The 66,444-nt window shown below is 48.1% G+C and overlaps 2 protein-coding genes across 6 annotated transcripts in view; one reads left to right on the top strand and one right to left on the bottom strand.

The window, feature by feature from the left end:
* Nucleotides 1-6,676: 6,676 nt before the first annotated feature.
* On the top strand, nucleotides 6,677-53,144 carry tnrc6c2 (trinucleotide repeat containing adaptor 6C2). 3 transcript variants are annotated; one of them, XM_084465015.1, is made up of 22 exons: nucleotides 6,677-7,320; nucleotides 16,429-16,523; nucleotides 16,985-17,006; nucleotides 24,345-24,722; nucleotides 34,059-36,872; nucleotides 38,516-38,722; nucleotides 39,191-39,363; nucleotides 39,608-39,679; nucleotides 39,815-39,872; nucleotides 40,661-40,803; nucleotides 40,932-41,081; nucleotides 42,487-42,660; nucleotides 43,660-43,779; nucleotides 43,910-43,993; nucleotides 44,980-45,277; nucleotides 45,525-45,689; nucleotides 46,165-46,356; nucleotides 46,711-46,860; nucleotides 47,226-47,447; nucleotides 49,830-49,903; nucleotides 50,134-50,273; nucleotides 50,790-53,144. In XM_084465015.1, exons 2-22 carry the CDS (start codon nucleotides 16,467-16,469, stop codon nucleotides 51,145-51,147), a joined length of 6,051 nt encoding a protein of 2,016 aa, XP_084321141.1. In that variant the 5' UTR covers nucleotides 6,677-7,320; nucleotides 16,429-16,466; the 3' UTR covers nucleotides 51,148-53,144. The 3 variants fall into 3 exon arrangements, with proteins under 3 accessions (XP_084321141.1, XP_084321142.1, XP_084321140.1); XM_084465016.1 differs by having other exon boundaries at nucleotides 39,605-39,679; nucleotides 49,833-49,903; XM_084465014.1 differs by having other exon boundaries at nucleotides 39,605-39,679.
* A 7,304-nt stretch (nucleotides 53,145-60,448) lies between these two features.
* cd7al (cd7 antigen-like) overlaps nucleotides 60,449-66,444 on the bottom strand; it is a 10,531-nt gene continuing 4,535 nt past the window's right edge. For 2 of the 3 annotated variants that reach the window (XM_084465160.1, XM_084465159.1), the window contains exons 2-5: nucleotides 62,763-63,122; nucleotides 61,546-61,956; nucleotides 60,921-61,018; nucleotides 60,449-60,774 (exon numbers count right to left, since the gene is read on the bottom strand). In XM_084465160.1, coding sequence (XP_084321286.1) covers nucleotides 60,556-60,774; nucleotides 60,921-61,018; nucleotides 61,546-61,956; nucleotides 62,763-62,976 — 942 coding nt within the window. In that variant the 5' untranslated portion in view covers nucleotides 62,977-63,122 and the 3' untranslated portion in view covers nucleotides 60,449-60,555. Of the gene's footprint in view, nucleotides 60,775-60,920; nucleotides 61,019-61,545; nucleotides 61,957-62,762; nucleotides 63,123-63,341; nucleotides 64,599-66,444 lie in introns of those variants that run through there. The other variant, XM_084465158.1, reaches the window with a different exon arrangement.

The raw sequence follows: 66,444 nt of genomic DNA, 5'->3' as shown, positions 1-66,444 counted from the left end.
TTAATATATTCTCTTTCTGTTTCATTCTCTCTCTCTCTCTCTCTCTCTCTCTCTCTCTCTCTCTGTTCATCATACTAGCTGTCTCTCTCTCGCTCTGCCCTGAATCCCTCCCAGGGTCTCTGACTACACACAGTGAATTAACCCAGCCTGCCCTGTTAATGGACTCCTAAATATCACCCTCATCTGATGGATATTCCTGCAACATTTACATGGGGCAGGAAATACATTAGATGCCTTCTGGCCAGTCTCTCCCATGTAGCTATTGATTGACTTGTTTTGCCTTGCACTGTAATGCAGATTGAATGGAAATGGGGGGAGGATGGTTGGATATCTGTCTGTGTGTACATGGTGCATGTAATCATAATGCATGTTTGTAGGTGTGGTGGAAATGTCAGTCGATGCCAGGCATCATGTATATCGGGGGGTATACTGTTGGCCTTTATCGTGCTCTTTTCTTCAATGTTAAACAGATGCAAATAGTGAGACACAGGATCACCTACATTACCTCACATTCCACTATTTGAAAGTACCGTCTCTTTGATTTTTCCTCGAGGGAGGGGAAATTTCAATCTCAAAGAAATAATTTCCTTCGACCGTTACACATCATAGAAAACACTTTCATAAGGTCAAAAAGTCTAGCTTTAAATATTGATCCCATTTGACTGTAATCTGTCTGTATTTGAATACATCTCCACCCACAAGCCAAGCAGCCAGCGCTGCATCCAGCACAGTGCCCTACGTGGCCTGCTGTGTACCACCGTGGTGGAGAGGCTCCACAGCTCTGTCCAGGGGGAAATCTCTGACCTGAATCGTTACTCTTCGTCTCCCCCCCCCGCCACGCTCTGAGTACGTGATACCCCCGCCAGCGAAAAAATCAAATCACCAAGCGAGTGTGTACATGTTGTTACTCTGCGTGTCACTCAGCTGCAACCGATCGATACGCTTAGTAGGGTTCTGGGCTTATGTCTGTGTGTGTGTGTGTGTGTGTGTGTGTGTGCGTGCTTGTGTTGGTGCATGTGTGTTTGAGTGTCTGTGTCTGTGTGTGTGTGTGTGTGTGTGTGTGTGTGTGTGTGTGTGTGTGTGTGTGTGTGTGTGTGTGTGTGTGTGTGTGTGTTACTGCTACTGCTGCTGCTGCTGCTGCTGACTTAATCTGCAAGCGTTCCTCTGTGCTGATGATAGCTATTGATCTGGGGAAGATCATGTGAAGGTCAGGATATGTTGTCTCTGTTTGGTCCGCCTCTGTATTAATACACTGTCTGTCCCTGCAACAGTACAGCCAGCCCTCCTCCTAATACTACTGTCAACACTATAGCCCCCACATGAAAACAACAGACACAAGATAAATGGATAGTTTCACGTGGTTTCTCAAATTAATGAGTAGCATAAAGTCTTACTCTAAAATGTCCTTATTGTACATTGACTACTGGGGTAACACATTTAAAAGTACCCCAAAAAATATATCATCCAATTAAGTATAGTTCTATTTTTCAGTTTGTCTTATAAGTCAATTTAATGTACACTGACATCCATTTAATAAAACATAAAACACATACTTTATGGATGCTCTGTTACTGTTATTATTTGATTATTAACAATATTGTTAATTGTTTTTACAAACATTTTGTTTAACATGTTTGTTTTCATTCCTGTGTGTAAACAGATATCAGAATTAAGGATAGCTTTTTGTTCATGTTCTTTGTTATATATAATCGTTGGTTCAAGGTCATAAAAATACCTAATTCTGTGGTTAGTGTAATTATTACATTATAATACTAAATACAAATGACAACAAAAAAAAGCCTCATACAAATGGTTATTTGTACGCGTAGTGTGCTCTGTAGTCACAGTTCACACACAATTAACAGTAATCCCACGATGTCGCTGTCCTGTCTCTTGATTGACAGAATGACTCTCTCCGGGTCATTCTAATCATTTCCGAATGATGAAACAGAAACTAGGCTTGTTAGCACTTAATTATTCATTTCAAGCCATAAAGGCAATCAATTAAGCTTAAGTATGCAATAAATCTGATTAACCAGTCAGTTCCAAAAACAACATAAAATTGTGGCTGGTCTTATTCCCAGTAATGAGTTAGGAAGAGGAGAGAGAGGGGAGAGGAAGGCAAATATCAGAGGGGGTCCACAGGCAAAGGTTCATAAACACACACACACTCACACGCACATGCGCACACACACTAACACACACACACACACACACACACGCACACACACACACACACACGCACGCACACACGCACGCACGCACACACACACACACACACACACACACACACACACACACACACACACACACACACAAACGGATACTAACGCATACACATACAGCCATCCACACAAGCCCTAGTATGCAAAACACCATGCGTTACATACTCCCATGATAATTTGACGTATTAGCTATGGGGGATGAAAGATAAGCAGGGCTTAATGCATGCTAATATTAAGGTCTGCAGCTTGCAATAAAATAAAGCAAGGTCATCAGGAAAAGGACATAATCTTAATTAATGTGAGAATACGTGAGTAAAACAATAACACTCATTAATACAATAAGGCGCTGGTAACTACAAATATTTTACGCTAATTATTTGAGTCTCTGAGATTCAACCTTTGGTTGCTTTGTGCGTTGTGCTAGCATCCACTTGCCGGATCGACCGTGCACTTTCTCTGCCACTATTTGTATCACTCCTCATTATTTTGACACACTTGCTCTCTCTCTCTCTCTCTCTCTCTCTCTCTCTCTCTCTCTCTCTCTCTCTCTCTCTCTCTCTCTCTCTCTCTCTCACTGGCCTTTACCTGCTTGCCCGTCCCTGGGGAAATTACCTCCGTTTGGAAATACTGTCCTGCTGCACGGCGGTGCCGCACTCCACGCTGCCTCCCTCTGTCCAGCCAGAGCATCAACATGCACATGCACACACACACACACACACACACACACACACACACACACACACACACACACACACACTGGATAGACTGGATAACACCATGCCTTACTCTTTGTTGCTTATCCAGTTCCTCTATAGTGTATAGTAGAACAAACATGTGGCCAAGAGATCTATGCACTAATAGTGGGAGTAAGAGTGGCACAGCACAACACAGGGTCTGTTGAAATGAGTCTGATGTACACATATGATGTACACAAATGTGTACAGCATGGTTTGCTTGGCTGAATCCTGTATAGACCTTTGATGTATGTCTGTGAGACATGTAGTTAAGCACCCATCATGTTTGTGTGTGTGTGTGTGTGTGTGTGTGTGTGTGTGTGTGTGTGTGTCTGTCTCTGTGTGTGTTTGTGTAGATATTATTTCCTCTAATGGAGAGATTGTTGATGTAAATAAGGTTGCAGATAAAGCTATCTCTCGCTCACTCTCTACTCTGATCTCTTGCTAGGAGTGAGGCGTTGAAATTCAAATGGTTGTCTGAGGCCATACACAGCGCCGCCAGAATACACAGACATTAGTTTTTTATAATTGCAAGGTGTGAAAATATAGAAATAAAAAGTGAGTAATCGTCGATTTTGAAAATATTGAGCACTTTTACAAATTCTGGCTCAATATTCTGCGTGCCGTCTGACTCCTGACTGAGTGAATACCTCGAGCCAAGACAGATCTTACGGGTCCGTATCCGCCAGCCACGCTGAGAACAAAGTCCTCCTGGCAGCAGACCAACACTGATTGAGCCAGCGTGAGCCTGTGTACGATTCCCTTCCATTAACTACAGTGATGCTGTGCCTGCCTCGCCCTGTCAGGATTAGCAATATGACGCTACTATTTCATATGTCAAGTCATGCCTTTGGAAATGTCACTTTGAGCGAGGCAGCAGCAGTGACGGTGACATACTGTCTGCATTTTGATTGCTCACATGCATAAACTCTAGACTGAGGCGGGGTGTTTGCATATTGATAATCAATACCAACTGCAGCCCCCCCCTCCCTCGCAGAAGCCCAAACTCCAGTAGCCTGTCTCCATTCCATCAGGCATTCTGCCTCAGACAGCAGGCAAACACACGCCCACGGCAGGGGAGTGTGGTTTTGAAAACCCAAATCTGCCTCTTTGCTCAGCTACTTTGGGAAAATATTTGGCTCCACCTCAATTGGTTTGATTGGCAGATTCCAACAGATTAGAGCACAACATGTTTTGTCTTTGAAGGGGACTTTGTGTGTGATAGCCGAGCATGGTGAATATTGATGACTGTGTCCATTTATCTGGTGTGGGCGGCCCATTATGCATTACATTTTGAATATGTTTTCAGCTATAAAGCGCACAATGAGGCCAGTTGGGATTATTTTATGCGATTTGTCTGGTGATGCGTCTGCCTTATATAAATGTGTGTTATTATTAATGTATCGAGAAGGAAATACTGTCCCTCATGGGAAACATATAAATGATAAACTCTAGCCACAGAGCATGCACATTAAATATACATTTAACCACATAACACATCCACAAGTTTGTGGCATGGGACTATGTGTCCATATCTGTGTGTGGAGTTATACATCAGAGTATATATATTACTGTAGTTTATGCACGACAAAGTGTGTGTGTGTGTGTGTGTGTGTGTGTGTGTGTGTGTGTGTCCGTGTGTACGTGTGTATGTGTGGGTGTGTGTGTGTGCATGGCAAACCCGTAGCGGGTTTTGAAATTAAAACCTTATGCGGAACGCAGCTCATGATTAAACTGGAATTAAAACAAAAGGAAGAGGGTGTGCGCAGAAAAGGAGCAATCACAGACAGACAGAGAGGCAGGAGACGATGAGAGAGAGAGAGAGCCTGCAAAGAAAACAGAAAAGGAGGAGGAGGAGGAGGAGGAGGAGGTGGAGAGGAGCAGTGTGTTGTCAGTCCTGAGCTTGTGTGTGTGTGTGTGTGTGTATGGGCTGGCTCCTATCAGAATGTCAAGCAGAGCTTTCCCATTGGACCTCCTTCCACCAGTGCTCTGCTGAAATGCGAAAGCAATTAGGGAAATTGGCCGAGTCAAAGAACTAGCCGAGAGACACCTGAAAGAATAGCGTTGATGATTCGGAGGGTCATTGTGCAAAGGAGTTAACCACGCACACACACACACACACACACACACACACACACACACACACACACACACACACACACACACACACACACACACACTCACACTCACACACCAGACACATGCTCGCACATATACATGCACAGAGTTTCCATCTCAATATTCTTTCCTTGTGTTTTCTAGATCACGATAGGCTATTAAAGGTGTATGAGAGATGTTACGATGGTGTTTCTTAGGCACAAATTTCGATCCAAGGTATTTCGAGCAATCACTGCACTGTATTTAGCCATGCACAAAAAAAACCCTCTGATTTATGTTTCTGAGGCGCATATTTTCTGGAACATCGTGTTGTGATGGGTGGAAAAGGAGGTTGCATATTTCGCTATATTTCATAGGCTTTTAGCGAGCTGTAGTTTGGGTAGTCATTGCTGCCTGTTGGTTCTCATTTGATTCAGTTAGCATTTTTATTTGATTCAAAGCATAAGGATGATTATGAACCCAATACATTTTAGTGACATTGACATCAGCCCAGCCGCCCCTTAACCTCAGTCTGTGATCCATGCAAAACTACATTTCCCTTCAGGCATCTCCGAAAGCAACACCCTCCACACTCACCTCTCTTAACCCCCGGTTTGGAACATCTGCTTTTACCATTCAGTCGGAGCCGGCCGCTATAATAGCTCTGGGCATTTTGCCTTGAAGAGAGAGGGAGAGGGGGGCTCTTTCCTGGGGCCCCTGGCTTTCTCATTAATAGTCTCTCCCTGTGATGTATGAAACCCTGCAGCTCTCACTGGTCAGCCTTCCCCTTTTGTGGGCCACAGCCTTGACCTGTTCCCACACTGTGTGTCTGTGTCTGTGTGTGTGTCTGTGTGTGTGCCAGAGTTCTGTGTGTTCGTACGCAATGGTCATTTCCATGAGAAAGGAGCTCAGAGAATGGACAGAGGCCACTTTTTCTTTCTCTCTGAGCCGGCTGCAAACGCAGTGCAGGGGTTGCAAGTCGACCTCATCCATCACGCAGTGAATAGCGTGGAGAGGTGTGTGCTTCTGAAAATCATGGGATCACACGATTCTTTAAGTAAAGGTTATCTTGGGTAAGAATAACAAGTCTTGGTGGGATTCGTTTCTTTAAAGGATGTTATGATGAAATGCCGTTTTTTGGAATTTATTAATTCTAATTCTATCAGTTGATATTATGTTGGGTATTTCTGAATTGTTTTGTCACATTAAGTATTTAATGTGTTGGAGATCCTGCTAGTGCAAACACATGGGTAGAAGCAGTTTGAGAGAATGTGATTATAGTAAAACACATTAGCTGTGAAATAAAATCAAACACAATAAAATCAGTAAGGCCTGAGAGCTCCTTGCCTAAGCAATTACCTTTGAAATATGATATGCCTGTCTATCATTTTTCTATATCTGAGCACCGCTTTGTCAAGGGTAGGGCGAGGGGGCGGGGCGAAGGACTAGTGTATGTGTGTGGGTGTGTGTCACATGGATATGCTGGACGTGCATTGGACCACTGCCTCGGCTGTGTCGTCTCCCTGGGAGGGGAGAGAGCAGTGTTGTTAGTTTGAACAAAATGGCTGCAGGATCCCTGTCAGCGAGAGCGCACTGAACGCGTATAATGACTGTCCACTCCTCCGTTTGGATTCACCGAGAATGTATTTTCCTGGATTCATTTTTCAACTCGCATTCGCGCTAGCCAGCTCGTCGGTCAGATGTTGTGGCTCCAGCTAGCTTCCCAGCTAGCAACCTAAAACGAATACATTTCTTTTTGCACTTTAAAAACAAGTTGGCTAGCTGGTTAACGCCATCGGTGGCTCCGTGCGCACTCGTCTGCGCTTTTAATTCAAATTGTCTCAATCTTTCTCCTGCAAAACCTTGCGTTAAAATCGATGACACACGCCAACTACAGCGCACAATATTCAGCTGCTTTCAGAATCCGTTTTTCGCGTTAGTTTGTTGACCTGTGCTTATTTCCACCGATATATATCGTGACGGTGGTTGAACGAACTGCTTCGAGCAAGTGTTACTTTGGGAGGATTTTCACTCTTAAAAGAGTAACTGTGTCTGGCTGTCTAGCCATCGTTAAACGTTACCTCGGTGATCCGCCACCCATCTGCTCACGCAGCAGTCGGCACCTCAGCCTCCGCACGGCGGCCCAGCGCGTCTCTTTACGCGTCTCCTAACGGGTACTTTATCAAGACACGGTTCAGGACCCTTCCTCTGCTGAAAACCTCCGCCATACGCCAACACTTCACTGAAAGCTGCTGATGCGCCAGGTACGTTTTAATAGACGGCATCGTCACATTTTGACCACATTCCCGCTGCAGGTGCAGACCGACAGCCTGGGTGAAATGTCTAATATGCACGATTGTACATTGCATAGCAGATGCACCTCGGGAATGTTCATCTCGATGTCCTAGTAATGCATGCAACCACTACTAGGTAGAACACATGACGTTAATTTCCATGCATTTTGAAGGCATAGGCATGTTCGCAATATAATCCCTCTGGTGGTATGAACGACATTTTCTATTCGCGAATATCTGCGTAAATATGGAGGCTGTTGTGTGATCGTCCAAGTCACCGGATTAGTGCGCCAGCAACGAAGGAGTTATTGAAGTGACCGAGACGAGCGCTTAAAAGGGTTAATGCAATTATTGAGCATTACATGTGTGTAATATCTGTACCATCCATGGTTTTATTTAGCTGGTTTATCTCTTATTTGACATTAGGACCATAGACTAAAGAGGTCCATCTGTTTTTACTTTGGTTTGGTCTTCTCTAGATGTGGCACATTGCCCCGGTGACGACGGAGATAGACCTGTCTTAAAGTTTCACGTCGTTGTCTTTTTTTGCTCCTCGTCTTCATCCACACGCAGTTGACTGCGTGTGTGTTCTCATGTAATCGTCATGTATTGTCCGACGGACGAATGGGTTTCCTTATTGCTGTGTTTTGTAGTTTAGTCTCCCGCATTTCTACCAAGGATAAATGTCAACCTTCAATGTGTGCTGCATGACCAATTGTGCGCTCTTGCAATGGCTTGACGCACACACTGCAGGGCACCGTCTCGGCGATGGCACGGGGACGGGGATTGAACCCAGTGCTTCGAGCGAGCCCCCTCCCAGGCACTGAAGAGTGGCTTTAATATCTCCACCGCGGGTCTTAATTGAAGAACATCATTTGATCGTTCCGTTTCTCCCCCGCGTTTCCTTCCCCATGCGGACATCTCTGTCAGCGTCGCCTTATCTCCATCGCTCGTCACACCCCAGCGGGGAGATGAAATGAAAAATGCACATCCCGAGCCTGTGTGTGGAATAGTGGACGGGAAGAACCGTGGCTGTGCATGTTGTTTTGTGTGTGCGCTTATGTGTCTGTAATAACGATGATATGTTTGTATTATAGCTATGGAGGTGTATGTACCTTGTGTGTACAGTGTTTGGAGGTGACTCATTTTTTAAAAATCTTTCTGTTAAACTGAGGGACCAATAACGTCCAGCTCAGAGCTCCGCGCCGTTTGTTAAGGCGCTGCGATTGTTAATCAGGTTATGATGTTCACTCTCCGTGACACAAACAGACCCTGGTTCTCCTTGAACAGAGCTGTAAATGTGTGTTTGATGTGGTTAGAAAGAGTGTTGGGCTCAGACCGACAGTTAATGCAGACGAGACAGTAGGTGGCTGGGATTGAAGGGGATATGGGCATTAAAATGTGGATGTTTTTTATAATTCTTGGCAATGTCGGTCCTCTTCTTCTGTGACCCGTTCTCAAAATTTTGTAGCCTAGGGATAAGCCCTATTCTCCTGCATGTGTTATACCATAATTAACCCCAGGGAATAAGGGAAAGGGAGTCATTTAAAGGAATCAGTCGAAGATTGGGAAATTCAACACAATGGGTTAAAGAAAATGGTATTAATATAGTATAAATTAGGTAGTACTCTAGCCTATAGGCTTACTTTGACATTTTCATCCCACTATGAGAAGATTCATTCTCTCATTCAGGGACCCAGTCTCATTAAACAAATGGCTACTGTAATCATCATGACCAAACGACCCTCTAGCAATGCAATAGACCCATAACCTTTCCCCGTTCCCCATTCATGCCTTGAAATGTAGTGGATCTGAGCCTGTGACGGCTTGGCTCTACCACATTTGTTTCAAACGTTGGTGTATTGGAAATAAAACGTGCCACGGATGTATCCTCATTCTATCAGTAATAAGGTACATGGTTATCATCAGAGCTTAGTCCAACATGACAACAAAAGCGTGAAGAAGCAGCCATATTCCTCAGGTTATCTTTGGCAAGATTCCCTATTGCCCTGTACCCCCTTATAACACATTGTACATACGACCCTGGGCATTCTACTAGTTACTAGACTATATCTAGCTGATTAACCCCTGGGGAAGGCTTCGGCTGAACAAGGGTTTGTGTGCCACGTGTCCGGACAACTTGACTTGTTCAGTTGACCCTCACTGTGGTAACGCCCACTGAAGTGTGTGTGTGTGTGTGTGTGTGTGTGTGTGTGTGTGTGTGTGTGTGTGTGTGTGTGTGGGGAATGTGGGCTGTGTGTGATCTATCATGTTTCCCAGTCACTGACCTTAGCACCAGCCTGGCCACACGACTTACTAAGCTTGTTATTATGAAGGCTTTTTAAAACAACTGGCAGTTAACCCTAACAGCCGCTGTGTGTGTGTGTGTTGAAGAAGGTTGTGTCAGTGAAATCATCTGAACTCAACAACAGGCTGTCTGCCAAAAACCATTAACCCCTGTCCTCTCTTCTCGGTTGACGGCCAATTCTAAGTCTCACTGAGGTAAAGGCCTGTCAGACAGCTGTTCAGTGTCCACCAGAACTTTGTGCATTATACAAAACAAAGTGTGTGTTTGTGTGCGTGCTGCCAATTCTGCGTTTGTTAGTCTATGTGTCTGCAGGTGTAAGCGGTGTGTGTCTGCGTGTTCGTGTGTACGTGTGTCTGCATGTATCCGTGTGTGTCTGTGTTGAATTTTTGGTTAAATACTTCACTGATGCATGCATTTGTCTATCCTGGGGAGGTTTTCTGTTTCCCTAACACTGAATATATATGCTTCTGCCGAGGGGTTGCACGTGGTTTTATACACACTGAGCAGAAACAGGATTTTGTAGTCAAATGGAACCTATGTTAATGCCAGTTGCTACAGTAATCCTTCCCCAACACCGTCTGGGCATATCAGCCACTTGGTTTAAGATATCCGGGCTGAAAGGCTGGGTGCTTCAGACTAGACTAGGGGGGTTCCTACCTCCATTCATTGCAGGGGAAAGGGGTGGGCTTGCAGGGGGGATGGTTGCTTGTGGTGGGCCCCAGCTAGGGTAACTGGGGCCAGGGCTGGAGGTGGGAGGAGGGTTGGCGTGGGTCCAGGGGAATGTCCAGTGTACCCAGGCCCTTGTTATTTGTGGGCTAATTGGAGTGGCGGGCACTAGCACATTGAAAGCTGACGGAGAGCTCAGTATACTCACTGGCAACGTTGCTTTTGATTTTATGTAAGGGGTTCTCTGTTGTTCAGCCCAAAGTGTACAAAGCAAGGAAATACCTTTTGAGAAATGTAAAGTGTAGTGTGATCAGACCCAACGTACAGGCGCTACAAGTAATGTTCATTGTTTTAGCTAGTGTTTTAGACATTGATTTGGCTGAATATAAATGGAAATAAACTAATTTCATGCAACAACAAAAAAGCACACCAAACTGTATTAATGTAACAGGATGTTAAAGCTTCAGAGGGAGCGCTAAAGTCTTGACCCATGGTCATCATATAAAGCCTTTCCATCGAGATAGAAAGTGTTCTCGTTTTGATGTTGGTTTGTCCAAGGTTTTTTTTATTATTGATACACTCGAGAATGTTCCTCCCCGCTCTCTTCCTGCGCTCTGTCATATCACAGCTCTCTTTGTCCCCTTCCCGATCGTGGGTTCTAAATCTTCTCTCACGGTCGAGTGTTGTCGCTTGATCACTTTGTGGGTCTCGTTTACTGCTGCAGCAGGCAGGGAAATGTCAATGGGCAGTCAATATGAAGGTCACTTTGATGGAACTTAACCTTGACAATTAAGTCCTGTGTGTGTGCATGTGTGCACACACACAAGCATAACCTTGCATTCCCTTTGCCACTGTCAGGTTTGTTTGGTTAGGCATTGGGGCTTCTGACATTTTGAGTGGAGGTAGGCGGCAGCTGAGAAAAGCTCTGCAGTATAAAATTACTGTGTGTGTGTGTGTGTGTGTGTGTGTGTGTGTGTGTGTGTGTGTGTGTGTGTGTGTGTGTGTGTGTGTGTGTGTGTGTGTGTGTGTGCGCGCACTGACACTTTCTTCTATTCCTTGCCATTGTGTTGTGTTTTTCCAGCTTTAACATGATAGAAGCTACATTTTACATCCAAGTAATATGTAAAACATTTCCACCAGTCATGTTTCTTCTCCCTAAGAAGGCTGGCTCCTCAATTTGAAAAACGTCAGTTGATGTTTCCAACTGTTAAGTAAAAAATATGTTTTCTTCAAATATAGAGTTAATTTACAAAAGACTGAAGAAGAAAATATACACAAATTATCATATATATATATATTTCCCTTAAAACGAAGACGACAAGAAATACTTTGTCAAGCTTATTGCAAAGTTTCACAATCGAATACATCCTTAATGCATTAATACATGCTATTAATGCCACTATAATAGCATTGTTTATGAGCAGTTTTAATCATTGCCGGGGAGAGTCACTTACTTAATCTTCCTTGGTTGTAAAGCAAACTCTATTCTGCTTTATTAGAGGTTGCCGATTGTTCGGCTCTTTAACAGTGCTTCATAAACCACACCGTCCTAGAGCAAGCAGACAAACACTGTAAAAATACACACTCTTGCATTAAGCAGCCGTATCCAGAAGACAAGCATTACCACATGCACTTATTCATGCATTTTATACAGACATGAGTATAAAGCAGCATTAAAAGGGCAAATAGACTGGAAGGACGGTTTCTTAAATTCAATAAGCCTTGACTAGTTTGGTTTGGCATCGCAAAGCTCTCCCTGGCCCTTTCTCATTGACTTAAATCTCCTTCTTTAATGAGCTGCCAACATGTTGAAGTTTTGCATACACTTGGATAGGGGCGGCCGCCAATACACTAAGAGCTAATACATGGCGGACACTTCAAAGCAGTTATTTATACATAGCTTCTATAGCTATGTATATAGCTTCTAGAGATTCTGCGCTCTATCACTGAGGCTCGCTCTACATCTTTTTGTCTCTCGCTCACCTGCTTCTTTGCCCTTTATTGTCCCACCCACCCGCTAACACTCGTCCCGAGCTCCACCAACTCTCATTTGTTTATTTTGAGGAAGTTTTGGTTTCCGCAAGGCACAGCTAAGGTAGACAGACTTATTCATACGCACTGAGAGAGTCTTCATTCTGCCTCGGGGGGATGTGTGTGTGCGTGTGTGCGTGTTATAGCAACCACACCAAAGAAGAAAGCGAACCCTTAAATTCCACGCAGCTGATGGCAGTAGTAGTAAATGGAGTGAAGAAGCACACACTCGGTAATAGTAGCAGCCCTGCAGTTGGAATCCCCCCATGTGGGCCGCCCACCATCACGAGCGGGAATTTAAATAAGGAAAACAAGCCGTCGTAGTGTTTAGTGTGTCGACACACACGGCCCTCTGCACTCGTGCTGCGATGCATGGGCTTGCTGGATGATCGGTAATTGCGTAAGAAGAGCGAGGAGGTTTTCCCCCATTCTGTGTGCAGCGGCTGGCTGATGAACCTCTCTGTTGTGGAGGACAGGAACGCCCCGCTGCCGGCCTCCGCGTCTCCTGTGATTGGTGTAGCGTGGTCGTGGTGCACTGGGACTGGTGGCTCCCGACACGTGAAGCCCAGTCTGCTGCCTCGTGGCTGGATCCATTCTGAGCTTCCCTCTCGCTCTCTCTTGCTCTGTCTCCGTCCATGTCTCTCTCTCTCTCTCTGTACTCCGTCATCCATCCCTGGATCTTTCCTTCATTCATTCATTTGATCTCTTGGTCCGTGTCTGTCCCAAATGTCCCAAAGAGTTTCTCTCTGTCTGCCTCAATGTTTCTCATGCTTTTTGGTTTTCCTCCTCCACCTTTCTCTCACACACACACACATTTCTTCATTTTAGCCTTGTTTATTTTGCCATCCTCCTAGCGAGGATTGTTTTTTTCACTCTTTCTTTTTCTCTCTCTCCCTCCTTCCACCCCTCGGCCGCCTCTCCGGCTGCTGTTGTTCTTAATTGGTGTTCCCTCTGTCGTAGCTTTCATCCTCTGCTTGGATTTGCTCTCTCTCTCTCGCTCTGCTCGCTGGTGGAACGCGACAGGCATCAGACAGCATGCACATCAAACCTGTGTGTGTGGTATGTGTGTGTGTGTCTGGGGTTGTCTGTTTGATATCTGTTTGTGTGGATGCCTCTCCCCGTGTGTATGTGTATGAGGGAGCGTAAAGGCTTCCAAGCTGCATTTGAACCAACGTGACCCGGCCATGTAGACCACCAGCCTACAAACTAGTCTTTACTGAACAGACACTTATAAGAAGAAGATAAGAATAGTGCAATAACAATATACATATTTTACATTTTTTCTAATACAGAAAGATAGATAACACATTTTGGGGTAAAGGTTATTAGTGATTTGGTAACCAAGAAAGGTAGACATAGCCGTAACAATAACAACATGTTGGTAACTTACATAACAGCTCTAACTAACCACAATTCATGTATTGCCTAGCTTTCATAGGAGGCAAATGTTCCCTACCTCCTTTAAATTTTTTCGTTATTTGTGTAGGTATTCTAGACGATGCCAGAGCAGCGTATTGTCTTTGCCATCGTGGTGTCTTCCTTTTGATGGGCGGTAAGCTGGTCCCAGTCTAGAGATGAAGACATTTTTATGGTCAGCAGCAGCAGCAGCAGCGTGCTTTCACCTGATTGTGGGGGTCAGGAAAACAGCGTGGACAGAGACGTAATGCCAGCAGACAGAGGAGGTGACCCCGAGTCACTCTGGCCGAGGCGGCGGTGTTGGCAATAAGAGAGGATGAAAGGCAATAGGAGATGGAGAGGGCTCGAGGCGACAGAAAGCATTGTGGCCTAAGCCTGGGTAAATGGCGTTGGGATATTCCTTTCAAGATGTATTATGACCCCCCTCAACCACTACATGTGAACTTGTAAGTACACTTATCACACAGACACTCCCACTATCGGCCTCCTTCAAGCTTGTGGCTGCTCCTCCTCCTCCTCCTCCCTACTCTGTGGACTATGGACACCATCATGGGGTTTGTTATGATGACCACCACCAGTAGCAGCAGCAGCAGCAGCAGCGGGGGCGGCTGATTGGTCGGTCTTGTTAGTGCGGGAGGGCGAAGGAGCATGTGACCTCGCTCGGCTAATGGGCATGCCAATGCCAGGATCACTCCACTCTGCCACCCCGTTTCTATGTAGGAACGAGGATCCATAGACACGGATGTGTCTGCAGACACACACACACAAACACACACACATTCTGTAGAGAGACAACTTCTATCTGTTCACACAGGGCTGCCTTCCTATCGTTGCTGGGATAGCACTTTGTCACAGACCTGCCTTATTATGAAGAATGGGACTTTGTTTGTGTGAGGGAGGGATAGTGAGAGATTGCAAAGAGGTGTAGTTAGTTTCTGCTTTTCATTTACAAGTGTGTGGAAAAAAAACCTGGCACAAAAATATTGTCAGTTTGCCTTGTGGTCTGTGTTTATATAGAAACTATTCCTTGTCATGCCGGCGGTTTTCCTTTTCCTTTTGGTCTGTTTTATTTCTCTCCCGTTTTCTTGTTTTATTTCTCTCCCGTTTTCTTCATTCTTTTGTATTTCTCAGTTTCACTCCTGCCTCGGCTATCAGTCATCCTCCACATGGCCTGCCATTACGTCTGTTTGATGGACAGCTCCCTCCCCCTACCAAAGGCACACCCAGCGGGGGGGGGGGGGGGGCAGGCCTTTGTTAATCTTGCGCTGACTGTTGGGCGTCATTGATGTACTCTGATAATATCATTTATATCTCCTATGGACACGAGCTGCTAGCCGTGTGCCTGCCCCGTCGACTGTCTTGGATGTTAAGACCTCCTGCCAAGTGTCTACCTTTCTGCAAAAAGGCTAGCCCAACCGACTGGGTTTACTGACCATGTTGAGTGGCGGCCACCTGAAGCTATCTGAATTCAAATCAATTGTACTTTCACTGCTTTCCATATATGCTGCTTAGTGCTAGTTTCTGCCTAGGTGCCTAAGTGCACAACGTCTTCGCCGTGTGTGTGTGTGTGTGTGTGTGTGTGTGTGTGTGTGTGTGCGCGTGCGTGCGTCCTTGCTAGTCTTTGCGTGCCCATGAATTGTGTGCTGTCCCTTGCTGTTAACGCGTCGTCATTGTAAATGAGGGAAACCTCAATGCCTTACGAGTGTAAATAAAGGTTCAAAATGAAAAAATCAGTGCTTCTTACTTTACAAAATACCCAGGTAGCCGTAGTAATGTTGACATGGAGCTGATGAACTGATTGGACCATCGTTGATCTGATGGGACATGGTACTGAACTCTTGTACATCTCACACACAGACAAACAGAAACACCAGCTTAGTCTCATGGCCCTGTTGGTGCATCTAATAGTTTCCAGGAGCCTTCAGCATAGCTGAGCCAGAGGAAATCGAAGCTGAAACAGTTCTTAGGTTAGCTATCAGCCAGCCGCTCTCCGTCTGTGTAGCGGGCCCCTGGCCCCTGGCCCGCTGGAAAGCCTCCACCTTGGAAAACAGCCTTGACTCCCGCATCGCCTCTACCAGTCTGTCTTCATGCACACCGCATGTCTCCCGGCCTCTCTCCCTCGCTCTGTCTCTTAAGAAAAGAAAGAGAAGCTATATATATATATATATATATATATTGTCCCCTGTGTTCCTGTACAGCCTGTGTTGGACAGGCTACACACACACTGGCTGTTGCCTTTTTCTCCTCCCAGTCCCCCGCTCCTTTTCCCGCTTATCTCTATATCTACATAATCCCAATTTGTTTTTCTTTCTTTTTTGTTTTTCTTTTGGAGTTGGCTGCATGAACAACTCCAAAGCAGTTCATGCGGTGCATATTTGGGATTGGAGCTGTTCCTTAGAACCAAGTGCGTTTCTGGCTCTGATTTTAGATGCGGGTCATTAAGAAAGAGGGATCAAACGTCCGTGTCTGGTTTGTGTGTGTTTGTCCATGTGTGTCAACACAGGGTGTGTACTTTCTTGGCATGGGGAGAGATTCCAGAGCACATGACCGCATGTGCCATGTGTAACATTCAGAGTTCTAATGCAGGAAAGTGAGCGTTACCTTCTGTGTTTACTGACGTCCATTTTTGTTTGTTTGTTTGTTTGTTTGTTGTGCAGCTGAGAGAAGCGAGTGACAGAAGAACGTGAACCATTTGATGGAAAAAAAGAAAAGGCAAGAAGAGAAAACCAAGAGGGACGCCGCTCAGAAAAAGGTAAGATGGATAGAAATGTACATTCACAGACAGACATTTATAGTTGGAAAGTTTTCAAGAAACCCATTAGTGTGTGTGTGTGTGTGTGTGTGTGTGTGTGTGTGTGTGTGTGTGTGTGTGTGTGCCTGCCACGCTGGGAGAGATGGTGGGGGGGGGGCTCTATTAAGGATTTATTAGCCTAATTAGTATCTAATTCACAGCAGGTTTAATTAACGTTAACGGCCTAGTCTGTGGTGAGCAGCAAACGCTCAACGCCCAATGTCCTTGAACAGACTGCAGTACTAGGATATGACGTAGCACTGTGTAGGCTAGGCATGCTAGCTCTGTCTAGTTACTCTAGCCTTCTCTAAAGCCCGGGCAGAAATATGACTTTCTTATGCCTATGACTTGCTTATTGATTGCTTATACCTGGGTATTTTGTAACGATTTGGTTTCTTTTCCTATCTTTCTCTCCATCTCAGGCTGCTGATCAGAAAACCAAAGGTGAGTGTCTTAGTGATTTCAACTAACATCCTATCTGTGATTGGCCCGCGTATGTACAGGGCAACGCTTAAATGTAATTAAATTAAATTTGTGTGTGTGCACGCTCATTTGCAAGTGTCCATTTAGTGCACATATATTTGTGTACTTGTGCCTGTAAATGCACATGCTCAATGCCGGACTCATTCCAAGCACCAGTTGGACTGAGCCAGGTCTGGACGTGAGGCCTGTAACTAACTGTGAACTATCTGTAGCCGTGCGTGCTAGCCATAGACCAGGTTGTAACTTTGGGAATCTAACCAGGGACCTTTCAGCAGGGAGTCAAGCACCCCATAACCATTAAGCTATCCTGGTCCATGGGCACAATGGCAACGGTTGTCAGGGGTGAAGCCAGAAATATAACAGGACAGAACTATGAACACAGCTCTACATGGCCTTTTTGTTTTGAAGAAGAAATCAAAAAAACATTTAAAAAGGAAATGAAGTGCGAGGAAGTTGCTAATGAAGGAGTGCGAGTAATGAAGCGCTGAGCACTTTAGACGTGTGCCAAAAGTGACCGAGTCCATGGCGGCTTCCAGAGCGCAGTGCTAATGGTACGGCTATTACGCCATGATATGTTTAATGAGAGAGCGAGAAATCAAGGGATTTGTCACGGTCCCATCCACTTCGTGTGTTTGTGTGGCAGTGTCTCTGGATGTGCGTGCGTCTGTGTTTTGGGTGGAGACGGTGCAGTATTGTGAGAGTGGGATCAGGGAATGAGCTAAAGTGTAAAACAGTAGTCATCGTTTAGTCGGCCATATGGCTGACTTGTGCAAGTTTTCCTGTAACCTCACACCTGGCCTACAGGAGGACATGGGCTGGAATTAACTGAGCGCTCATCCGTGAAACTGAATAATAGAGTTGTGTGTGTGTGTGTGTGTGTGTGTGTGTGTGTGTGTGTGTGTGTGTGTGTGTGTGTGCGTGTGCGGGTGCAATCGGTGACTGCAAAATCAGTATGCAGCTATGATTTGTGTCTTTCCATCCATATCAGTGCGTTCTCCCCGCCTCACACACTCGGTCTCATTCAACATGCACAGAAATTCACCCCCTCCTCCCCCCATGCTCTCCTCCCCATCTCTCGTCGCTACACAACCCCCACCTCCCCACCCTGTCCTGCCCGCCCCAGTGCAGGCCGCCTCGGTCGCAAGGCATTTCAATTTGTTTGCGGTAATCGATCTGTGCCCAGCGCGTTCATATGTATGAAAATGAGATAAAGCACCCGCGCAGTGGAATTAACTCCTCTGCCCTCCATTAGGCATGGAGCCGCAGAGACGCATGCACACGCACACACACGCACATGCACACACGCATATGGATGCACGCACACACATGCACGCACACATACACACATGCATGACCACACACACACACACACACACACACACACAGCCACGCACATTCATTCAGCCACACACATACTCACTCACTCATTCACACACACATTTATAAAGCTACAGACCCCAGAGAAAGACTGGGCTCTTGCGTGGTCCCCATTAACACAGGGGGCAGCGGTGCCATCTCTGGCAGCCGCTCACACACGCACACGCACACGTGCACACGCACACACACGCACACACTTCAGCTAGCCAATGCATTTAAACATTTGCAGAACACACGCCTTGAGAATGTCCACACATCGTGTCGACCCTCACACGCTCATGTGTTGAGGAGCGTTCAAAGTGTACACATGCCTCTGGATGTATATAAATCAAAAAGAAGGTACACTCACATGCACACGCAAAGACATTTATGTGGCCCCCCTCCTGGGACTTGCATCCCGCCGGAACATTCTGGGACTGATACAAATGCTTTCAATCACGGAAAAGGCCATTGCTATAATGTCTTGTTTACTACACACGCACACGCACACACATACACATACACATACACACACACACACACACACACACACACCTACGAACTGTGTGTGATTAGCATGGCTCAGGAGAGAAGAGCCCGGTTCTACCCACCCAATCATCTGATCACATTCCTGCTCCCTGCTAATCAGAACATCAGCATGCTGACGACCACACACTTTTCAGTCAGGCCAGAGAACAAATCGACCACACCTCTTTCGCACAAACTCTGTCACTCCGTCTCACTTTTCACCTCTCCTTTCCATTAATTTCCCCCACACAGAGCAATAACAGTATAGTGAAGGGGGGAGGGGGGGGTCATAAACATCTGGGTCACTACTGTATAACGCTGGACCGTTTTAAATTTTTTGGGGGGACTTGGGGACCGAATATTATAGAGGCAGGCTGGGCTTGTCCATAGGGTGTTGCACAGGCCTGAACACAAATTCATGTATTGCCGCAGTATTACATATTATTAATTTGTGTCAACACTTTCTGAAAGGACATCTCATGAATTCCAATCTAATTAGAAGCTAATTTACTTTCAAAGCACAGTGGATTCTCTCTGCTGTTAACCACATTTATAAATACCCTGTGAATTAACAGCAAATGGGTGCAGAATTATGTCCGCTGGATTTATGACCATCGTGCATAATTGTTTTTCACTCTTAACCTCACCCCCATTACACACACGCATGCGTGCACACATGCGCACACACGCACCATCTCCTGGCTCTGCTGGCATCGTAAGTGAAACAGACTGGTAGACGGCGAGAGAGGGAGAAATAATGGGAGGGAACGGACAAGAGTGCTTCCATTTCAATTCAAAACCATGCTTTTCTCTGTGTGTACGAGTCTGATCAGAGGGCCACTGCAGACACAGCAATCGCCTTACTGGTCGCAGACAGACAGACAGACAGACAGACAGACAGACCGTTGTGTTCTTGCCCATGTGAGTGCTGGTCTTGTATGGAGGTGTGTTGGTACATAGATCCATGGACTCTTTGGGGAATCCATTCCGTCACTTTTGTGTTGGCAGTGAGGCTTTGATGTGATTGCCCCTGATGTAACGGCCGCCCCCGGGCACTTGCTGCCCTCAGGGTGCAACCTGGCACAGAGGTACATTATGGTCTGTTTAGAAAGCTTTTGAAGGGCCAGTCTTTTTGGTGTTCAGAAGCGGTAGTCTTCCTCAGGGAAAGCCTTCTCCTCATCATGCAGGCAGATGGAAAGGCTGCAACCTCTGGTGTGTGTGTGTGTGTGTGTGTGTGTGTGTGTGCCAGGAGGAGGGGAACTTGGGGTCACAGGAGGTACACAGAGGTGCATTGGGCAACTGTGAGGTCGCCATAGCAACAGCCTGACATAAGAGGGGTGTGTGTGTGTGTGTGTGTGTGTGTGTGTGTGTGTGTGTGTGTGTGTGTGTGTGTGTGTGTGTGTGTGTGTGTGTGTGTGTGTGTGTGTGTGTGTGTGTGTGTGTGTGTGTGTGTCAACAGAGGGTCAGAAGGGTGCGCCTGTTTAAGATACCATCTGTCAGTAGTAGTTGAGAAAACATTCTCGCTTTCACACAAACACACACTTGAGTCTTCCTGGCAATATTCACTAGTCTCTACTGAATGTTACAAAAATTGGTAATGTTGCCAATTACCACTCAGTCATTCATTTGTCAGTTTAATTTGCATTTCACTCTTTAGCGATTTTATTTTCTGCTTCACTTTGAATATAATGAATACTCGCATCCCTTAATAGCGTAGCATCTCTATATCACTATCAATAAAGGTTTTACCGGGGCTACGTCCTTTTTCAGTTGATTCACTGACTGCATCAGTAAATTACCATCCGGCTCCAGCAGTTGCCACACTGTAATTAGAATGGAAGTCAACATTTTAAAAGGGCTTTCAGATGTAACCAAAGCTCCCTTGAACAAGGGATCCCTCAGCGGGTGCGCTGCGTTTACCTCTAATAATAGTTTGGTTCACTCCTTTTGTTTTAAGGCGTTTGGCAGCCGCTCATGTCTTATTACCAGGCTGGCAGTCTGGAGTGAAGCCAACACGGGATTATTGCATCGGTGTTCAGATCACTTCAAGCCACAAGCGCTTTGTTTACTTTTGTTAACCACCAGACCTCTACTTGCTGTTAACCGCTCGCGCACTCTGCAGTGTGGGGCTCACCCGCACTGCAGAAACACAACGGAGTCATAGCACACCCGCGTTTTATATCATCTCCAACGCGAGACATTGCAAATCTGTGCAATGTACACTGGTGTTTACCGCAGCATCGTGCTTCCTGGTTGGTCCGGGGCTGAGGAGTTGTGTTTTCAGGGGGCTAATGAAAGCAGCCTGGGGGGGGGGGGGGGGGGATGCGAACTGCTCCCCATCCCCCCCTCTGGCGTAGAAGCAGCGCTGCATATGAACGCAGCGCTGCAGACAATAGACAGAGGAGATGTGGGAACCTTGGTCTGCATGGCACTGGGGGCCCAGCCAGCCAATCGGAGGAGACCCTCCGCTAGAATAAACCACCCCTCCCCCTTTCTCCTGTTATGCTTTTAGTTTCAAGATTTCTCTTTTCTCCTCAACTCTTTTATTCGTGCTTTCTTTTGTTTCCTTCTTCCCTTGTGCCTCTTTTAGCTCAAACACAAACTCTCCCCCCCCCCCCCCTCATTGTGTGTAATTAATCAATGAATCCGATGAGGAGGGAAACGGAGGTCGGAGTGACGCTCTGTGGACAGGGGCAGAGACTGCTCATCTGGAGCGTTTTATTGGAGGCTGTCCTTCATTCAGCTACACTCCATTAACAGACCCTCCGAAGGCCTCCGCGGCCCTCGTAATGGGCTGCTGGTCCTCCAAACGGCTTCTACTCAAAGAGTGTTTATACCGCCGTCTCATTACAGCTTATGTTCCGTGTTTCTGCACTTGGACCTTCAGCTCGGCGAGAGTGTTTTTATTAGATTTTGTACTGCGCACCCAGACTCAGACAGCACATCTGCGCCAGACGCTCTCCCGGGTATCAAACCCAGACCCCCGTTCCTCGCCTCTTGGTTATTACTTTAATACGTCTCCTCCTCTCTCTCCTGGGCTCTCCTTCGGTCTGTCTGTTATCGGCTCAGCGGGGGGGGGGGGGGTGCAGTGTCAGAGTGCCAGGCCAGCAGGTCAGCAGTGCAGATGAGATGAGATGGGAAGCTGAAATGAATGACAGCAAGAGCTTGGTTGGTCTCCGAGTCTCAGAGTGGAGCGCTCACAGAGAACGAGTACTGGAGAAGTGAGCAGTTAATTAATAAGGTGTGCAGGGGGGGGACCAGGGAGACCTGTGTATATTCCAGCCCTCTTCATGATTCTGCCCTTGGTCTGAGGAGAGTTGTGGGAGAGCACGATGATGGCACTCGACTCTATTTCAAGAGTCCCTCAACAAGGACAAGTGGAAGCCATTTAAAGATGGTAGCTTTAATTAAAACTCTGAACCTTATTTTAACGCCTTTGCTGAGATGTTTAATGCTTTGAGTAATTGACCATGATCATTAGGTAATTCATCCACTCATTGTCTGCATGAATTGCATTTGTCGCTTTTGCAGCAAAAATGAGGTACAAACATAATTTCCTTTTACTGACGTTCTGCACCTGATCATTCTTTCGGTCCCCCTGCCTCCCCCAGGTTCCCTGAAATATCAGTTATTTTTTTTATCTCCCCTCAAAGCACTTTACACATTTATTATTGATCAAGAAAAGATCTTCCCTTTGACAAAAATGACAGACATCACGCTGAATGAGTTCATGTTAGGTTAGGGCAAGTGTGCTTTGGTGGAGGGGGTTGGCTAGTCCACGCACGCACGCACGCGTGCGCACAAGTTTTCTCCAACCCCTAACACCTTTTGTTCTCTGCGCGTGGACGCCAACCTTGTGGCAGTGTCATAGTGTCGCGTACGTGGAGCTGGGAGACTGCCCAAAACGTCCACAGATGATCTACAAAATCCAATCGAACCAATAGAAACTAACCCAGCTGTTGTAACCCACACGACCAAGGTAGTACATAAGCCCCGATTACGCACCAGGCTCTGTTGTCGTCAGGTTGCGTCAGTGTTGTTGGAGGAAACAGTATGTTGCTTGGTCTCCTTTACCACTCTACAGAATGCGATCACGTACAAAGGGCAAACAGAGCCACATTTATGCCTTTTTAGGGGCAACAGAACGAGACAGAAAGGCAGACATGGAGATCCGGGGGTTGGTTGGAACGAGGCAGGAGGTGGGGGTGCGCTGTGCACCCTGCGTCCTGCGTGGTGATTGGCCGAGGCTGCATCAGGAGGGCTGAGCTGGGCTGAGCTGAATTCATCAGTCATGCGTCACCAGCTGCAGCTCGGAGCCTGCAGCGAGCGGCGGTTCTGCAGAGGGCGCGCGTGTGTGTGCGCGTGTGTGTGCGCGTGTGTGTCTGCTAACGTGTCACACTAGAACAGGCTGTGGCTTCACTCAACTCCGTTATTTGGCCTTTACCACATAGGTTGGGGAGAAATGGCCTTCCTGTTGTGTGGCTGCGTGTGTCTGTGTGAGTGTTCTTTAATGCAGGTAGACTGACATCTGGATTAGTGTTGCTCTCCAGTGAATGGACCTCTGTTCTTGAGCAGTACTGCAGGACAGGCTTTTGGCAAGCACTGTGAATACCTCACCCCTGAATTCACTAACCCGTACCCCCAGGGCGGCCTCACAGGACTACTCTAGTTCACGTGTGGGTATGTGTGCATGTGGGGGCCCTGTGTGTGTGTGTGTGTGTGGTAGGGCGCGTGGGTGTGCATTGCACAATCTCGATTGTAACTTTAAAGATCTAGTGGAGAAGGGAAGGTCGACTTTGTGTGTGCAGTCATGTGCGATCGCGTATCAGAACATCATGGATGCAATTATTTTGAGCCATTGTGTGGAAATGTCGGGGACGACATGTATCATCATGATCAACTGTTTATACAGTTTAAATATGGGTGCAGGAAAGCCACAATCTACTGCGATTTGCTTGGCTTTCCAGGGTGTTGCAACTATAGTAGCAGCGAGTGCATTACTATGGAGAGGTGGGCAAGGATTACTAGAGGACATCAACACACATCGATCGATACAAATGCCTCAGTTGCACACGAACAGTAGTACACGGGTCATGTGGGGCAAGGTATTATTGTGTTCTATAGGAAATGCCAGCTGAAAGGATCAATAGGTCTAACACTAGATATGTGTGTGTGGGTAGATATGGTGTCTTCTAAAGACTTGTGCAACGCTGACAGTCATTTTGAAATTGAAAAAACAGTGTTGGTTCAACTGACGGTGAACCGACCAAGGTGTTGGTTCACCTTCATTTCAGGCTTTCAACACGATTTTTAAAATTGTAAGCTCTATCACCACAATCACCACAAAGTGCCTCTCAGAGAAGTGAACCCGGGGGGAGTTAACGCGGTGCTCTGTGTGCCTCTTCCCTCTCCCAGTGCCAGCGCCCGCGGCCACTACGCCCGGCCCTGGCCCGCCCCGACATCACCTCCATCCCTCCAGTCCCACGCCGTCCCTCGCTACCTCTTCCCCCTCCTGCGCTTCTTCCGGCAATGGCAAGCGTGCCCCCGCTGCCGGCCACACCCCGAGTCCCGGCCCCCCTCAGCATCAGCAGCATCAGCAGCAGCAGCAGTGCCAGACGTCCTCAGCCAGCACCCGCTACCCGCCCAGAGAGGTGCCCCCTCGCTTCCGACAGCAGGAGCACAAGCAGCTGCTGAAGAGAGGCCAGCCTCTGCCCGCGGGACCCCTCGGAGGACCCCTCGCCCTGCCCGGCGCCTCCACCGGCGACGCGCCCAACGCTGCCAAACGCCTTCCAGGTGAGCCCCCCCACTGTTACTGCTCACAGAGTCACTCGGTCTGAACACTTGAGGGGTATTAGTCCACTTCTTGTTTAGGAAGTGCGATGTGAACGTTTCCTACTGGGTCGGATTAGTGTCATGCGAGCTTGAAGCGTTTGAAGGACCGGGGTGCAGTTATTTTAAAGGTGCACAAAGGTTACGTTGGTGGTGAAGGGATCACGTCCAATCTCTTATTAAGGGATCCATAAACACTGCTTCTTAAGGTCCAGTCTGTATTTGTTGGGAATGAATAGCCGTACTTGCATCTGCTCTGGTTCCTACCTTCCCATGGCCCCTCTGAGATTACCGATAGCATCGAGTGTCCTGCCAAAGGTTGTCCTCTCTTGGAAGTTTAACAAGGCCCATATTTGTTTTACGAAGTGAATTGAACAAAGTGAGTTAAGTGTGGGGGTGGGGGGGGGGGGGGGGGGGGGGCTGTCTATTGTCTCCTATCCATGCACTTATTGGTCGGAACACCACACAACCTTTTTTCAGTTTTTGCCAGTTAATCATAAGGAGCAGACACTAGGAAACTAGCGAGTGAGCCTTGATAACTATTCCTGTTCCTAGCTAGTTAGCTGTCTTAATCTCCTGAGTTGTGCAGTGTGTTGTTCTTCCGCTCTGTAGCTGTCGTCATATTTTATGAATCCGGTGGATGCCAAATAGGCTTTTAGTACAGTTCCTTTGTCTAGTGTTTCACTATGTTACCTTAACTACCAAATCATGCATTTATAGGTGTGACAGGTTCTTATATATACTCTGGCAAGTGCCCTTTTTATCTGTAAAACATATTGCATCTGTTCATATGTTGCATTCACTTTCACATGCCATTTGCCGGTGTAAAAACAAAGTCATCCATGTTATTTACTTTGTCATGTCACTTTTATTCAAACAGCCGACTCTATGGTTAAACCAGTGTTTTTTTGTTTTTAATCCTGGTTTCAGTCCCTATGGACGGGACCACAAGAGACGGCGTGTCTCCTTTAGGGCCCTGCACCGGTTTGATCTGGTCGTATGCGTTCACCCAACATGACCTCTCCATTACCTCATCTTTGTTCTACTCAACCAGTGCCGCTGCTCATTGGACCACTCCCTCACCCTGGCCCTCCCGAGGGCCTCTACATAGCCCAGGGCCCCGTAGCCCTGGGCAGGGCGGTGCGTCCTCCCTTCCTCCCCGAGGCCGTGGCCAGTCGGTAGCCTCGGGCTACTGGCCATTTGGTTGTAATGGCGCTGACGTTGGTGACACAGGGAGTGGACATTCTAGTCTCCTAGTCGTCTCCCAGTCATCTCCTAGTCGTCTCCGCTCACTTCTTCAGCAGGCCGGGCGAATGTCACGGTGCAGTTGAAAACAACTTTGATCTTGCAGTTTTCACTTGAACTTTTCAAACGTTTGAACCAGTGTGCACTGGTTAAATTTATACCAAAAAAAATATGGACCAAAAACAATACAGTATGGACAAAGATGACATTTAATTAGTGTTTAAAGCGGAGAGTCTTGTTTCAGAGTTAACCCTAACACCAACAGTAAGTCACGAGCCGCGAACAAACGGCTGATTCTTAAAAGTGACTTAAGATTGAGGACGCATTTGCACAGTGTAAAATAAGTAACTGAAAACAAACAAACGGAATAGTGTGTAACAAACCACCGCCGGGTTGATCTGTTGGATCTAAGGTCATCTCAGGATACGTTTGTGACTTCTCTGGTGAGGTCATCGTGGCTCTAGGGGGTTCAAATGACACAAAAACTTCCCTCTCTCACACACACACACCCACACTCACTGCAACACACACACACACACACACACACACACACACACACACACACACACACACACACACACACACACACACACACACACACACACACACACACACACACACACAGAGCAGCAGTCAGAACACCCTGTGCTGACCTAGTTGTGTCCTCCCAGATCACTGTCTGCCCTGCAGGCTAGCCATCACACGCCCGCGCACACGCACGCACATACGCATATACATACACACACACAGACACACACATACACACACACACACACACACACATACATACACACATACATACACACACACATACATACATACATACATACATACATACATACATACGCACGCACATATACATACACACACATACATACACACACGCGCACACACGCGCACACACACACACACACACACACACACACACACACACACACACACACACCGCCCCCCACCTCACCAGACTCGAGTGATTTTTTTTTTTCACACCCCTCCCACATGACCTCTGATCCTCCTTATAATTGCCCCAAACTCCAGACAGACCCTTCTTATTCCCCCCAGCAGCCCACCCCCCCACCCCCCCCCAACCCCAGAGTCTCCAGCTGACGGAGGCCCATTGAGTGGGGTGCAGCAGCCAGTCAGCCAGTCTGTCAGCAGCACTCCCCCAGTAGCAGCCTCCCCCATAGCAGGTGCTCCTGGCTCTCAAGGAGGGGGGTGGGGTGGGGTGGGATGGGGGGTGGTGGGTAGGGTCCTTAAGACATGCAGATTGTGGGAACTGCGGCCCAACAGCTGTTTGACGCGGCTGGCCCAGACCAAGTGCACGGCCAGAAGGCCCAGGGAGGGGGTGTGAACACATAGAGGGGGCCCCCGCTTGTTGGACCCGTTTAATTCCCAGGTAAAGCCGTGCAATGGTCCTTCTTTTCAGGGTTCTGCCTGAAATAAATGCAAGAAAAAAATGCATTGACTGAAAGGACTGAGCGTCGCTGTTCAAGGCCATACGAGGAGCAGGTCACTATTGACCCGCCAGGGATGCCCTTGACTTTTAGTGCATACATTACGTGGCATTAGCAAACAAGACGACAATAAGTGCCAATTTCTATATCCAGAATCCTAATACTTGGTGACAGCATTGTACAAGGCATTGTATATCCTCCAGACCAAAGCAGCAACCAAACAAAGGCATGATTACACGACTGCTGTAACGCAATACCACCAAGAAGTCTGGCTCTGTGGCTCACGTTCCCTTAAAACACATGCATGGAGAGATTAGAGACGCCTTTAGAGATAATTTAGCCTTTTGCTTTAGACAGCAGTGGCACACTTGCCAACACCATATTATTAACATAATATGTTTCACATATTTACCACAGTGCTGCTGCTTTTTTTTTCGAAATGGCTCTTGATTATGATGAAATATGTGAAAATATTATGCATTACAACGGCAAGGCTTTGTGTGAACTGCACCTCTGGGGTTTAACTGCGAAGAAACAAAATGAAGCCGTCATTCAGAGATGCCGTGTTGAACCGTTCCCAGTATTTCAGCCCGGTGTATCTTCCGGTGCTTTTCCGCCCTGCTCCTCTGAAACACTGTGAAGATGTGAACTTAACCCAGCCTCAGATCTCAGTCATTTGTACCGTCTTAAAGCGTCAGATCATCACAACAGCAATGGGCCCTAATGACGCCAGGGAAGTATTCTTGGTAACAAGTAGAGGGTGTTCCCACAGCACGCACACACATACACATACATCGACACACACGCACACACACACAGGCAGACGTTCAGACAGAAAGCCCCTGGTGGCTTCATTAGCTCGGTCTTTGCCAGCACTTTTTCTGCCTGCTATTCTGTCTTTTCTCTGCGGAGGTAAACAGACATGCAGGATGAGGGTTTAAACCCTCCTGTGACCGTTCACTAGCGCATGCTCTCTCTTTCGCTCGCTCTCTCTCTCTCCGTCTCTATGTCATTCTCTGTCGCTCCCTCTCTCTCCTTTTATTTTTTATTTTTTTCCAGCTTCCGGAAGAAGGAGAACAAACAAGCGCCTCTCTTTGAGCGGTGTGCCCCCCCCCCCACCCCGCGGAAGTCTCCCGTCAGAGAGAGAGAGAGAGAGAGAGAGAGAGAGAGAGAGAGAGAGAGAGAGAGAGAGAGAGAGAGAGAGAGAGAGAGAGAGATGAGAGAGAGAGAGAGAGAGAGAAGAGAGAGAGAGAGAGAGAGAGAGAGAGAGAGAGAGAAGAGAGAGAGACGGAGAGGGGGCGAGAGAGAGGGAGAGAGAGAGGGAGAGAGAGAGAGGCGCTCTGTCGGGGGGGACAAGAGTAGAACTAAAGCGTAGCGTCTGAGGTCCTGATGAGCGGGGGGGTGTTTGGCAGGCGAGGGGGTCTCGTGGCTCGGGGGAAGGAGGAGAGGAATGCCGTGCAGGGGGGCGGGGCTTCACACGGGGAGGCTAACAAGCTAACAACACTATTCCTCCGGGGGGAGACTGCGCGCGGAAAAACAAAACAAAGCAGGACTTCTGCTCTTCAGTGCAGTGATTATTAGTCCACATGTTCTTTCTTTTCTTCTCTCTCTCTCTCTCTCTTTCGTTCTAGTTCTGTCTTTTGTAATCTCTCGGTCTTATCCCTTGCCAACATTACCGGGCCAGCCCCCTCCCCCCATTTTCTCTCTCTCTCTCTCTCTCTCTCTCTCTCTCTCTCTCTCGCGCTCCATCTCTCCCTGTTCCTAATGGTCCTCTCCTACTGAGCAGGCTGAGGGGGGGGGGGGGGGCAGTTAATTCCTGGCTACCTGCCCATCTCAATAAGGCCAGCTAGTCTCATTACCCAGGGCTCATCCCCCGACTATTTCTGTCTCCGCACGGCTAGCTTGGCATGGCAGGAGCGAGCTCCCTCATTGTCATTGTTGTCTCCACACACACACACACACACACACACACACACACACACACACACACACACACACTTCAAAAGCCTTGCTGTATTTCAGCCTTGGTCCAGGTCCGAGTACGGCTGCTGTGTTGAGCAGAAGACTGCGCCAAGGTACCCACGCAAAAAAACAGTCTGGCGCTCGCACACAAAAGAGGCGCCGTGTTTCCCCCGTGATCCAGTCGTCGTCCTCCTCTGCTTTTGTTTTGTTTTATTTTGGTGACGATGTCCGACGACTAATGAACGAGGCCCGGCCTCGCTCAAACACAAACATACGTGTGCAAGACAGCTGGCTGGTCAAATGGATATGTCTTCCATGAGGAGGGCTTTTATGGAGAGGAGTTGAGACGGCGAGACGCTTGTAGGCTGCAGCATTGGCTGCACGCTAAAGCTAAGCTACACGCACGTCGGTCGGTATGAGTGCGTCGTCGTGCACATCTATGCGCATACGTTATGCACGGGCACGGATTTGCATACACACACACACACATACATACACGAGTGTGAGTATGCACTATGTATGTATCTATGCACGCATGCATGTAAATACAAATACCTGCACGCGTGCACACGCTTATCTACACGTATTCATGCATGTACACATGTTCAAAATGAAGACTGTGCTATGAAGATGGCTGCCTTCTGCTACACAGACCCACACATTCTAAGGTGCGCAGCCAGCAGCAGTGTCCTGGCACACTGTCAGACTTTGATGTCGGAGGGGGTAGCAGCCACAGCTGCAGTACCCCATCCCTCTGAGCCCCTGTGAAGATGGCGCTAGTGATCCTCTCTTCCAGTAATTTTCCACTACAGTCTTACACTCTCTCCCTTGCTCTTGTTCTCTCTCTCTCCCTCTCTCTCGCCCCCTCTCCGTCTCTCTCTCTCTCTCTCTCTCTCTCTCTCTCTCTCTCTCTCTCTCTCTCTCTCTCTCTCTCTCTCTCTCTCTCTCTCTCTCTCTCTCTCGGTCTCTGTCTCTCTTTCTCCCTCTCTTCCCCTCTCCCGCTCTCTGTCTCGGTCTCTGTCTTTCTCTCTCCCTCCCTCTGCATGCTCCCCGTCTAGCTCTCCTTTTCATTCCTGGTGGGGTGTTTTGCCCATTTATTTCAGGATTTCTTGCAGTATTACAGATGTACTCCAAAATAGGGCTGCGTTTCCCGACTGTGATTAATTCATCACACAGCCTATTCCTGTATACTACAGCAAAAGAAAAACCAAAGCTGAAAAATGTGGCAGAGGCGTGTGGGGGCTGGGGCTGAAAACGCTGGACGCAGAACAGCCTCAAAGCAGCTTGGCTACGAGTCAGGCTTGATGAAATGTCCGAGAGAGGGAGTGAGAGAGAGGGAGATTTCTGTGCAGAAAGTCAAAACACCTTGAAGTCATGGAAAATCTCAACCTTGCAATGATTGCTGAATTAGAAACTTGAGCTTATTTTTTTTTGACTGCTGATGTTCAGGGTCTTTTAAGGTCAGGCTCTCTTCTTACTCTCTTGGCAGGCAGGGGCCAAAAACAATGGAGCTGAATGCATGCCAGACCAGCTCTGGCAGAGCACCGACTGTCTCAGAGACAAAAACATTCATACGCATGCCCACGGACACACAGACTAACACACACACACACACAGACTAACACAGCAGTAAAAGTAGATATGATGGTGTCAGACGTGTGAAAGAGGCTTTTGTGTCTTTCATTAAAACATTACTAAAACACATGAGCGCTTGGAGAATGAAGTCTTTATTTGCAATGATAACACTGTGTTGCCATCAGACTGCTCCTCTATGCCAATCAGAACCACAATTATGACACTGTGTCTTTGATCAGTGATGGTGGAGTCCAGCGCTGATGAGTTGTACTTTTAATTTCATTTGTTGGGTTGTTTACCATCTGCTTCATTGTTTTGTTTTTTTATTTAATCAATGCTATGAACCAAAAAAGAAAAGGAAACGACAGATATGATTGGCTGCTGTTCCTTTTCTCCTTTGTTTTTGCGTACTCTGTGTGGCTCTGATTGTGAACAGCGTGCACTAAAAGGTAACAGGTTGAGGGCTCCTGGGGCGAGGGGATAAGTCTGCCGGGGTTAACACGGCTGGGAAATGTTACCTATCTGCTGCGTCTTAAAAATGATTGTGTGTTTATGGGAGCCACACCGAAACACCTTTCCTGTCTTTCCTGTCCTATCGAACAAGATCGTGTTTTGACTACTAGGTCTCTTCCGGATACCTTCTTAGCAATGTTGTCAATAGCAGCAACAATCTAATGGAGGCATGAAGCAACTCAATAGAAAGTAAGTCAGTTAATTTGGCTAAGTAGGCTAATATTGAACGGCAACACACTGAAGCCGGTAATTAAGGATAAGTGAACCACGCCGACACCGGTGGCACGTCCAGAGAGCGGGGTTTGATGCGTTTGTGGTGTAAATGTTATTTGAAAAATATATGATGATAAGGTTTTCTTCTTTGACGTGGATATATACCTTATCGTGTGGACTGCTGATGAGCAGAATGTAAAGGTATCTGTGGTGGACAGCATGTTAACTCATATTTAAGTGTCGCCGGCGAGAATGCATCCTTTGATGCTATAAAGGTAATATGGCGTGACAATGCGTGTGCAATGAAAATAATGTATATATGAAAGGAAGCTGTGATGGAATAAGTGTCACTTATGCTTATAACATTATTTTATTTAAAACAGCCACGGCTCTTTATTCCGTGTGTGTGTGTGTGCGTGTGTGTGTGTGTGCGTGGAATTGAAATGGACCTCATTGGTGTGCCAGTGGAGTGCACGGGGGCAATCCTAGCAGCCAGGAGAGCGTTTGCATGTAGGATCGATAGCCCCTCTTCTCTCCCCCACTAGCATTAATAAGAACATTGATTAGCTGTCAGCCACTGATTGATTACCCCCTTATACCATCCAATCAGTCTATTATTAGTTCTCCTATTGATCGCCACGCGAGTGCCTAATGAGATTGCGTGTGTGTTTGTGTCTGTGTGAGTGATACCACGTTGTGCGGTGAATCTTTAGTACCCTCATTTAATACATTTCGTTGAGTTCACCGGGGCCAGCGTCTGACGTACACGCTTTTTTGTTGGCGTCTGCAGCTGTTTACAGAGCTGAATTGATAACAACCCCAGCAGCGTAGTGTAGTACGGTATAGGCTAGAGGCGGCAGAAGCTATGCATGGACTGCAGAGTGTGCGGCACAAAAGAGGCCAGGACCGTTGTGCTTTCTCTGGGTTCCCTGTTGTCAACGGCGTCAAAGCATTTACACACATACACATACACATACACACATATATATATATACACAGTACATACACATACACACACACACCGTACACCATACATAACCAAAAGTGCACACTTGCGCTAAACGCACACTTTTTGACGGTCACACGTTGGGCTGAGGAATGGGGCTGGCGGCTCCTGAGCGCGCAGCGGGCAGAGGCGGCCGGGCGGAGGAGGAGGAGGAGGAGGCGGAGCGGGGCCTGCCGGAGCGTAGGGAGTGATGGATGGGGAGCCGTCTCTGTTTCATTCCAATAAATGAGCAGCGTTCCACTCGGTCCTCCCTTCACAGGCCCGGCCGGGAGAGCCACAATGGAGACGGATGGCCCGCTCGCCGTGGGCGCCTGTACGGGGGGAGGGGTGGTGGTGGGGTGGGGGGTGGTGGGGGGATGGGGGGGGTACAAGCAGAGAAGAAGAAAAGAGGAGGAATAGAAGTAGGAGGCTGCAGAGGTAGAGAGGTGAGCGTAGCAGAGGAGAAGTAGAGCGATGTGGAGTGAGGGCTGGCCAACGTTGTCGATTCCCGGTGAACCCATGTATGGTCGTGTTGTGGCCGTTTAAATAATCAGAAGTAATAAAGAATTTTTTTTTTTTTACATTTTTGTTTTCCTTGGAAAACGTTGAGGCTAATGCGATGCCTTTGATTAGCATATCTCCTCCGACTCGCTCTGCGGGAGGCTTTCGCCGCACATTTGGAATTCACGAGCAGGTCTCATAAAACGCATTAACGTTGTTTGAAAGCACTTTGGATTATCGTGCGAAGGAAGGAATGAACGTGTTGCCCAGCCCTAAGTGGAGGGCAGGAGAACAGTAAACGCAAGGCGTTCTGAGGGGCAGGCAGAGAGTTGAGAACGAGAAGGGTGGGGGGCGTTGAGGGGAAGTCGCGTCTGTTCACCGGGGGCCAGTTTCAGACTTTTTAACAACCCCAAAAAGTGCGCTTGGGATGATTGCTATAGGCTCCGTGTGTTCAGAGAAGATGAGGGACGGAGGGTGGAAGTGTGGGTGGAAGAAAACCAATAAAAGGGAGTCTGTGGGAGGCAGGAGAGCGACGGGGAGGCAGCAGCAGGACAGCGCGCCTTGTTTCCGTGTGGCTGCCGGCTGACGGAGGGTGTGTGGGCGCGCCCTGGCTGATATGACGCGCAGCGCGCTCAGCCGTGCACCCTGATGATGTGTGGCGTGGGGGGGGGGGCGGGGAGCGAGAGGGTGAACAGGCCCTTGTAGCCAGTGTTGATAGCCGGCACTAACCAACCGAGGAGATAGGACTGGTCCCGGGACCGGTTGGGGGAGTGTCATACACAGTGTTCCTAACCTAATGCCCCCCCCCCCCCCCTTACCTCATTTAACCTCAGTCTCTGGTCCTCCCTCCAGACGTGTCACTCCAGGTCGGCCCTGGTGCCCAGTATGAGACGTCCCACTGGGGGGCTCCATCGCCAATCAACGCCCCCTCCGGATCCGGCAGCTGGGACAAACTGATCGAGGGCCCCGACACAAATCCCTGGCCGTCCACCGGCGGCGGCGACCCGAAGCACGACCCGACAGCGTCAGCATGCCCGCTGGGCTGGGCTGACGCCACCACGGACAGCAGCGCTACCACTACCGCCAGTACTCCCAGTAGTAGCAGCAGCAGCAGCAGCAGCAGCACCAGTTTGAGGATGGCCACGGGGGCCACGGGCCAGCAAGCCCACTACTCGTCCCTGAAGGGGAACGCCAACATGATGCCGGGCCCGGGGCCCATAGGGGCCGGCGGCATGGCCAGCCGCGGCTGGTACTCCGACGGCAAGCAGGACGCGCTGAGCGGCGGCGGGCGGACGGGCGGCCCGCACGGCTGGGGCGCGCCGGGCTTCAACCTGAACCTGACCCCCACCGCCAACCCCTCGGCCTGGCCGGTCCTGGGCCAGGAGGGCGGGGGCATGGGGCCCAACGGGCTGGCCAACGCCGCCGCCGCCGCCGCCGCCGCCCTGCCCCACGGGATGAACGGGAACATGGCCAACGGGATCCTGGGAGATCCGGGCAAAGGCGGAGCCTACGGCGGGATGATGAGCCCCGACGGCGGAGACCCGCAGCGCGCCAACGCGTCCAACGCCAAGATGTCCTACGGCATGGAGACGGCCAAGCCCTGCGGCGACGGGCCTGGACACGCCCAGCGACAGCAGCAGCAGCAGCAGCAGCAGCAGCAGGCCCCGGAGCCCATGAGCCCCGCCCACGGGATGCCCGGCTGGGGAGGCCAGTCCCCCACAGAGTCCTCCCAGCTCAACGAGGACCTCACGGGCAGCTCCGTGTGGGGGGGCGGGGACGCCAAGCCGGCCGACGCCTCCAAGGACTCGGGCTGGGACTCCAACCCCTCGGGAGGCCACTCGGGCTGGGGCCGGCAGGGCAGCGGCGGGGGCAGCAGTGGAAGCGGCGGCGGCGGTGGCGGCGGCTGGGGGGAGTGGGGGAAGCCCTCCGGGGGAGGAGGTGACGGCGCCAAGGGGTGGGACGCGGCCGACGCCGGGAGCCCGGGGTCCGGCCCGGAGCAGCAGCAGCAGCAGCAGCAGCAGCAGCAGCAGCTGCAGCTGGGCTCCTGGGGCCAGCAGCCCGGGAAGGCCCCCGCCAGCGAGGGTAGCGGGGACAGCACGGACGGACGCTCCCACCGGGACCGGCCCTCCAGCATGGATGTCTCTCCCATGCTGCCCCGCCAGGACCTGGACCCCAGGGTGCTGTGCAACACGGGCTGGGGCCAGACGCCCGTCCGGCAGCACACCGTGTGGGAGATGGACGAGGCGGCCGCCGACGGAGAGAAGAGCGGCGGCGGTGGCGGCGGCGGTGGCGGCGGCGGTGGCGGCGGCGGCGGCGGCTCAGACAAATGGGGGGGCTCCGCCTCCACCGGGGGGCACGCCACCGGCGGCCCCTCCAACGGCAGGCACTCCGACGGCGGCGCGGCCCACCCCAACCCAGGCCCGGGCCCGGGCCCCGGCCATAGGCCAGGCTCCGGGGTTAAGAACGAGGGCTGGGGAGCACCGCCACCTCAGCCGGCCCAGACCGGAACGGGATGGGGCGAGCCTCCACAGCCGGCCAGCAAGGCCCCCCACAGCAACAGCAATGGCGGCGGCGGCGGCGGCGGCGGCGGCAGCAACAACGCCGGCTGGGGCGAGGCCATGCCGGCCAACGGCCCCAAGAACGGAGGCCCCCAGTCCTGGGGCGCCGAGGACAAGTCCCCCGGCTGGAACGAGCCAGCCCCCGCCAAGAGCCAGCAGACGAACTGGGGCGAGGGCCCCAAAAGCTCCCAAGGCTGGGGGAACGGCAGCGGAGGCTCCAACGGATCCAGCACCGGGGAGTGGGGAGAGACGGACACCAAGAAGAACAGCCCCCGCAACAGCATGTGGGACGGAGAGGGTGGGAACGATGGAGGAGGAGGAGGAGGAGGAAGAGGAGGTGGATGGAAGGATAGCACCAGAGGAGGAGGAGGAGGAGGAGGAGGAGGAGCAGCGGGACCCGGGGGTTGGGGTAAGCCCACCCCGGCTGCGGCGCCCCACAGCTGGGGGGCGGAGAACCAGCGGGGCGGCGGGCCCTCTCAGCAGGGCGGCTGGGGCTCCTCCAAGCCCCAGGAGAGCAGCAGCAGCAGCAGTGGCAGCGGAGGAGGAGGAGGAGGAGGAGGTGGAGGAGGCGGTATGGGGTCCTGGGGCGGTCCCGGTACAGTGAAGCAGAGCGGCTGGGGAGGTGGAGGTGGAGGTGGTGGAGGAGGAGGTGGGGGCAAACAGGAGCAGGGCGCAGAGTCCACGGGCTGGGAGGAGCCCTCCCCACCCTCCATCCGCAGGAAGATGGAGATCGACGACGGCACCGCCACCTGGGGGGACCCCACCGGCAACGGCAAGTCGGTCAACATGTGGGACCGCCACCACCCGAACGGTAACCAGGGTAACGGCGGCCCGCCTCCGCCGCAGCAAGGCAAGAGCGGCGGCATGATGATGACGGCAAACAACAACAACAATCACTCGGTCGGCCCCGGCAACACCAATCACAATCACAACCAACACCACCACCACCACCCGCCCCCTCATCACATGCAGCAGCACCACCACCACTCCGGCCACGGGCAGCCCCCGGCTCACCCCCACAACCATGGCAACAACAACGGATCGACCAACACCCCCGCCCCGCACCAGGGCGGGGGCTCCCAGGGTCGACCCCCCATGGCCAACCCAGGTGAGAGACACGCTTCATGTTCTCTGGCTGTACACCGACAGGGTCGGACTTAATGGCTTATTTTCTCTTTCAATACCTCAACCTTACCCTTACTATTGCACGTTACCAAGTACAGATCTCACCCAGCTGTTTTGTATATTTTGGGGTTAATACATTAACTATCAACATCATAATAATAATAATAATAATAATAAGCATAAAAACGAATACTCATAGATCTAGGTCTAATACTCACAAATATACATGTCAAAAAAGCTGAATGTGTTTTTGTTATGGCTTATCAAGACGTGTTTGGTTGTCATCTATTTTTGTTTATTACACTAATGGGAAAGAGAGACGCCACACTGTGATCAGCAAGTGATCCGGGGATGCTTTGGCCCTGAGTGTTTCATCCAGCAGCATGCTTAATTGAATGTCGTTATGATAATGAGCCAGTCCTAATATTTAAACTGAAAATAGCCTGAGTGCACATTTAGTTTTTCTACCGGACAATGGATGAAATGGCTTTAGAGAACCAGCGAGGCGCTATCTCCAAAGGAAACCCTTCGACGCGTGGATTAACCCATTAAAATAATTTGTTCTTCTTCCAACAAGCGCTATTAGGCGGCAGAGGCCCACGTGCTTATTAGGAGTATCTTTTAATGGTCATGCAAACATTATAAAGGCTGCGTGGTGAAGGCTTAAGATAGCACCGCGCTGCGTTCACACAGGCTACGGCCCGAGACAAAGGCCATACATGTAGGCACGGCGGAGATTTAACGCCGTCCCCTGCCTGTCCTCACACCCGGGTTGGGAAGGAGAACACTGCCCCCTGCTGCATGGACATTGCACTGCACCCAGCAATAGACCCAGTGCACGCTCCCATACATAAGCACAAACACTGACACACACACACACAGACACACACACACACACACACTGACACACAGAACAACAGCCAACTAAAAGAGAGAAATTGTAGATGCGGCAAGGGGTGGCTGGGTTCAGCGGAGACGGAGGGAGCATGGAGGGGAGAAACAAAGGCAGATTGATAAGGGAGCAGGAGATGAAGGGAGAGAGCGGGAGAGCGAGCGCAAGAGGGGGCTGGGAGCGAGCCAGCACTTAAACTGGCACGCACCGGCTGGCACGAGTAAATGCTTTCATCCTCCTCCTTTCTGACAGACCCGCATGCGCGCGCGCGCACACACGCACACGCACACGCTCACGGGCAAAGTGGCTCGGCGGCCAGACTGCCTGTGGAGGTTGTGCTTGCTGGCAGAGGACGAGGGGGGGGGGGGGGGGGGGGAGGAAGCGCCCCTCTATATATAGACGCGTGGCAGGGCTCGGGCAGAGCGGCCCTGCTGATTAGCATGTAGCCGCGGCGGCACGTCACTGGGGTCTCCAGAGGACCACCGCACTCGTTAGAGAAGGGGAGGCTCTGCTTCGGTAGCACTAGCCCTAGCAGCACCAGGCTGCGCGCTTCCCTGGCGACACGCAAGCATCCCTGAATAGGACCGTTTACGGATCGTGTCGTAGCGAGCGTAGCGGTGTGTTCTCGTGCACCCGTCACGGGGGGATCAACATAAGATCATTGTGTCGGTGTGTGTGTGTGTGTGTGTGTGTGTGTCTGTGTGTTTATGTATCCCGTGTGTTGTCTCTTGCAGGTTGGGGAGAGCTGCCCAGCAGCGTTCAGGCCAAGTCTGAGCCGGCGTGGGGGGAGCCGGCCGCCCCCTCCTCGGCGGTGGACAACGGCACGTCGGCCTGGGGGAAGCCCCCCGCCGGCATGGGCAGCTGGGCCGACGGGGCCACGGACCCCTCCGGCCCCTACGGCAGGTCCCAAGGACCCCCAGGCCCTGCACCCTGCAAGCCAGGTAAGAGCTGGACAATGTTCCCCTCAAAGGGATATTCCTGATGGGCAGGGGGAAGGGGGCAAACTTTTCATTAAGTAAATGATGCAACTGCATTTAGTGAAGTGAACTAAGGCGGGATGCTTCTTCAGAGCAGCTTCCATTTGTGCTGATTCTGTAATCTTTGTGAGTTGTGCTGGAGCTGTTCCCAGACTAAAGCAATTCCACGCTTCATCCGCTCCTTGTTATTTGTGTTGGTTGTTGTCAAAAACTGAAAAAACCGACAAGCTCTTGTTGTAGAGAAGGTAGAGTTAAAAACAACAACAGTGACCCCAAGTGGTCAGGCTGAGCATGACGGGCCCAAGTGACAAAATGCCAGCCCAGAGCACCGGATGCTTTTAACCCTGTTTATGTCACCATAACAAAAGTGTCATCTTGGTTGCAGAGTGTTAACCACATCGTACCTCCTGTCTAACACTCTTTCCCTCACAGGCCCCAAACCTATGCAAGACGGCTGGGGAGGCGGCGGCGGTGATGAGATGGGCATGTCTGGAGGCCAATGGGACCACACAGACGACGGGGACATGTGGAACAGTCCCACCTCCCAGGAGAGCAGCTCTCCCTGCAACTCCTGGGGCAACGGGCCCAAGAAGATGCCATGCAAGGTTAGCGGACATGTCCTTTTGAGTTCTCTGTGCATGCACACAAGGGACACGTGTGCACACCGCCCATACTAAAATAGGGCAGGGAAATGCAGGTGTAGAGCAATACGCTCCTCGCATCAATGGGACTGGATAAAGGAAGAGAAATGCATCAAAAAGCGATCATGTTGATCAACTCTCCCTCTGTGTGTGTGTCTGTTTGTGTGTGTGTGTGTGTGTTTGTGTGTGTCTGTGTGTGTGGCAGAAGATGAGCAGCAAGCCAGATGACGCCTGGATCATGGGCCGTCTCATCAAACAGCTGACTGACATGGGCTTCCCGGTATGAGTCACGATCTATCTCACTCCATGACTCTTTCTCATAGTAGTGGATTAGTGGATTTAATAGAAAGCTGTTGTAATGCTGTTGTAAAGCTGATGTGTGAATGTTGTTTTTTTTTTCATGTTTTTTTCACAGAGAGATCCTGCTGAAGAAGCCCTGAAGAGCAACAACATGAATCTGGACCAGGCTATGAGTAAGTGTGTGTGTGTGTGTGTGTGTGTGTGTGTGTGTGTGTGTGTGTGTGTGTGTGTGTGTGTGTGTGTGTGTGTGTGTGTGTGTGTGTGTGTGTGTGTGTGTGTGTGTGTGTGTGTGTGTGTGTGTGTGTGTTTGCATTCATGTGAACAAATCATTCTTTAACAATCGTTGTTATTAATTTTTTAGGTCAATTAATATTGCGGTGAAACACAGAACGGCACACTGAACATCAAGAATAATGGATGTAGGCCTACAATAACACATTAAATTCACATTGAACACAGTCATAAAAGGCAGAAATACGGAATCATACGCTACTTTCGGAGAACTAACACTTAGATCACCACCGAAACGTTGTGAAAATAATGTTTCACCTACAGTGTATTACTGAATTGAACATGGATTAAACACCCAATATAGTGTGTAGAGAACGCACGATAGACGACTGAAAGATCATTAATGGACCGGTGTGGTCTGACTTTGGTTATTGTTGATTGGGTGAAAAAGGTTTGTAATCACTACGAGACTCAAGAGGAGGAGCTCTTTTAACTGTTGTTAAAACACGCTTTTGAACACGCTATTGAACGCACTATTTAACACGTTAAATAGCACGCTGTCCAAAACGTTGTCTTTTACGCCGTTGTAGAGTTAAAGAAAGGCAGTGTAAAAAGCAGCGTTTGGAACCACTACATCTGCATATTTTATGGCATACTAAAATACAACACTGTAAAAAACGCTGTGTTATGATGGCAAAAAAACCTTGCTCGTGTGGTTGATGTCCTGCAGGTGCTCTGCTGGAGAAGAAGACGGAGCTGGACAAGCGGGCCATGACCATGTCCGACTACACCAATGGCATGAGCAAGGCCCTGGGCTGCCGGCCCCCCGCCCACCCCAAAGACCCCTCCGATCGCAGTGCTTTCCTGGACAAGGTATCAAACGCACCCTACAGATGAACTCGGCCCCATAATTGACGTCAGGCTTCTGGTGTTACGGCTCACGGCTAATGACAACCAGGGCAAACATTTTGGCTCAACGTCTGGTCCGCTCCTCTCCCCAGGACGGGGTTCTGTCTGACGACGCGCCCCCCTCACCGTTTCTGCCTTCCCCCGGTCTGAAGCTTCCCGGGTCCAACGGCGGTCTGCCCGGCCACGGCCTGGGCCAGGGCGGCCCCGCCGGGATGGCCATGCAAAACTTGAACAACAGACAGGTGCAGCCCCTCCCCTGCACACACATAGCATGTTGTTGTTTTTTTCTTTTTTATTACTTTATTGTAGTACTGTTCTTCTTTATCGTACTACATTTGTACAGGGGACAGGGGAAACAGATCACACAACAGGAAAAATAAAAAAAGAATTAAAAAAAAAACACAGAAGACAGAAATAAGACCGCAAAAAAAAACTAAAAACAGCTTGTGTGTGTGTGTGTGTGTGTGTGTGTGTGTGTGTGTGTGTGTGTGTGTGTGTGTGTGTGTGTGTGTGTGTGTGTGTGTGTGTGTGTGTGTGTGTGTGTGTGTGTATACTATCCATCCACTGTATGCACTTATTATAAAGTTCTAATTCTTCTAACTATGAGCATGTTGTGGTAGACCCCCCACTGGTACCCATGCACGCTAGTAGTCTCCACAGAGGAGGCCATCAGTAACGCCGTGAGGAGCCAGCATTGGTTACTGGTTCATTATGGCATTATTTATGTATGCGATAATCCAAATAGAACTGAATGAGAAGAACAGCCGCACACACAGCAGAAATGGTGAAAATACACGTAAACAAGCCACACAGACACACACACACACACACACATATTCTCCAGTGGCTGTTTTTTTCAATTGTAATGCGTTCCCCTGTAATGTGCTGGCGACCTTGCCTGAAGTGCCCATTGGAGCTAGATGGTAGAGGCCTATCCAGTATCAGCCCTGGAGGCAGCGGCTGGCCCAGAAAAACAGCATGTCTGTCCTTGAAGCCCAAACAAAGGCATTACACACACTGCCTGCTCCAACAAGGCCTGGCCACAAAGGACCTTTCCAGATGCTCAATAGAATCCATTCTGTGGAAGATTTGGAGGGCTTTTGGTTGAAGTAATTGTTGTTTTTCACCATTTAAAAACCACTAGGTGAATGAAAGCACAATAATTGGAACTAAACTGTCTGCCCTTGTTATTGAGTACCCACACACACACACACACACACACACACACACACAAACGCACACACACACACACACACACGCGTGCTCTGCGGGACTCTTGAGATTCCGAAAATTGGTTAACAAAAAGGACAGTAAAAACATGGACCTTCAGGGGCCAGAATAAATTAGATTTGCTCTATTTTATTGACCCTTATGGTGTGTGGCTACTGCTGCCTCTGTTGAATGGTTGGTTCTTTTGTCATCCAAATCAAAGCAGGGTCAATATGATTAGTAATGCACAATACTGACACACGCAATCCACTCAAATATAGCAAAAAGCCAGACTAGTGACACAGTGCCCAAAGTATTAAGTTTGGAACGGCCTGTTCTGCCAGCAAAATACAACTGATATCAGTTTACCACTCGCTTAATAGGCCAGAACGGTTTGTTATAACAGATTCATTGTTGCATGCGTGTGTTTGTGTGTAGATGCCCAGTGGAATGTTTAGCAGTAATGGAGCAGCACAAGCCAGGGCCATGCAGCAGCAGCAGCAGCAGCAGCAGCAGCAGCAGCAGCAGCAGCAGCCTCCTCAGCCACCCGTGCCCCTCAGCTCCGGCCAGCCTAGTGTCCGTGCTCAAGTGCCTCAGTTTCTCTCCCCTCAGGTACACACTCACTCACTCAGTGTCTCTCACACACACACACACACACCCCACCCCCCCAATTTGAATGTTTACGATGCAGATTAGGGCTGTCACTTTTGAGAAAAAACAAGTTTGAACGGATATCGAATATCAAGCAACGTATTTGAATATATTCAAATATCTAGGAGGCCCCCCCACTGGGGGGGTGGGCCTCGTAGATATAAGATATACAAAACACTGTAACGGAGATTCAATCACAAATGTATAACGTGACAAGAGGAGACATAAACAGGACTAAGGCCATATCCTCTTATATCAACTTATATCAACTTAATCAATATCAAGTGCCACTATGCATTGCACAAAAATTAGGCTATGCAATGAAAAACAAAAACTGAATCGGAACTGCGCGCCCGCAAATGGATGAGATGGCAAACAATAAAAAAAATAATAATAAAAATGGTCTAATCAAAGACTGTAAAAAATGCGCTGCACAACATGCCATTTTAAAAAAACGGTTCGATTATATATATATTTGAATACGGATATGTCACGTCATATTCAAATGCATATTCAAATATCGAATAAGTGACAGCCCTAATGCAGATGGATCGGTTGGCGGGATATAAATAGATTCAAACGTTACGAATTGCAGATTGCTAACATTTAGTCAGTAGTAATTGGTGTCTTTTTTCAAATTTCTAGCTTCTAAAATGCATCTCTTCTACCTTCCAGAAGGAATCTCTTGACTAGAGATTGATCTAATTAGTGGATTTAAGTTGTATATATATTGGGTTAGGAGGTACAATGTGGTTAACACTCTGCAACCAGGATGACATTTATGTTATGGTGACGTAAATATACCTGCATATTATTTTTAGTTTACCGCATAGATTGACCTGCGGGCACCTTTTCAGGCCACAGACGTAACAGAATGGAGAATGGAACATTGTCACTCAGCCTGTCTCTCTCTCACCCCCTCCCCTCCTCTCTCACTCTATCTCTCCTCTCTGGCTCCAGGTTCAAGCACAGCTCTTGCAGTTTGCAGCAAAAAATATTGGTCTGAACCCTGCACTTTTAACCTCGCCAATAAACCCTCAACAAATGACCCTGTTGTACCAACTCCAGCAACTGCAAATGGTGAGTCTGGATCACTGATCAGAATTGAATGAGGACTGTGCAGTACAGCTCTCTCTCTTAACCACTCTCTCCGTCTTTCTTAATTCCCCTCTCTCTCCTCCTTTTTCCTGCTCTCGTTCTCTCTCTGCAGGCGTACCAGCGTTTACAGATCCAGCAGCAGATGATGCAGGCACAGCGAAACATGTCCGGTCCCATCAGACAACAAGAGCAGCAAGTAAGTCTAGACACACACACACACACACACACACACACACACACACACACACACACACACACACACACACACACACACACAGAGCAGTATGTGTATTCTGGTGAGTCATTCTATGCTTTGTCATTCCCCCTATGACTCTTCATCTTATGATCCGACTTATCTTATGATGTACCATCCTTTTTGAGCTAGTCCCATCCAATATCAACATGTTCAAAGGGCCTTCTGGCATGTTGTTGCAACCAGCCAGGCCTCTGACCCGTGTGTCTAGACCAATCCGCCCACTCGTAGCATAAGCCACCCGATTGGCCTGCCCAAAGTGTTAGGGTCTTCCACCAGACTTTCTCGCACAAAAAAAGTGTCACGAGAGACTGGATATCATTAACTTATCAGTAACCGGTTTAGGCTTTAATTAATACAGGTTGTTTTTTTAGGGGGGGGGGTGTTCCCAGCTGAATTCATGTAATTTACAAATGGTCAAAAGGTTATTTTGATAATGAATTGCTAACCTGTTATAACTTTCTCAAGCGAAAGGTAAATACCAAAATGATAGTAAGTATATTCTGCCCCTTTTCATTGGAAGTAGTATAAGTAGTATAAGTTTAAACCTAGACCTCAAACATTTAAATCCTCTGGCCTTGCTGCAAAACACAACAGATTGCCCAAGGACAGTGAAGGTTGCTTAACCGACGGTTTCAAAATTGAAGGAGGAAGGAAGTCTCTATCTGTGGGAAATCGTTGCATTGTTGGTGAAGCTAGTCATGGGCTAATGTTCTGCTTTTCTGCAAATGTTGTTGTTCTGTTATTTGGCCCTTAATTCATATTCTCTTAGCTCTCATGTCCATCTTATCGCCTTCTCTCTTCATTCACTCAAGTCATCCCACTTCCCTTTTTGTTTGTGTTGTCACATCACTCCCTGCCCAGGCTGTTGTCTCTATCCCATCACTTGTTGTCCTGGAGCTGACCGTGTCCCATCACTTCCTGTCCAGGTTGCACGTACAATCAGCAACATGCAGCAGCAGATCCAGCAGCACCAGCGCCAGCTCTACCAGGCCCTGTTGATGAAGCAGCAGCAGCAGCCTCCCTCCCACCTGTCCTCCTCTTCCTCCTCCTCCTCCTCCTCCTCCTCCGCCGGACTGCACCCGTCTGCCAGCCAAGCTGGGGGTCTCGGAAAGTCCCTCCTGGACGCCTTCCCGGGACAGCACCAGAACCCGGGCCTCTCTGACTCTCTGCACACCAAAGAGCAGCCCTCCTCCCCGGGCAGTGGCTACAGCTCCTACCCCCTCTGTAAGTCCTCCTCCAGCCTGCCCCGCACCCCCTCCTCTAGAGGCCCGCCTCTACCATTTAGATGGTTTAAGAAGTCTGTTTAACAAGTCTGTTGAGATGATGGCCGTATCACTACTGACACCATGCCAGAGTGTGTCATATGACAAAGGAGAATCCTCAGTAACGAAACACATGAAACCAAAGATGGACTGATGTTATTGGTTGTTGAAATGATATTGATTGGTATGACGCCCTCCGCCCCGTACAGCCGGACTCAATCCAAACATGAATGTAAACTGCATGGAGGTGGGGGGCCTCTCTCTGAAGGACCCCCCCCAGCCCCAGTCCCGTCTGTCCCAGTGGACACACCCCAACTCTATAGACAACTTCTCTGCCAACTCCACACACATGGAGAACAACCTCAACAAGCACGGTGAGGAGCACACACACACACACACACACACACACACACACAAGGGCTTTCTTCATTTTCACTTCAAAAACAATTCAAATCATGATGTTACATTTCTAGGGTCTGTACCAAACCAACATGTGTTCTTACCTTTTGAGGGGCCAGTGCATCTCTGCGGTGCTACGTATATATATCGGTTTAATACATTTAACGTTTATACATTAACGTTTTACCCGTATCAAAAGAATTGCAGGTCCTGCAATTCAGATATCGCACTCAGTTATATTGTGATTCCGATAAGATTTTGATTATTTGTTCTGCGCGCACACACACACACACACACACACACACACACACACACACACACACACACACACACACACACACACACACACACACACACGGTTAAATGTAAAGTGTTTCACTAAGCCTCTTGGTGTACGCTGTGAACTTAAGTTGGACCGGGCTTCCCCTCATCTCCCGCCTTCTTGTTCAGGGGCCATTTCTGCTGCCTCCAGCCTGGGCTCCTCCGGGAAGGGCCCGCAGATGGAGGACTCCTACAGTCCCTACGGCCTGATGTCCGGCTCCGACTCCTCCGCCAACAGTCTGGGGCCCCAGGACAGCTGGGGCCAGTCCAAGAGCCCCAACGAGAAGCCCTCCAACGGGAACAACATCAACTGGCCCCCCGGTAACGGCCCAGGAGCACTCTGTGCTTTATACAAATACCTTTGAAATAATTGCAGGACATAGGATATGAAAAATGTCATTGATATGACATTTGGAAACAGTTGACGTACTTTCTATGCTTGCAAAACAGTTCACAGCCATTTCACATTACACACAACACAATCGTGCTATGTAATAAATGGTCCTCATTTGTGTATGTAATCCTCCTGCTATGTCTTTAATGTTCACTCACATAGTAAGGAGGTTATATATTATTTTCTAATGAAAATATTGGTATCAGAGCAAGAAAGCAAAAATCTGCAGGCCGCAGCAATAACCATAATTCCTCCTCCCTTGACGTCTGCGCCCCCTCCAGAGTTCTGCCCAGGAGTCCCCTGGAAGGGCCTGCAGAACATTGACCCTGAGAACGACCCCAACATGACCCCTGGCAGTGTGCCCAGCGGTCCCACCATCAACACCAACATCCACGACGTCAACAGATACCTGCTGCGGGACCGCAACGGAGGTACACCTCACTCTGTTATTTATCATCCCAAACATCTAGATCATCTTTAACCTCCTTTTACTTTTCATCTTGGCGATAACAAGAATATTCCAACGGTGCCTAATCATCAAAGCACAGTATTCGGGCTAAGCTATGTGTGAAATAAGATGGTAGACTCTAGAAGAGCCTGCTGAAGTAAGATAAGTTATTATGACCCAGATAATTGATCTTCTCTCATCCGCAGAGGAAGATATTACGGTATTTTATATCTAGGTCAGGAATACCAGCACTAGTCTCTCCTGTAGTCTGAACTTCTATCTAGTGTGTTCTGAAACCTCCTGCATGAGTACATCTCATTCCTTCCCCTCCTCTCGCCCCACCCCCAGGCAAAATGTCCGACATGAAGTCAGCCTGGTCCCCAGGGCCCATCACCCACAGCCAGGCGTCCCTGTCCCACGAGCTGTGGAAGGTGCCCCAGGGGCCCCGCAGCAGCGTGGCCCCCTCCCGCCCACCGCCCGGCCTCACCAACAGCAAGCCGGCGCCCTCCAGCGCCTGGGGGAGCAACTCCCTGGGCCTGGCGCAGGGCTGGAGCAGCTCCTACACCTCAGGTGGGTCCCCATGAGGTCCCAGTGGTGTCCTGTCTCATGAGTATCATGAGGATCATGAGGATCCTGTCCCATGAGGTCCCAGTGGTGTCCTGTCTCATGAGTATCATGAGGATCCTGTCCATCATAAGATGGACAGGATCCCTAGACTTCATCACGTGGTGCTGTTGACGCGCTGCTGCTCAGAAACTCAGAATGAAACCGTCAACACGACTTCTTCTGACACTTCTGTGGCCCACGCTCTGTCTGCGTTGAAAGGTACAGGAAGTGTGCGCCTGTAGAGGTAATGTGTCAAAGTGCAACGACTTTTTGTGATAGGAAAAAGTTTTTTTGGGTTTTCAAGGTTCAGTAAACCCACTTTCCAAAAGTGACTTGTAAGTGATTCTTAATCAATATTTATTAACAGCACAGTTGGTATATTGATAGCACAGTTGGTATATTGACAGCACAGTTGGTATATTGACAGCACAGTTGGTATATTGATAGCACAGTTGGTATATTGACAGCACAGTTGGTATATTGACAGCACAGTTGGTATATTGACAGCACAGTTGGTATTTTGATAGCACAGTTGGTTTATCGAGCATGCTCCATTTTTCGGCATCAATATAGTTTTAAAATGTTTTTCTCCAGGGCAATTTAATGCAGAAAGACTTTTGAATAGCCACCAAGAAAAGTTGTTTACCTTCTTTGTGCGTTGCCAATTGCTAAACGACAAACACGTGAGGCGGGGACTTTAGTGAGCTGAAGCTCAGCTCCCCAGACTCTCCTGGACCACTTCCTCTTCTGTTCGTACTAGCATCCTGTGGTTTCATACCTCAGAAGTCAGTGATACACTGCTGCTCGTGCCAACCTACAGTAATCAAAGCAAAGGTTGTGACATTAACGAGCCACACAAATATTGTGTTGCAGACGAGAATCAAGCTGCAGATATACAGACTGAAGTTACAATAAAATATAAGGTCAAATAAATGGTTCGAACCCTCCAGACTAATTAGTTAGCCAGACTACTAACTAATTTGCGATGTTCCATCCCAGATACCCAGAAGTTTGATGCCAATAATATTATCCTTCTAACATGTCTAATTAATAAATTGGTTATTTTATAAAAAATGGTGGTTATTTGTTGGTTATCTTATATAATACTCGCTGTCCCAAAATCCACCAATTATACAGCTACAGCTACACAAATATAAGTGCCAGATGCATAACCTTGGTCTGTAACATTGATGACACCTGGAAGAATGTAGAGACAAGATACACATTTATCTTGCAACCATCACCTGAGAGTGAAAGTAGGAACTTTCTGAAACAGAAATAACAAATTTGGCTCCGCCTACATGCGGTTCTAAATTGGAGTAAACAACATTTTGAAAACAGTGAGCAGCATTCATGTTTTACCACTTCCGAACTTCCGAACTGCGATCAAACCAAGGATTAGTTAGCCACATAGATTTTAGTTCTTAGTTTAAAGTCACAATTCAGAGATTAACGTCAGAACTCCAAAATAATAATTTGGCCCTAACAAATGTGGCCCTAATCCTCTTCCATACTATTGGGCATTAAAAGCACGTACATTTAAACAGGATTTGAATTATTTTCGTGTTTGGAACCATTTTTTACTTAACTTACACCACAACTACATAACTCCGAAATAGTGGGCACTTAAAATAATAATACAGCCTACTTGCTGTATAATTAAAGCTAGGCAAAAAGCCGGAACACAAATATATAGGTCATCAAGTTATTGACTAGGACTTAATTAGGGCTGTTCCTTATGATTCATTTCCTGACAAAAAAAGAGGCCAACCATGGTGTTGAAAATACATTGTGTCTATTACAAGAGCCATTTGAAATGCTTAAATGTGTTGTCTTTTGCTAGTGGACCCAATTGTTTGTTGGCTTTAGAAATTTAAATCGAAATAATCATTCGAAATACATCACGAAATGCTAACAATGAACACGTGTTATATGAATTTATTTGATCAATCCGATGAGCCGTCGTTCGCTCAAACTCTAAATAACAGCGAGACATAAATTAATATAATCAGGCGGATCATGGCTTCATAGCTGACCGTCCTGGCGTTCATTATTCATTATCATTATTCATTCATTATTTCTCTAATAGCATGGTGTAATTCAGTGCATGGCACGCGTTCCTTCATTCAAATCTCCCCTGAAATGATTTTCTCAGAAAAAGAAAGCGTTTCACCCACCCACTATTTCCGGACTAGCAAGTGCAGTGACTAAGTCGTCTAATCTTGGGAAAGCCCCGATTGGTTAACCGTGATGTTTGTCATTCCTCGGACACCCTGTGTAGAGATGTATTAGGCGAAAGAGATGAGCAGCTTGCGCTAACCTCCCTGTGTTGTGTCCGTCTGTCAGAAGGCACCACCTGGAGCACAGACAGCCCTCACAGGACCAGCAGCTGGCTGGTGCTGAGGAACCTGACCCCCCAGGTAGGTGACCCCCCCCCGCCGGGCCCCGAGCGAGCGCACCCTTCCCCTGTTGACGTCAGAGCACAGAGTGTTACCCTCACCGTTAGACCATAGTGTTAATGCTGTTTCTGAAACGCACATTGAAGCAAATCGCCTCGTTTCCCACCCGTCGTTGAATATCACTTCTTCACAATACCACTCTGTCTGTGTGTGTGTGTGTGTGTGTGTGTGTGTGTGTGTGTGTGTGTTAGATTGACGGCTCCACCCTGAGGACCCTATGCATGCAGCACGGCCCCCTGATCACATTCCACCTCAACCTGACCCAGGGCAACGCTGTGGTGCGCTACAGCTCCAAGGACGAGGCCGCCAAGGCCCAGAAGTCCCTGCACATGTAAGCCCCCTGCTGGTGCTTATGCACTAGCACCAAAGGCAACACATACTATAGTGTATGTAGTACCTGATGGTGCTTATACACTATAGTATGTAGTACCTGATGGTGCTTATACACTATAGTATGTAGTACCTGATGGTGCTTATACACTATAGTATGTAGTACCTGATGGTGCTTATACACTATAGTATGTAGTACCTGGTGCTTATACACTATAGTATGTAGTACCTGGTGCTTATACACTGTAGTGTGCAGTAGCTACACTGTAGTGTGCAGTAGCTACACTGTAGTATGCAGTAGCTACACTGTAGTATGCAGTAGCTACACTGTAGTGTGCAGTAGCTACACTGTAGTGTGCAGTAGCTACACTGTAGTGTGCAGTAGCTACACTGTAGTGTGCAGTAGCTACACTGTAGTATGCAGTAGCTGCACTGTAGTGTGCAGTACCTACACTGTAGTGTGCAGTAGCTACACTGTAGTGTGCAGTAGCTAAAGGCGTGTGTGTCCTCTGTGTAGGTGTGTCCTGGGGAACACCACCATCCTGGCTGAGTTTGCCGGCGAGGAGGAGGTGAACCGCTTCTTTGCACAAGGCCAGTCGCTAGGGGCGACCACCACTAGCTGGCAGGCCAACCCGGGAACAAATCAGACCCGGATGGGCGGGGCCACGCAGGCCCACCCCATGAGCCAGTGGGGCAGCGGCTCCGGCGGGGGCGGGGCCAAGTCGGGCGGAGGGGAGCTGCTATGGGGGGGCGCCCCCCAGTACTCCAGCCTATGGGGACCCCCCGGCGGCGGTGAGGACGCCCGCGGAATGGGAAGCCCCTCCCCCATCCACACTCTGCTGCCTGGAGACCTGCTGAGCGGAGAGTCCATGTAGGACGGCTCCACTAACCCCCCCCCCCCCCCCCCACCGGGACCCTGGAACTGGGGCCCCCGGGTGGAGGAGAAGGAAACGGGAATGAGAGAAAAATAAAACCATCAACGGACAGTACAGTTTCATCGTGAACAGGAGAGAAACCCAAGCAAATCATGTGGCGATAATCAGTATCAATGTAAGCTGTTCTGGCCTGCGATTGGTGGATCAGAAGCCTGGGGTCTCCACCAACCACTGGAGACTGCGGACCTCCGGCTCCTCTGATTCACCTCCACTCTTCTCCTCCGTGGAGCCTTTGGTTTACTCTGTTCTTTTTTTTGTACTATTTGTTCCATGGAGGAAAAAAAAGAACGAACAAATGTGACTTATGTTCCCCCCCGCCACACAAAGAGATCTTTTACGTGTTTTGTTTTGAATCTCAGTTCACCCATGGATAATACGTGACACTCGACGTGAGGTGTTTTTTTTAGAAAGCAATCAAAGCTGCCATTTCAGAACTTTCCTTCTCCCTCAAAACAACAAGAAGCAGAAAAAAAAAAACCAACCGCTCCCAAACTGAAGACTGAAGTGCGGCCACGCGCTGCTGGTTCTTCGTGGCCAATGACGACGTGGTTGATGAAAAAAAAAAAGAGAAAAAAACGACAAAGAAAAAGAAAAAAAAAGACAACACAGACTCTTTGTACTCGTTCATGTTTGTGTCTCAGCACTAAATATTAAGCCTTAAGTGCTCTCCGGGCCGGGTTCCTTCCCAAGGCCCTCCCTGTTTCCGTTTGTCTCTGAAGCTGAAGAAGTAGCTGAATACTTGCACAGTTCCAACTCTGAGCCAGCAGGGTGGCGTGGGACACGATCGGTGACCAACCATGTTACTGGGGCGACCCAAGAAGAAGAAGAAGAAAAAGCGACTGGTCCTATTGGCTGGCCCAGCCAGTTTGATTAGTGGTCTCAAAGGGATTGACACTGCTGTTTTACATTTGTTTCTGGGTTCGAATCTGTTGATATTTCGTTTGCCAACCTGTATCGGCAAAAGTCTGTTGTTGTTGTTTTTTTTGCCCGATATCTATTGCAACTTAATACGCTGAAAGAAGATTATTCGCAGACCTAGCTTAAGTGTTTTTTTATTTTCGTGTGCGTGTGTTTGTACGTACACACACACACACACACACACACACACACACACACACGTCGGGTGGCAACTAATCAACGTCTGTCAGGATCCTGTACTGCTCGGACGACCGTGGACAGCTGCGTTGAGTGGGCGCCCATGGGTGCTTCATCAACTCTGTGGTCGGCCCCCTGTGGCCCGGAGCGCTCCCCCCAGGAGATCGCAGACATCACTTCACCTTGTTGTGACGATTATGACATTGTGCAATATTTACACACACCACAGACTCCTCTTCCTTACGTTACAAAGTCCACCAATGACGAGCACTTAACCATTGGATCACTATTTTTTTCATTCATTTTTTTTGGTAACCTTTTTTTAGAATACAGTGTGGGGGGGGTGGGGGGGGGGGGATCTAGTGGATCTAGTGAAACCAGACACCCCCGCCTACCGGGCTGAACACGGACCCCTGAACCCCCCCCCCCCGCCCTCCTCCTCCTCACTTGTTGGGCGGACTTTGCAAAGAGGAAGAAGCCAGCGTTGTGCATCGGTTTATGAACTGGACTCTAGAGCCTGGAGCGGCTCGTACGTCGCAACGCACACCTTTCCTCCTCAAAGTGTGTGTGCCCCGCGGACGTGACCCCCCCACACAGGCTGACCCCCCTCCCCCCCCCCCTCCCTGTTGGGACGGCTGGTTCAGGCACAATACCAAATAAGAGGGGTTCTCACAATGCAGTAGACCGACGAGTGTTCCTTGCATTTGGTACTGTACAAAAAAAAAAAACTTTTATAAATTCAAAGGGTTCTATCATAGCACTTATGAAGAGCAAAATCGCTTCAACTGCAATCCAATAAATCAGAAGGAGCAGCAAAAAAAAAAATACACAAATGTAAAAAAAACATGAAAAACGCTGCTCCTTTGTGTACTGAACGTACTCCTGGATGAGCGGCCGGTGTTGTGCCAGCGACCCCGAGACGAAGGAATCTAAACAAACTGAACAAATGTTCGACGGTCCCAGTGGTTCATTTCTCTCTTCTTTTTTTTTTTGAGTTTTTCTTTGGATTTGGTCCCGCAACAAACAACCAGAGTGAATATCACTGTTACTGCAGACGTGGAGCGCGTTCTCCTCAGAGGAGCTGCAAATGTTTCCTGGTCTCCGGCCCCGCCCCCTCGCGCCCTACGGCCCCCCCTCCCCCCCCCCCCCCCCCCTCCTCTCCTCCGCCCGTCGCCCCGTCCGAGGGGGGAGGAGAGGGGGAAGGCGGGGGGGGGTGCTACGGGGGGCGGGTCCACAGAGTGCCTCTCGACGCGGTGCCCCCCGCTCCGCTTGTTCCGTCAGAAGGCGACCCCAGCACAGCACTTCCTGTCTGACCCCCCCTCCACCCCCACCCCCACCCCCCCCCCCCCCCCCCCAAAACCACCACCACAACTTCAGCCTGGCGGGAAACGGCTGCTCGGAGGCCAGCCCAACGTTTTCGGGGGCCTGGCGCCTCACAAGGCACTTTGGGTCGTACTTGACCCTCCCTTCCCCTAGCTCCCCTACTAAACTCCCCCCCCCCTCCTCCTCCCTCCCCCAGCCCCTCCCTCCCCCCCAGTTCTTTGACACAATGATCACTTTAGCTTGAAGATGGAACCGTAACGTTTCTGGGTTATTTGCCAGTGTGTTATCTTTTGTATGTTTTTTGTCGTATATTTTTTTCTGACTTATCCTCCTTTTTATCGCTGATGTGTTCCTGTCCTCCGTGTGCGTACGTGTGTCCACGCAGTGGTGGTGCAGAACGCTGGGCGGGCGGGGCCTCTGTGTGATCATCCTGTGTAACTGAATGCAAAACGAGGGTCACTACAGACCCTTGTTGATTGTCTACACTTGTGGTTTCTAAAAACTGATCATGCTTTGTGTCGGACAGTATTCTGTTGTACCTCCAAGTAGTGTCTTTGAGATGTGCAAAAAGAGAAAAATGTAAAAAAAAAAAAAAAAAGAAAAAACAATTAAACAAAAAAAAGGACTAATAACGAGCTGTCTCAGGGGGGCCGGAGGGTCTGTTGCTTCAACGCTGCTCCCCCTGCTCCCAGGCTGACCCCCCCCCCCCCCACCACCACCCCCCTCAAAGCCCCGCTGCCCTCCACTTAGCTGCTACGCTTGACAACCCCTCGCCTCACCTCCTCCCAACAAACTGATCAATCCTGTAGTCCCTCCTTTATAACCATGGCAACCACGGCTCCTCGCTCTGTTTCTATGCAAAACACTAGAGTCCTAGAGGAGGCCCAACGTAACAGCACCTACTCACGCTGACTACAAACAGTACTGCACTCTTGACTCCGCCCACGGTTAGACCACGCCCCTGTCCCCACACTCTCTCTCCTCCCATCTCCCCTTTTTTTCGCACAATGCTTAAAAAAAAAAAGAATGGCGGCTGTCACGGTCAAATCCCCCCCCCCCCCGTGTGCCGATATTCCAAACCGCTCCGCTGGGAGGAAGGCCTTTTTGTTGCGTCTGCGCTGACGTCACCTTCTCCATCATCTTGATCTCAGGGTACGAAGAGTTGATGAAGCTAAAAAAAAACGCGGGCGGCGCCCACCCCGCCCCCCGCCCCCCCCTCCCCCACGCGGTGGCGGTGGTGGTGGTACTGTGAGAGCCGGCGGCTTGCAGTGAAACGCCCGGGGCCCTGCGTGGAAAAAAAAAGAATACGAACAGAAAAAGAGAGCCAGTACCTCTCGTCCTAATCAGTCACACTGGGAAGGAGGACGAGGGCGGCGGTCCACTTATCCGCCTCGACCCAAGAGGCTCGCAATTTCACCGGTTCGTTGGGCTGGGAAAGGGGTGGTGTTGGGGGTCCTACATGCAAGTGACCAGCCCCCACCCCCCCGCCCCCAACATATAAATGTGCCAATACAAATGTGCTGTGTGTTCAGAGGGCACCTGGTACCTTGTGGTGGAGGCCCAGCCAGGAGGGGTGAAGGAGAGGCAGCCCCACCACCGAGACCCAGTGTGGACGGGTATGTTCTGCTGGTTCCTACTGGGCTGGGGGGGGGGGGCTTGTTCCTGTGAGGTGGGGTGGGGGTGGGGGGGGGGGTCTCGAATGCTAAGGTGCACAGTGGAGGAAGGGTAATCCCGGGTACATATTTTTTTTAAAACCAAAAATGAAATCACATTTTAACATCGTTTTGATGAAGTTTGAACAGAAAAAAAAATCGAAACGAAAAACATTTTTACAAGAAAAAAGTTTCCTAAACGAAAAGAAACGACAAAAATCGCTATACGTTACATTGTGGTCCAACTGCACTTGCTCCATCTAACAGGACGTGTGTGGGCGGAGAGCCTTTAGTTTCCTAGTGGATGCTGTCAATTCTGATGATCTGTGTTTGTGTCCTGCTCCAAGCGGACCCGCTGAACTCGACATTTCCCCCCACCCCAGCTCACCCTGCTTACAGCAGGTAGTGGTGGGGGGGGGGCGGACAAGGGGGGCACAAGTCAAACGGTACAAAGTCTTAAAAACAAATGGAGGAAGAAACAAATTCAATCAAAGACAAAAAAAAAAGAAAAAAACGACAACAGGAAATCGTGGAAAAGGCTACCTTTGGGACTGGCGTTCCCGCAGCACACTAGCAAAAATCACTATTGCCTGTTTCTGTTACTGCCTTGATCCGCGCTCAGCCAGACCCCACCCACCCCCCCCCCCCCCCCACCCCACCCCCGGACCCCCGACAGCAGAGGAGCCCCTCGCAGCGGTGCCACGGGAGTGGCGGACATTGATGAGTGACGGAGGAGTGGTGTGGTGTCAGTACCAACCCCATCCCTACCACCCACTCTGCACCAGCACCCAGAGGCTCTCCTCTCTCCAGCTCTGCTGCTTGTACTCAGCAGAGGCGGCCCACTATAGGGTGCTGCCCGCTATAGGGTGCTGCCCGCCGGGACACTCAAATACTACGGTGTGCGTGTGGAGCACATCTTCAGGCACCTTGGATCTCATCCTCGTGGAACGTGTTTTGTTTTTGGTTGGTCTGTCGTGTTTTGTCTTGATTTGAAGGCATCTTAAGCAATATGTATTTCCCCCTGCAAATAAGTGATTTGAGGGAAGGGTTTGGGGGGCAAGGGCACTGTGTCTAACCCGCCCACCTCCTCCAGAAGTCCTGGTACTGTATGTGAATTTGGTAGTTTATTTCACCAGTCTGAATGTTCGGCCTGATATCAACTGGTTTAATACGTACTTAACACAGGAGAACAAAATCACAAACATATCAACAACAACGGCAAAATGAGAAACAACATATTGATCACAAATACTTGAATGAAGGCGCACCAGTACAGTAATGTGAAGTATTTAGTTTGTTTCTCTTTACTTTTTTTATTATTAGTACACATCTGGGTCCTAGAGGACGCCGGTCTCAAATCTTGCATTAAGTTAAACAAAATGTAAAAAAAACAACTAAACATAGTCTTGGTTGCTTGAAATGACAACGTCTGTATGAATGTGAGTGCAAGCAAGCGTGTTTGTGTATTGGAGGCTAATAGCCTGCTGTTATGTGACACTCAATTAGTTTTGTTTCTCTCTGTTATTATTTGTGTTGCTCGTGGAGAACTATATTCTGACCTATGATTCTGATGGACATTGTTATCTTCTAAAGTCGCACTGAGTGTCTTTATCCCCTCAATCAGTTCATTGTAGGTGAAAACCACACTTGGTTATGAGGGGAGACTGTGACAATTCATGTGTAAAAGTTTACTCAAGGATGTAATGGATTTTTGTCTTTTATTTGGTTTTCATTTTCTCTGTAAAAAGTTTTTATCTACCTTATAGTGGCTTTTATTGTGAAATAATCCAAAACAAGGATTATCATTGAGTATTGCACCATTTTGTTCAAATGATAAAAAATAAAAAATAAAAAAAACTGTGGCCATAGCTAGCTGTAGAAGGACTAGTAATACTTATGTTAATGGGAAGAGATGAAGTGGGAGATGAGTTTGACTCATTTCAGAGGTGCCTCTTTGCCGCTCATACTTTGCAAAAGTCACTGGCCGTTTACAAGCATTTCATTGGTCTGAGGTTCAGAAAAATAGGAAATCATAACAGGAATGTTAAACAAAAATGTCAAATTCCATCTTCCATCTTATGAATACGAAGATACAAACTTGCAAAGGGAAGATTTATGCTTTCAGAACTCTGGGAATGATCAGTGTTGTGTTGTACCTTTTTAGTTTCCTCTCTTACTGTCCGCCAACTATCTGTGTGTATTGATTTGTAACTTTTTATCTTCTATACACGACGCAAATTTGCTCACTATCTTGCACACTCACAATGTGGATCTTGACTCAGGTAGGCCCGGGATCCATTAAAACAGACTCCCGCTGTCGTTTCCAAGTTTAATGTTTCATGTGAAAACTGCAACAGAGAGAATACAAGTTCCAAGCACTGAAGGCTTTGAAGAATCTACCAGATATAGAAATACAAAAATAGCATTGTTTCTTTAAGAATGACTAAAAGAAAAAAAACTCGTAGCAAGTGACATATTTACCAAAAAAAAAAGGACTGAGAATCAACTTTTTAAAAAGTGTTGTGCTTTACATGTGAAATCTATGTAGAAATTGCTTTACATTTACAAACAAAAGTATCCATGGTTTGAATTGTCAAAAAGGCATTGATGACATGCAAATGAATATTGTACAATTGTTTTGTTTTTTTTGCATTTGTAAAGTTCCTTTATTTCATTCAGGAGCATTTTGACTCATGATTTTCCTTTTTCGTCTTAAAATCATCTCCTGCCTTGTTGGCGTTTATTCCTATGGCAGTTATTTAGCGACTTGAGAGATTTCCTTAACGTAACAGGTGGAGTTCAGAGAAAGGTTCTATTATGGAGGAAGATGGCTATGGTTTGTTTAGTTTTTGTTAGGTTCATGATCTATGCACAAAAAGGGACGGGAGAGAACGGAAGCCTATACTGTAAGACCCGTGGCCGCCTGTCCGCTCTGACACTGTAGGGGTCAGAGGTTAATGTAGGGTCGCATTTGACTTGTTTTCCTTTTCTTCTCACTCTGATGTCCGGCCTCCCGTCCCCCTACTCATTCTTCTACATGTCCTTGAATAATGTCATACATTTGGATGGATTTGCTGTGTTATCCTTAACCAATGAGCGCTTATTGTTCTGCTGAAGCACTGTGGCTTTTACTGAGAAAAGGAAGCAAAAGCCCATGACTTTAAGGTCTTTTTTTTCTTTTCTGTTTCTTTGAAAGGTTGGGTGGGGAGGTCTGGGTACGTTGCCTTTGCCTTCCTCTTTTCTTTCAAAAGAAAAGTAAAATAGAGAAAAGAAAAATGTATGTAACTGAGATACAAGGTTGTGGCTTTTAATGTTGTTTTTTTCCTCCTCCTAGAATGTGATTGTTAAGAACATGCACCAGGAAAAAAAAGTTTCATGAATTACAAAAGCTTCTTTCGACTATATTAATAAATTGCAATTTTTCTTGGCTGTTTCCAAGTGTCCTGTCCATTTTTTGGAGATATATTAGCATAACATTCACTATGTTAGAAAATGTTGCCCTAGGGACTATGAATGTAAAATATCCAGGGAGATATCCCTACCGAAATGTATTTATACAAGTGTTAAAATCAACCAAATGATATCTGACCTCTTACAAAGCAATAGGAAAGGTCTACCTAATTGGCAGTCTCACATTATCTGGAGCTGTAATAGCCAATTAACAATTTAACAACTAGTGATGGGTCGTTTGAGACCCATATTTAGAAAATATTCAAATCCCCAAGGAAACCACGCCCACTGCAGTGACTTCAAATCGCGCGGGACCGATCGCACGGCACCGCCCCGCACGGCACCCCCCCCCCCCTCAGCCCCCACCTCAAGGTAGGCATGGCCGAATTCTGCGACCCACCGAAAAGTGTGACCCCAGGGGGCGCTGTTTCACATTTTCTACAACATGCACGCAGCACGAGTTTGAAATAGACGGGCATGAAGTCGAAAAAACGGTGTGCATTATAACAAAAACATAAATAAAACATAAGATTTCCCCACCCCCTCACCTTGTTATTAAATGTGCTTAATAAATAGATTTGATTTGATTAGCATTTTACAGACCCACACAAAGGATAGGGCGTTTAGTACGGTCCATCACCGTTGCTTCTTTCCCCATTAAAAGCTACAGTCAATCTTTAATTACGTAGATTTACCTTTGAGCATTTCCTATTATAGGCTACTGTGTAAAAGGCTGTTTAGAATTAACGTTTGTATCAAGAAAAGAAAGACCCGCCCCCTGGGGTCACACTTTTCGGTGGGTCGCAGAATTCGGTGTAACACCGGCCATGCCTGCCTTGAGGAGGGGGAGGCGGTGCCGCGCGATTTGAAGCCACTGCAGTGGGCGTGGTTTCCTTGGGGATTTGAATATTTTCTAAATATTTAGCTTTACACTTGGCGACACATTTAGATATAAGATTTAGATTTAACATTTAACATTTAGATATCAATTTAAGATTTACATTTAACATTTAGATAGATAGATAGGCTAATATTTAACATGTATTTTTTTACATTTTAACATATTGTTGACAATTACATATAACGTGTTGTTTTACATGAATTTATGTCTCAAATGTGAGGAAAATGCACTAAATGTGAGGAAAGTGAGCTAAATTGGCACCCCATAGGCTGCAGTCTAGTTCACCAAGGGTCACAATATTTTGGATATTTTGAAAGTTTTTTTGGTCAAAGCATTCGATTTATTGATTTCTGTCGGGATATTAAGACAATTCAAACAAATATGAAAAAAAAATAAAAAAAATAAAAAAGCAAATTGCCTGCAATAGCTTTAAGCTACAGTATGCAAACTGTTGGGACAAGCCATTTTAAAATCAGTATTTCACAGATTGACGAAAAGTATATGGGTGGTTAATAGATTCAGCAGCTAAGCACTCACATCAGGCAGGCTATATTACATATAAAATATCTAAAATGAGAACTTGCATATAACATTTCAAGCATTGCCCTATAAAAACATCAGGAGAAATATTGTGATGATAAACATAAACACACACACGTATATATATATACATACATACATACATACCTACATACACACACATATATATATATACATATATATATATATATATATATATATATATACATATACATACATACATACATACATACATACATACATACATATATACATACATATATAAAGAGCTAAAGAGAGCTAAGATTCTGTCCAAAGTATTGCTTGGTGTTCCAGGATTAACCTCCTCACCACCTGTTTGCTGAGGTATTGGTGTGCCTTTGACACCGAGTGAAACTGGGCCCTGCCTTAGCCCTGACTGATTCTTGCCAGGCTGGGGCTCTCATAGTGGTTTTCGGCACGGGGTTTGGCAACAAGGGAGTTGCTGTAATCAGAAACATCCGCTTCCTCCAGATGGAAGGTGCCTAAACCACAGGGGGCCAGTTTCGGTTTGGGCGACCGCACCCCGACCATCTCCTCGTAGATGGGGACCTGCGCTTGTGGTTTGACCCGGATCCTTCCTCTAGCCTGCATGGAGAACATCAATGAAATGAGGAAGAAAGTCACAAACGACGAAAAACAAATTAAAGAGTAACTTGTGAAATGGCTAGAAAAAAAACAACTGACATAACACAAAAATAAGTAAAAGAGCTATGCAATGTACGTGATCTCACCCAATATATGAGCAACATCAGCAGCAGCAACAACACAGCCACACCGGCGAACAGAGCGTAGAGCAGGGTGCTGTAGCTGGAGCAGTTACACTGTCCCCCTGCAGAGAGGGGCACAAGTGGAGCCTTAGGGTTATTTATAAATATAAAAATAACAGTTTTAACTGCTACTGTATAACTATATTTCATCTTCTTAATTGTTAACATTGACAGCATACTGCCTATAAAATCTGTGTTGAATTTCTGATATAAGATTATAAAATATATTCAATGCATGAATCACTTTAATATGAGATATGGAAGAACCAGAATTGTAAACCAACAACAGCACTCAAGACAAAATCTTGAAGCTGAACGATGAAGGAAGTGAAAGGCCCCTGTTCCCCCTTTAGAGAAACAAGTGGTTGGCTGACATCATTTAAAACATGTACTTACTTGCAGTACTTGTAGTAAAGAGATGACTCTTGACTGAACACCAATAACGATATAACAGTTATTCAACTCAACCGCCTGCTTGTGTTCCCACCATGGCCAAAATCCAAACGCTTCATTTTGGTGCATTGATATTGAATAACCTGAGGGTTACAGGGTTAGGGGTTTTTAGCGATGGACCCGGATGGTCACCCACCTTGCACGGACACATAGGCGGCTGGCGAGCCCAGGCCCTGGCCGGCCAGAGGCCTGCTGTCCAGGAGCAGGCTGCAGCTGTAGAAGCCACTCTCCGGGGGCTGCAGGTTGAGCAGCGTGAGGTTGTACACCATGCCCCGCGCAGTGGGCACCGTCCCTAACCGCAGCCGGTCGGCCGGGAGGGGGGAGGAGGAGGACGGGGAGGAGGACGGGGAGGAGGAGGAGGGGGAGACCAGCTGCTGGTGCCTGGAGTGGTAGAGCAGCTCCACGGGGCCGGAGCTCCTCTGGCGCGTGAGGCTGAAGCCCTCCACGGCCGCCTGCCGGCCCTCGCCCGGCGGGCGCGTGCACGGGAGCACGGCCGAGCCCCCCACGCGCGTCTCCACGTGCACGACGTCCAGCGTGCGGGGGTCGTCTTTGAGGGGTTTGGGGGGGGGGGGGGGGGGGGGGGGGGTGGGGGGGTGGGGGCAGAATTGGCACTGAGCATATAGAGCGAACCTAAAGAGGAAGCCATGGCAGGATGTGTGGAGGGATAACGCAACGTGTTGTGTGATGGAGTTGTTGAAATAAGGACGAGTGTTGCGTGCCGTCAGTGTTGAAAGCCTTTATAAGAGCTTCTGAACAATAGCCTCTGAATGCAAAATAACCACTTGGCCACACTTCATTTGTCTCTCTGAAAAACGACAGATGAAATCTGAATTAAATTCAAAACTGATAAATAAATTGGCTGAATTAACTTGAGAAGTTTCAAAATCCATATCGACAACTTTTGAAAAATGACCTGAAACGAACATAGGAAAGGGCCCATATGTGTAGGCTCGAAAGCTGGGTTTTCTTATCTTACGGTAACGTGACTCATCGAGCCAGACTGACTCAGTCCGAAATCAGAAACATATCACACGAATAATCATACTCAGTCTGACTGAGTATGATTATTATGAATTGTTTCTCATGTGAGGAAAGAGTCAAGACGAATCAGAAACCTAGAACACACGAATAATCATACTCAGTCTGACTGAGTATGATTATTCGTTCCTCACATGAGAAACAATTCAACTGGAGACAGTGAGGAGAACCACTTCATAACAAGGAGTTGGTAGATCCCGGTCAATTCATCTATAAGTTAGGCAGGCCTACTATCCTAATAATAAGTATTATAATACGAATAATAATAAATAAGTCAATAATAATAAAAAAATAAATCAATAAAACTCAGCTCACCATTAGCAACGTAGATGAAGAATTCGACTTGTCCACGAATGATCCGGTCATCCGGCGTTGCTTCGACAACGAACTCGCAGCAGTAGCGGTCGGTGTCACCGGGCCTCAGGTCCGAGATGGTCACGTTCACCAGCCGCGCGCCGGGGTCTCCGCTGACGTTGATGCGCGTGTAGTCGGAAAGGTTCGACACGTACGGCTTACTGTCCTTGTGCATGAACAGCACTTGGTCCTGGCGCAGCCAGCACCGCTTCAGGCGGACGCCGTACGCCGCGATGTCCTCTACAGCACCAGGTGGGCCTGAGCATCGGATGACCACGGACTCCCCCACGTGCCTCTGGAGGAGCTCGACTCCAGCGCGCACTAGACGGTGGAGCAGAAATTAGGGAACTTATTCAGAGGTTCAGCCTCAAGGGGTCTGGAAAGGTCGCGTATGCTATTCTATTGAGTGATTTGCACAATTTGAATCCGTTAAATCGGTCCTAAACAATGGTCCAAAAAAGTTTTTGTTTGAAGAAACATGTTTTGAGGTGTTAATATTAACGGATTATGTTCTAAAATTAAGACACTGGATACACTTACCATTTCCACTGATAATCACCATCCATAAAACATAGAGATGATGGATCCCCATTTTACAATCAACACGTGAATCCACGATACCTAGGCAAACTAGGCGTCCTTGCTTGACCCTAGCCTAGAGTGGCATCAAGCACCATGACGAATGGAGAGAAGTATGAAGGTGAAAGAGCAGATACCCACTGAAGCCCCGCCCTCAAAACCTTAATAGGGAGGAAGCGAGCAGATCGCATCTGCTTGAAACCCTGAGCAGCACCTACACGTTTATACGGAGCGTGGGAGGTGATGGGAGCATTTTTTTTAAGATAACCGCAGGTGTAGGCCTATATAAGTCGCACAGTAAATCGCACGTGCGCTTTAGTAAGTCGCAGTTCTGCTTTTTTAAAATTAACGACACACCTCAAAATCCCAAGAGAAGCTCTCAAACATGTCCCGCCTGTTCATTTCAATCCAGTTTTATTATTACAATTATTACAATTATTATTATTATTTTTATTATTCGCTGCAATAAGTTATATTTTTGTTGACTTCTAACATGTCTCTGTCTTTGCTGTTTAAATCTAACAGTAGTCTACGAGTAATATATCGGCGGTAAGTAACCACTGTTTTTGGGGTATTGCAAAATAGAGCAAGCTTGACATTCCGTGGTATTGGATGTGTTTTAATAAAACACATCCAATACCACGGAATGTCCAGCTGGTGACTCCACTGAGGCTATAGTAACGATGCTCTTAGCACTCTACGAGTACCCCTGGAGCCGTCATTAGCTACGAGGGTTTTAACGACGTCGTTACGCAACGATGCTTTCGGGAAACGGTCTGAAAACTCTGCAATGATCGTAGGCTACGATGAACTTTAACAAACATAGTCGGTATAGGCTACCATTACGTTATACGAGTTGTTTTATGACTAGGCCTAGGCCTACATATATGGCCCTGATGCCCATGATCCTCTGTTTTTGCTTACAATGATCGTCATATGATTAATTCATATTACTTATGTCCTGTCGGGCACTTTGTTTGCGGTTTAGTCACTTTATTTACTGTCATTGCTCATTCATTTTGCATTGTGGAATTATTCATCTACTGTATCAACAATCTCCATATTTACAGGACCTTGTATCAAGCCGTGATGTACGAAATAGCTTTAAAAAGGGGCGGCTTTACACCCGCGGTAACGCTTGCACGCGTCAAGGCGCCGCCGGTGTGGGCTAGTAGGCTACGTCGGAAATAATGGGAGCGTTCTTTTTGGCACTGTGCAGGCGGTGTGTGTTGGGCTTTACGAGTGCTGGACTGGCATCTTTCCCCGTTTGCCTACCAGCACCAAAGCCTTGACCCCGGGGGAGGGTCTCGTATCCCGGGAGAGTTAAGTTTTAAACCTCTAGAGTCTATTGTGTGTGCGTGTGCGTGTGCGTGCGCGTGCGCGTGCGCGTGTGTGTGCGTGTGTGTGTGTGTGTGTGTGTGTGAACTACACACAGGACTACAGGCCACCGATGATGACGACAGGTGTGAGCGGAGCCGATGGAAAGTAGCCCAGATTTGCGTGGTTTATTCAATAACACGACAATTTCCATATAATAATTTAAAACTACAGGTTGTTTTAATGGTAATTCACATAATAAGCATGGCTTTTCCGTGTATATTGTAGGTCGTCGCTATCACGTTGGTCGTTTTAACGTTGGTCAGAGGCCGGCATCAGAAGACCTTTCCTAACTGGCCCAAAAGTCTGTCGCCTGGTGTCGTCGAGGACCAACATCGCATCAACATCGCATCAACACTGCCTGGACGCCCAAAAGCTTGGTGGGAATTAATGAGTAATTAAATGTTTGGTTTTAAAGCTCTCCACCATCAGTTAAAAATAATCATGCATAGATAATTAATAACTAGATAGGCATAAATACAAATAATAAATGATAATAGTCTAAAATAAACAGTTTTGCAATCTACATGTAACTGTGGTAAATCAATCAGCCAACGGCGGGGACCTTGCAAACATGCATGAAGCAGAACCTTAAACCGTGTACTGGTTTCAGCATTCCAAACCATGTACCAAGCAAAGGCTGGTCAAATGGTCAAAATTCCCCTACAAATTAATTTTCATATTTGTGACGTCACCCTGCTCATTTTCACGTCATGATCCTGTCGCCAGCAGATGGCGCTGCCAGCTGACTCACGCCAGTGATTATTTCAAATAGTCTCCGCTAGGCCTTTAACTTGTTCATGCATCATATTTGACTACAAGTATCTGAATACCTATTTATTACAAAAAAAAGTAGAGCATTAGAGCAGAGACAGAGAATGAGAGGGGAGGGGTGAGAGCCGCAGCAGCATAGCGCAGACAGTGCGCGCTATGGGAGTGCTGGTCCCCCTTTTCACCCCTCCCTTCCTCCGGGTGACCGAGGCTAAAGGCTAATGTTTTGGGAATAGGCCCGGATCTTTTAAAATAACTGCTTGAGAGTTGCCTTATTATAAAATATGCTGTTATAGTTCCCACTGATTCTTATAGGCGCATATGTCTTAGTATTGGGAATGTTCATAAATCTTTGTAGGCCTACTCGTGTCTGATCATCATACACGCAGAGTAGAATCCTCAACTGCGTGATTCGCTATTACCATTGTTTCATGTAATCACATAGTTATGTTATTAGGCTATAGTTAATTATAATACAATTCACTTTACATTCAGGGAAAAATACACGACCTGGCCCTTAGACCGCTCTATTATCATCATTGGTATTGTTAAAATAAATGATTAGGCTATTTAATAAAAACATTTGTGTAGGCCTATTATTATATAGACCTAGAGGGCCTACAACTAATGCTTCTGATTCTGATTGTTAGAACAGTTAGGCCTACTAACAGCGTCATAAACTAATACATGAGAAAATGTATTTTAATTCCAGTTCTGTTTTCCTCCGGCCGTGGTTTCTTGGATAGCCTACCACGTGTGTTGCCTATTAACTCAGAGGCCCCTCCTAACCTCTGCCTGCTCTTAAATTGGCTTTCCCATGTCACATTCACATTCAGTCTTTCAGCAGACGCTTGTACCAAATCAACTTCCAAAGCATCGACATCAACAAAGCAACAAAATGTAAGGACTGCCGTCC

The sequence above is a fragment of the Micromesistius poutassou genome, assembly GCF_964030765.1.
Source record: "Micromesistius poutassou genome assembly, chromosome: 3".
Classification (NCBI taxonomy): Eukaryota; Metazoa; Chordata; class Actinopteri; order Gadiformes; family Gadidae; genus Micromesistius; species Micromesistius poutassou.
The sequence above is the reverse complement of the archived record's forward strand: the minus strand, read 5'-3'. Positions and strand labels throughout refer to the sequence as shown.

Excerpts from the sequence above, each read along its gene's own strand:
- tnrc6c2 (XM_084465014.1), top strand. The coding sequence starts at position 16,467 with ATGGAAAAAAAGAAAAGGCAAGAAGAGAAAACCAAGAGGGACGCCGCT. Across the intron at positions 17,007-24,344 it reads TGCTGATCAGAAAACCAAAG|TGCCAGCGCCCGCGGCCACT; the intron begins GTGAGTGTCTTA and ends TCCCTCTCCCAG. Across the intron at positions 39,364-39,604 it reads CCAAGAAGATGCCATGCAAG|AAGATGAGCAGCAAGCCAGA; the intron begins GTTAGCGGACAT and ends TGTGTGTGGCAG.